The following is a 58,695-nucleotide window of genomic DNA, read 5'->3' as shown; positions in this document are numbered from 1 at the left end:
CCCCTCCAGTGGCTGTGTGGTGCTTTTTATCTTACAACCTCTGACCCCAGTTCCTCCAACCCTGCCTCAGGGCCTTTGCATCTGCCTTTTCATTCTTAAAGGCCATCCTCTCTAAGCCTTCCCTGAATTTGCCTCCTAAAGCCATCTCTCTACTTCTGTTTCCTCCATTGCATTGAACACAGTCCAAAGTATCTGGTTTAGGGGCTTCCCTCGTGGACTAGTGGTTAAGACTCTGCGGAGGGCTATCCCTGGTGGGGAAACTAAGAGCCCACACGCCTTGCAGCATGGCTAATAATAATAAGGTATCTGGTTTATTTGTCTGTACTCATCCCAGGCATTGTGCTGTGGATTGAGTCAAGCACTGAGAACAGAGCCTGGTGTTGGAAAGAGAGCAAAGTGACTTATCAATCAATCAATCAATATATAATGATGCAAAGAACTGACTCATTTGAAAAGACCCTGATGCTGGGAAAGATTGAAGGCAGGAGGAGAAGGGGATGACAGAGGATGAGATAGTTGGATGGCATCCCCGACTCAATGGACATGAGTTTGAGCAAGTTCCAGGAGTTGGTGATGGACAAGGAAACCTGGTGTGCTACAGTCCATGGGGTTGCAAAGAGTCAGACATGAGTGAGTGATTGAACTGAACAGAGAATTAAATTAATTAAATTATCATGAGTATAAATGCTATGGAAGAAAAAGGAAGCCTGAGAAAAGAAGTAATGGTGGCTAAATGATTTTAGATCAGGTAGACACAGAAAGTGATGGGAGACTGAAGGAGCGGACTGGGCGAAGGGCATTCCAGGCACAGTTGTGCAAAGGCCCTGAGGCAGCACCACAGCTCATGTGTTGGGGCACCAGTGAAGTGGTGCATGTGTCTGGAGCAGACTGAGCAAGGGAGAGAGAAGGTGGAGGGGAGGGCAGGGAGGTGCTGCAGGAAACTCAGGCTTTAATTTGGAGACATCTTTGGATATTTTTTTATATTGAATTGTAGTTGATTTACAATGCTGTGTTAGTTTCAGGTGTACAGCAAAGTGGCTGTGTACATATGTATATGTATATATTCTTTTTCAAATTCTTTTCCATTATAAATTGTTACAAAATATTGAATATATATAGTTCCCTGTATTATAGAGTAGGTTCTTGTTGTTATCTATTTTCTATATTTACTAATTATATATATATTATATATATCTATATAGATATAACATAGATATATATCTACTAATATAAATAATATAATACTAATATATCTACTAATATAGATAATATAATTTATTGTATCTACTAATCCCAAATTCCTAACTTATACCCCCCTTTCCATTTAGTAACCATAAATTTGTTTCCTATATCTGTGAGTCTGTTTTGTAAATAAGTTCATTTGCCTCATTTTGTTTTGATTCCACATTTAAGTGATATCATATGATATTTGTTTTTCTCTGCCTGACTTACTTCACTTACTATGAGAATCTCTAGGTCCATCCACGTTGCTGCAAATGGCATTATTTCATTCTTTTTTATGGCTGAGTAGTATTCTGGTGTGTGTGTGTGTGTGTGTGTGTGTGTGTGTGTGTGTGTGTATACACACAGACGTACATACCACATCTTCTTTACCCATTCATCTGTTGATGGACATCTAGCTTGCTTCCATTTCTTGGCTATTGTAAATAGTGCTGCTATGTATCTTTGGAATGCATGTATCTTTTCAAATTCAAGTTTTCTCCAAATATATGCCCAAGAATGGGATTGCTGGATCATATGATAGATCTATTTTCAGCTTCTTGAGGAACCTCCATACTGTTCTCCATAGTGACTGCTCCAATTTACATTCCCACCAACAGTGTAGGAGGGGTCCCTTCTATCCACACCCTCTCTAGCATTTATTATTTGTAGGCTTTTTGATGATGGCCAGTGTGAGGTGACAACCTCCTTGGGTTTTGATGGAGAGTTTTAGCAGGGATGGCGTGATGCCCATAGAGCACTTGGCTCAAATGCATCCATTTCTTTCTATATATTTTGAACAGTATGTGCCCGTGGCAAGTGTGACCAAAAGTGTCGCTGAGGATATAACACAATGATCGCTGTTTCTATTCCGTAAGTTACAAACGTAAAAGTGCTGAGCATAGTATTATCAAAATACTCCTTCTTGTTGCTATTATTTTTATTATTATTAATGTTATTATTCTGTCTGCTTAACCATTCCATGGACAGTCCTGTAAAAGCCAAGTGAGCGCCCCGTAGAACTGTGTGCTACTTTTTGTGTTTTTCCTGGTGTTATCAGTGGGAAGACCTCGAGCCACCTCGAAGCCCGGTCGGTCCTGCCTAAAGATTTGCCGTCACCCACCCAGAAGGCAGGGGTTACGAGCCCGCTGGCCTCAGTTTTCCGGCTGGGACAGGGCGGCCAGGAAGGATGCCGGATGTGTGGGATGCAGGATGTTCAAGTGCGATTCGGGATAGACGCTGCGCGCGGGGGCGCCGCCGCGGCGAGGAGCTCTCTGGCCGCCAGGGGCCGCTGCGGAGCCGCCCTTTTGTGGTCCTGATGCTGGCGCGAGCGGGCGCGCGGAGGAGGGAGGAGGGCGCGGGGACCCGGCGGGAGGGAGGCGGGAGGCGGTGTCCGTCGCTCCAGCTGCGAGTCCGCCCGCCGCCCGCCGCCGCCGCCGCCGGCTCGGTCCCGCGCCCGCCGCCCGCCTTCGCCCGCCATGGCCCGCCTGACGGAGAGCGAGGCGCGCCGGCAGCAGCAGCAGCTCCTGCAGCCGCGGCCCTCGCCCGTGGGCAGCAGCGGGCCCGAGCCCCCCGGGGGGCAGCCCGACGGCACGAAGGACCTGGACGCCATCAAGCTCTTCGTGGGCCAGATCCCGCGAAACCTGGACGAGAAGGACCTCAAGCCACTCTTCGAGCAGTTCGGCCGCATCTATGAGCTCACGGTGCTCAAAGACCCCTACACGGGCATGCACAAAGGTGGGCGCCCGGCTCGCTCCCCTCCCCTCCCCTCTCCTCCCTCGGCCTCCCCACCCCACCTTCCGGCATCTTCTCCCCGCCACCAACCTTCCTCTCCTCACCTCCTCCCTCCGCTTGCCTCTGCCACGGCATCATTTCTTCCCCCCCAACCCCGGTCTACCCACCCCTCCTCCCCCCTCTGGGGGTGCAGCTGACAGATCCGAGCTGGCCCCCTCCCCTCCTCCGCCCCCACTCCCTCCCTCCCCACCTTCCGGCATTCTCTCTCTCTGTCTCTCTCTCCCTCTCCCTCTCTCTCCTCTTCCCTTTTCTCTCCTCTCTCATCTCCCCCTTCCTCCCATCCTCCCCGCCCCAGCATCCTTCCCTCTCTCCCTCTCCCTCTCATTCCCTCTAGACCCCCACCCCGTCCTTCCTCCCTCACCCACTCTTTCTTGCCCCTTTGCTGGGAAGCTGCCTAAACACTGCCACCCCTCCCTGTGCACCCCCCCTCCATTCATTCGGCCTCCCCAGGCCCGTCGGGGAAGTTTGCACCACTGGATTTCATTGCTTTGGTCATTTGCACAAAGCCAGGCCGGCGGGGCAGGTCCAGCCGGCCGCGGGGGACACGGATGCTCAGGATCTCGGGCTAATCGGTAACTACAAAGAAAGCGGGTGGGGGGGTGGGGGTGCAGGCAGCTAAGCCAGTCAGGGGGAGCACCGGCCTCTTGGGTGGTTCAAAGGCTACCGTGTACCCTCCCCCATGCCCACCCTCTCTGTTTGGATCAGCATTCCCCCTCCATTTCTCTGTGCCACCCACCGCCCCCTCCGCACCCAGACTGCCGCCTCCACCTTTGGCTCAAGTTAAAACTGGCCAAGCCTGTTAGCAGTGTGTTGAGGGCTGAGGCCAAAGATGATGAGCTTGGGCTGTCCATCTGGCAGAGCCCAGATCCTGGGGTGGACAGGGAGGTGTGGGCGACCTGTGAGCCCAGCAGAGGAGGCAGGTCGGGTGGGAAGGCCTGCCTGCCTCCCTGCCACCTGATTCTCTGTTGGCATGCTGACAGGGGGTGCTGGGGACTGTGGCCCCAGCCCTGGGCTCAGATCACGGCACAGTGTCTGGATTGGGGTGGCCCTGGCAGTTCTCCTGGCAGGGGATGGGGACTGAGGGGTGGGGACGGTGAAGACTTTGTGCTGACACCCTCGGTGAGACCCTGGAGGGGCCTTGGGGTTGGATCAGGGCCCGTGACCTATTTCAGACTGCATTCATCCCCATCTTCCTCTCTGTGTGGCAGGCATGGTAAGCATGAATACGTGTTTGTTGAATGAATGAATAATGAACAAATGAATGAATCAGTGAATGATGGGTTGGGACTGGCCATAGGGAGGATCTGGTGGGTTGAAGTCCAGGCCTGCCACTTCAGCTAGCCCCTCCAGCTGATACCCAGGGGGAGGAAAGCAGCTCCTCCCATCCCCCATCTCTTTCAAATCCAACCATCACCCAAAAAAAAAAAAAACCGGCCTGGAAAATCTAACCGCTCCCTGTGGCCTAGGAGGGCAAAGGGCTTGTGCTCACCCATGAGTCAAGCTGAGGGATCCACAGCTGTGTGAGGGGTCTTTCCACAACCCGAACCCCCAGTGTGTCCGAAGGGCTCATTTCTAGAAAGATTCTGATGGAGGTGGTGTCCACGTGCCCCCCCCAAACATTGAATGAAAGGCTGCTGGCGAGCTCTGGGTCTCGGAGACAGATGGGGCGTGGGGAGATGGAGCCACCCGGCGGTCCTCCCGTCTTTTCTCATTTTTAAATCTCTCCTGGAGAACCCTACCACCCCCACAGAAGGGTAAGGGAGAGACTGGCTGGATTTTCACTGACCTGAGAGCCTCAGTTTACCTGTTGTCGACAGAACAGGGTCTCATGAATGCAGGTTTTTTTTTTTCTGGCTGGAGAATGTTGGGACTAGGGGGTGCCTCAGTGTGTTTCCCATTTGCAGTCTTTCCTTGGAGGGTGAAAATTAAGGAGCTGGGTGTCCCTCACATCCACTTTGCAGGAGCCCTAGGCAGGTTGGAGCCCCAGATATAGGGCCTGGGGGTAATTGAGTGGAGGGCCTTCTCTCCATATCCACCTGTCCAACCCAGTGCCCTCAGGACACCAATGGAGGCTCCTCCTTATCCCACCTGTGCTGGGCCTGGTAGGACTTTATCTGTGGGAGGGAGTTGAGGGGGTGTTGAAGATGGGAGTTGTCTCAAGGGCCAGAAGCTGGGCTGGAGGCCTGCTGTGGGGGTGCTTAGCTGTGTGACTTCTGGCCAGTGGCTGTCACTCTCTGGGCCTCAGCCAAAGGGAAGTGGAATGATGCGTGGGGAGGTCCAGGCACCTCCTGCTAACACTCATCTGGTTTTGTTTCTGGGGAACCTGCAGGGTGCAGGGTGCCTACTGAGGGTGCTGGCTGAGAGCCCAGGGGTGGGAATGTGGACCTCAGGTTGTGGAGAGAAATCCCTAGAGAGCCTTGGGGGGCCCCTGGAGGCTGGGCACCAGGGGCGCTGAGAACACTGACTGTGGCCCTGTGGCCCCTGCAGCCAGCAGGAGAATGGACATCCAGTATTGCATTATTCCCATGATCACTGTCTCACCCTTAATTTTTACAATGGGGGGCCTGGTTGATTGCTGCTGATGGGATCGTGACTCCCACAGGCTTGTGAGCATCTGTGCATTTCATGTGGAAGGGAAACTGAGGCTGGAGGGGCAAATACTGGGTCCCAAGGACTGACCAGAGGTGCCCCTCACCCAGCTGTCACACACCTGTCTCCCACCCAGGCCAAAGAAGCAGAAGTGTATCTGTGGGGTGAAGGAGTGACAAGCTGAGCCGGGACCCCCACCTTCCCCAGGGGTGGTGCTGGGGAGGGGAAGGGAGGGGGTGGGGCTATGACATCTGACAGCCACCAGCCAGGGGTGAGGTGGGGGCACCCCCATTCCTAAGGGTCTGTGCGGGGGGCCTCCCTGCTGGGACCAAGAGAAAGGCAGGGAAGAAGTGGAGGTTTCTCTGGAAGAGCGCAGACCCATGGGTGCTGGCTGTTTTTGTTTTTAAGATCGAGAGATGGAGACAGAGACAGAGGTGGAGAGGCTTGGCAAGAGCAGAGGAGAGAGATACACAGAGACAGAGGGAGGGGGAGACTGACGAAGCCTCCCCCCATCCCCACCCACAGGGGAAGGCAGAGAGAGGGCGGGAGTTGGGGAGAGAGTTGGGGGGGCAGGGAGGCCAAGAGACTGCTTCCCCTCTGCTCAGATCTGCGCCTCATCTAGAGAAAGGCCTTGCCTGGTGCCCCCAGCCCAGCCAGGGGCTCAGGCCAGGAATTGGAGGGGCTCCCACTGATCAGGGTCCCGTCATAGTCCCCTCCAGCCACCTGCTGGGGGGACGGGCCCCCTCTGGGACCCTCCCTCGGAGAGGGCTGGGTACACATGCCCTCCCTTCCTCCCAGGTGCCTGATGTGGCTCGGGCCCTCTCTCGCGCGATCGGCTTGAATATTAATACCCGCCCTGCCCGGGGCAGGAGCCCGCTATCGCTTCGTCCGCCACCGCTGCGCGGCCCCCTTTATGGTAATCGTATATGCATTTGCATGTTAATGACAATATTTGTCTTAAAGCGGAGGTTGTGAAGGGGGCCGGTAAGGAGGGGGGGTGCCGGGTGGGGGCCTGCAGTTTCCATGGGAGCACCAGCTGCTCGGCTGGCGGTTGGGGGGTGACGGAGGGTGGGGGGAGAGGCTGGAGCACGCCGAGCTCCAGGCATGAAATTCCGTGTGTGACGTGCCAGCCCCAGGGAGCCGGCGGGCTGGGCGGCCGGCAGGCGCTGCCCGGTGAGGAGGGACGAAGGGAGGGGACAGCGGCGGGTGGGCAGGGAGGGGGCGGGGGGCAAGCCACCAGGGCTGGCTGTGTGGCTTCGAGCTGGGCACGCCTCCCTCCATGCCTTAGTTTCCCCAACCACTCCATCCTCAGGGGGCTAACAGGCTTTTATGAGGCCCTGGGGACCTTATGGGTGACCATGACATCCTTTCTGCCTTCCGTTAGGCAGAGTGCATTGGTTGAGCGCCTGTTGTGTGCGGGTCTGAGAGTGCAGGCAAACAGGAATTCCTGGGGGGCATGATGGAGTCAACAGGCTGTGAAGCCATCTATTAATGGAACCACTATTTCTTCCAGACCCAGGATACAGTGTTGGCAAAATAGAGAAATATCCTCTCCCAGACTCCTCCCACCCCCAGATCCCATTTGGTGGTGATGTGCTGCGGGGGAGTTGGGGGGGGGGCGGCGGGGAGGGGGGGCCCACACAGTTAGGAACCGGAAGTTCCAAGGCATTGATGTCAGGGCTGAGATGGTGGACGCACATCCGCAGGGACAATCCAGAGGAGGCCCCAGCTGCTGCAGGTGTGGAGCCCAGGAGGGCTTCCTGGAGGAGGCAGTTGATAAGGGAGAGCAGTTAGGATGTCTGGTTTCTCTGCATCTTCTTGGCTATGGAAACTTGGGCAGCTGCCTTCAACTTTTCAAGGCTCAGTGTTGTCATCTGTAAAAGAGTTGTGAGACCAGTGGGGCCTCCCATCTTGAGGAGAGTTAAGGGAGATGAGGGCCAGAATAGTGGTTAAAGCTCTTGACACAGGGCTGGGCGCAGAGCCTATGCTTGTTATGCTACTAAGCTGAGACCTGAAGGATCTGTTGATGGGGAAAGGTGATCCTGGCAGAGCATGTGCAAAGACCCTCCAGGTTAGGAGTGGATGGAGTTTTGCCTTGGTGGGGAAACAGCAGAGGGTCCTGGGAGCCCCATGGTTCCCTTTTGATGACATTTGCTGTCTCTTTAAACCCTGATATTGGCTGATGAGACCCTGGCCATTAGGAGCACTCAGTAGGACCACACTCATTCATTTAGCCAACACTTCCTGAAAGCCTTCTGGGGCCTTGTACTAGGCAAGAGAGATCTGAGACCCCCCTAATGAGCAGAGCTACACATTGGCACCTACAGCTGGAATGGTCAGGGTGTTTCAAAGGGAAGGGGTGCAGTGTTGAGAGAACTGGATAGGGAGTTGAAGGCTCTGCCTAGGGAATCCAGCTGGGTGGAGGAGGGGGATTAGAACTGGGGCTTTGAAGGGTGAATAGGAATTTGCTAGGTGGAGAAAGCATTTCATGTGTTTATTCACAGAAGCGCTTTCTATGTTCTGAGCCCTATGGTGGATGTGAAACACAGCAGTGAGCCAGCCAGGTGACTGTCTCTGTCCTCGTGGATGTGGGCAGAGGGAACTGGGTTTGCAAAGGCCTGGAGGTGTGAAGGAGCACAGCTGGAGTCGAGGAGGAATTAGGTGAGGCATGGTAGTTGAGGCCAGGGAGTCAACCTTGAAGTCAGGGACTCAACCCTGAAGGGCCTCTTATGCTGCACTGAGCTTGGATCTTTACTGAGGACACTGGGGAGCCATGGAAGAATTTAGAGCAGAGGAGGATCTCAGACCCGTGTGGAAAGAAAGCTTCATGTCCTGTTAACTGTCATTGCTACCATCAGCCTCTTGCCAGCCTCCTAGCCTTATCTGTAATATGCACACTTCTCACACACCTGGGCGGATACAACAGAAGCTTCCCCTTGGGGTTGAGGCTCACAGTGTGGGATGAAAAGGACACAAATAAACAGACACATGCTTAGGTCACAATGGTTCTTAGAGAACCAGCCCCTCCCCCATGGATAGACAAGGAATTGGGGCTCAGAGACAGGCAACACCCACACCCAAGTCACACAACAAAATAGTCTCCCAGCCTGAGACTTGACCCACCTTGGAAAATAAATAAGGGAAGTAGGGAAAGAGATGTGATCGTGGAGATGTAGACTCAAGGTGAAAGCCATCCAGGGTTCCTTGTTCTCCTTGGATTGAAGGTGACCAGGGCCAGAGGGAGGGGCTGCTAAGTTTGGAAGACATGGACCTAGCAATAGTCCTGTTGATCTGGGGTCATGGTGATCATCACTGACATGTAAGTTCTGTGAGGGTAGGGACCGTGTCCTGTTCACCATTTTGAAGTGGAGCATGTGGATGAACAAAGGCCTAGGGGAAGGAGAGGATGAGAGGGTGAGGGGGTGCTTGGGTGTGGCCTGGCCAACAGATGATGTGTAGACGGCTACAGGCATGAATGGATGGATGGTGATGACTTGGTGGGTGGATAAGTGGATTGCTGGATGCAAGTGTGGGTAGGTGGATGAAAGGCTGAATGGACTGATAGATATCTAGGTGGATGAATGGGTGGATGAATAGATGGATGGATGGATGGAGGAATGATAGATGGAAAGATGGTTGGGTAGACAGATGATGGAGAATGGAGGAATAGAAGCATAGAGGACTGGACTAAGGGAGTGGATGGATGGCTGGAAGGATGGAGGAATGGATGCATGGAAGACGGGTGGATGGATGGAGGGATGCATGGGTAGACGGGTGGATTGATGGAGGGATGCATGGGTAGGTGGGTGGATGGATGGAGGGATGCATGGGTAGGTGGGTGGATGGATGGAGGTATGCATTTGTAGATGGGTGGATGGATGGGTGAGTGGGTGGCTGGGTGGATACCTTCTCAACATTTACCACCTTCCTCCCCATCAGGGGAATGGGAATGACCATCAGCTTTGCAGCCCAAGAGGCTTTGTTTCTATTCCTGACTCTGCTTTTCATTTCTGTGTGATCTTGGACAAGCCGCCTTATCTTTCCTGAGCCTTAGCATCCTCACTTGTAAAAGAGAAGGAGTATTGAGAGTTCTCTTACAGAGTAGTTGTAAGAATTAGCATTAATTTGTAGAATGCAAATAATGACAGAGTTAACACAATCCCTGTCAATAGCGTCTTGCACATCATTGGTGTTAATAAATGGTCAGGTAGCCAGACAGTTAACAACCTCTGTCCAGTCTCTGGGGTGTGCCAGGCATTGTGCCTGGTTTGGGAGGACGCAAATCAGTCTGGGAGAGAAGAGGGATTGACACTAAATGAGCAAACAGCTAAGACTTGAGTAGGAGCAAGTTGCTATGGAGGAAGTAAAGAGGGATGTGTGTTGAAGGGTGAAAACTTACTGCGGGTGACCAAAGATGTCAGGAGGTGACATCTGGGATGAGCCCTGCATGGCAGATGAAAAAGGTTGTTCTAAAGCCAAGAGAAAGGCATGCCAGGAAGTGGGCACAGCATGTGCAAAGGTCCTGAGGTCAGAATAAGTTTGCAGCATTGGGAGAACGGGGTTAGAGCAGAGTGAGTCAGCAGGAGAGAGGGAGGAGGGAAGGGCAGGGAGGGGACTTTGAGCTTTTACAGGTAGATTGGTGGGAGCCCTGGAGGGCTGTGGGTAGGGGAAGGTCAGGGTCCTTTAGGGAGCTCTGAATCTGGGGAAAGTGAACTCTGGGTCCTCCGTTTTTGAGGTGGGGAGACTGAGGCACAAAGAGTCCCAGAACGTGGCTGGACATTTCTGCCACCACAGGTGAGCTCAGCTCCTCTGAGGGACTTCTGAAAGGTGGCAGGTTGCCTGGAGGTGCCACAAGGGTAGATTGTGTGAGCTCCCTCACCAGTCCTCTGGCTTCCCCCAGCAACCTTCGGGGGTGGAGTTCCCCACATCCGAGAGGTGAGAAGGGGGCACTCATCACATCCTTGTCCCTGACCCTCTGCTAGGAGGAGGAACCCGAGGCCTCATTCCCGCCCCAGCTAGGGGTCTCCAGAGCAAAATGATATATGTGGGAAGTGCAGGCTCAGAGAGGGGAGAGCACCTCCCCAAGGACACACAACAAGTTCATCACAGCAGTGTCTATGCTGGAAGGGATTTGTCGTCATCTAGAGCTACCCCTGGAAAAGGCAATGGCACCCCACTCCAGTACTCTTGCCTGGAAAATCCCATGGATGGAGGAGCCTGGTAAGGTGCAGTCCATGAGGTCACTAAGAGTCGGACACGACTGAGCAACTTCACCTTCACTTTTCACTTTCATGCACTGGAGAAGGAAATGGCAACCCACTCCAGTGTTCTTGCCTAGAGAATCCCAGGGACAGGGGAGCCTGGTGGGCTGCCGTCTATGGGATCAAACAGAGTCGGACACGACTGAAGAGACTTAGCAGCAGCAGCAACAGCAGAGCTACCCCATGTGGTTAGGCAGAGCTGCAAGGTTGTTTATTCACCTACTTACCCACCCCTTCTCTCAACTGGTTTTTGTTTTTTTTTTTGAGTCCCTGCTATGTGCCACCTTTGAGTGAACCAGACCTACTGTGTGACCAAGAGGAGTGCGATGCACTATGAGAAAGTGGACAGAACGCTGAGCAGTCCTAAGAGTGGTGATGTGTAGTGATTTAAAAAGTCAAATCATCATCTCTTGCTGGGATCCAATAGGGAGGGATCTGGTGAAGTGGGCCTCACCCAGGGCGATCCTTAACCAGGGAACACTGGGCAATGTCTGGGGATATCTGTGGTGGTCATGACTGAGGGGGCTCCTGGCTTTGGGTGGGGCCAGGGGTGCTGCTCCATCCCCACAGTGGCCAGGACAGCACCCCCACACACACACAGAGGATGACCCAGCCTGGATGCCAGCAGTGCCGAGGGGGATTCTGATCTAGGATCACACTAACATTCTGGCCTGAGCAGTTGGTGGTCAGCGTAGTGTCATGGAGATAAGCCCTCAGTGTGTCAGAACAGGACCGCAGAGTCACCCTGACTCTCCCTGTCTCACACCTCTGCTCCCCTATCCCTCCCTCCTGATGGCTCTGCCTTCTAAACCTCTCCAGTCCACTCATGTCTCCCCACTCCTCTGTCTACCCCATCACATCCCCTGGACTAGCTTAGTCTCCTCTCCCCTGATCTCCCAGCTCCCACCCTCACCAGCCACAGTCTGAACTTCTCCCAGCAAGCTGAAGGTCCCTGTGAGCACCTGAGTCAGGCCTCACCCCTCCTCTGCTCACAGTCCTCCAGGGCTCCCACCTGCCCAACGGTAAAACCCCAAGTCCTCCCCACAGCCCACAAGGCCCTTTATGACCTCTCCCCGCCTTTATGACCTCTCCCCTCCTCCATCTCTTTCCCTCTCTCACTCTGCTCCAGACACACAAGCTCCTTGCTGTTCCTTCAGTACACCAGGAATGGTCCTGCCCCAGGGCCTTTGCACAGGCTTTGCCCACTGTCTGGACCACACCTCCTCCCTATCCTCTGTAAACCCCACCTTCTCAGTGAAGTCATCCTGTGGACCTGATTTATAATCTCAGCCACTCTCCAACACTCCACATCCCTCTTTCCTGCTTCCTTTTTTTTTACCTCTGTGAAAATGAAAACTTCTGACATACCATAGAGTTTATTTATTTTATTTGTGTTTCTCTCCTCCCAGTAGACTAGAAGCCCTATTAAGATGAGGTATTTTTGCCTTTTGTGTTCACTGCTATGTCTCCAGTGCCCAGAACAGTGAGTGCCTGAAACTCAGCGGATGGATGGGTGGATGCATAGATGGATGGGTGGATGGATGGATGGGTGGATGGAGAGATAGCTTGATAGCTTGATGTGTGGGTGGATGGATGAATGGGTAAATGAGTGAATGATGGATGGATACATGAATGGATGATAATGAATGGATAGAAGGATGGGTGAATGGATGGATAGATATAAGGATGGACAGATGGATGGGTGGATGGATGGACAGGCGAATGGGTGGATGGATGGGTGGGTGCCCTGATGGAGTAACCACTGGTGCAGCGATGGTGACTAAATCCATGGGAGCAGTCGACATGGGTGCAGGCAGAAAGTCATAGGTCCAGATGAACCCTGAGAAGCCCTGTTTGTAACGTGGGGACAGAGGAGGAGGCAGCAACAGAGGCTAAGGAGCAGCAGCCAGGGAGATAGAGGTAAGGCTAGAACAGTGTGCCTGATGAAGCATGAGCCCTGGGTCCTAGGTCTTGCCCTCCTGGACAGGAGCCAATGAGTTCATAAGTGGAGGGAGGGACAGTGAATAGGGGAGTGGGGTCCATCAGCCCCTCTGTTCCCAGTTAAGTGGGGGACTGCTTCAGGATGAGAGGATGGAGGAGGAGATGGAGAGGGCAGCCAGGGGCAGGGGTGGTGGAGAGGTGGCCACACAGCAGAAGGGAGTGTCGCCTATAGTGCTGAGTGGATGATGTTGTCATTTTATGGATGAGAAAGTGGAGGCTCAGAGAAGTTAAGTGGCTGGCCCTAGAGCACACAGCAGGAAGGCATTGGGCAGGGTTAGATCCCATCTTTAGTCACCAGATTAGAGCTGAATTTAAAGAACTAGAATTAGGGGTGTCAGTGTGTGGTGAGGGGGTGGGCTCAAAAGGGTTTGAGATGAGAGGTTCACACAGTTGGTTATAGCTGGGGAGGGGAGATGTTGGGGATTAGAGAGAAATGAAACAGGTTGTCTTTCCTGCCTCTGTTTTCCCTGCACACCTGGCGCATGATCGGTACTTCGGAAATACTGACTGACCCCATGCTGGGCGTGGTGGGGGAGGGGAGGCAGGAAAACATATCAATGGGGTCGTTGCCCACAAGGTGGTCTTGATATTAGCAGGTCATCTTGGAAGCAAAATCATTCATTTTGCAGTAAGTATTTACTGAGCACCTACTGTGTGTCTGACACTATTTAGGTACTAGGGACCCAAAACTGAAAAACCTGCCCCCCCCCCCCCCCATCCTCTTGGAGTGACATTTCAGTAGGGGAGAAACAAGGGGAAAAAAAAGTGACATTTGAGATGGTTCTAAGGGTACTGGAAAATATAGAACGGGGAGGGGGGCATGTTTGAGGACTGTCATTTGAAACGGAGTACTCCAAGGAGGTTTCACTGGGGGAGGTGACATTTGAGCCAAGACCTTAAGTAAGTAAGAGAGTAAACTGCAGAGATCAGAGGGGAAATACATCCCAGAACAGCTCATGCAAAGACCCTGGGGCAGGACCATTCCTGGTGTGTGGAGAACAGTCAAGAGGTCTGTGTGTCTGGAGCAGAGTGAGCGAGGGAGAGAGAGGAAGGAGAGGAGGGCAGGGAGAGGAAGGAGCTAGTTGTGCAGGGCCTTGTGGAAGGACTTGGGCATTTCCCTCAGGGAGGTGGGAACCCTGGAGGGCTGTGGGCAAAGGAGGGGCGGGGCCTGACTCAGGCGCTCATAGGCGCCCTCTCGTGGCTTCTCTGGGGAGGACATAATGGGGGGACGAGGGCGGAGCCGGGGACCAGTGGGGAGGAGAAATGAGCAGTCCAGGTGGGGCTGAACTAGGATGGAGACCATGTACAGTGGTCAAATTCTTCCTGGGCACGGGCTGTGTAATGGGCCAACGCTGAGCACTGGGGACACATCAGTGACATGCACGCTACCTGTCGCCAGTCCTCCTGCCCCAGCATCAGTCGGGGATGAGGAGATTTCCTGGAGGAAGAGTGACTCAGCTGGGACCTGCAGGTTGAGGAGAAATGAGCCAGGTAAAGATGAGGGTGAGGACGTATGGACCAAGGAAATGGCAAATTCAAAGGCAGGTCAGCGAGAGGCCAGGTGTATCTGGGACCAGGGTGCAGACAGGGACACACCAGTGTCCATCAGGATCAGTTCCTAGACGTGTCAAGCTCCCTGGGAAGTGACAAATATCCCAGACTTATGCCTGAACATGACAGCTATGAATAGTAAAAAGAAAAATAGTTTTTCCTTTTATTTATTTTTTGAGTTTATTTTGTGTTTTCTTGGTGGGGTTTTGTTTGTTTTGTCTCTTTCTTGGTCACACTGCATGGCTTGTGGAATCTTAGTTCCCTGACTAGGGATTGAACCCAGGCCCTCCACAGTGAGAGTACAGAGTTTTAACCACTGGACTTCCAGGGAATTCCCTGTTTTCATCTTTAAAACATTTTTTTGTTGTTGTTAGTTCATTAAATCAGGGTATTAGGCTCCCAAGACCTAAGTCATCCCCAGTGCTGTGGAATTTTCTGGGACTCAGAAGCCCTTTAGCCACCCCCAGTTTGCCTTTAGTAGCAGGGGTTGTTTCCGACTTGCTGTGTGACATCAAGAAAGCGGCTCAGCATCTCTGAACACGGGTTTGCTCACCTGTAACATGAGGATAAAAGTAGTGTGAAGCTCCAGGGATGATGGGGGAGGGGCTTCAGCAGAGCTTGGCTCCATGTACACAGCTGGTACATCTTCCTGGGCCACTTGGGGGGTTTTTTAGTCAGTCCTGGAGGGTCCTTTCCATAAAGACCTGCAAACCCTCAGATTCAGCAGGGCCCAAATTGGGTTCCACGTCTTCCTTCTAAACCGCTTCTCCTCCTGGGTTCCCATCTGTACTGGTTTGCTGGGGTGGCCGTTACAAATGACCACAGATTCTCAGCCCTGAAGGGCAGAAGTCTGAGATCAAAGCTCTGCTCCCTCCGGAGGCTCAGGGAGGGTCCCTTTGGCCTCTTCCAGCTTCTGGAGGCTCCATACATCTCTTGGCTTGTGTCTGTATCCGTCCAGTCTCTGCTTTCATCTTCCCCTGTCCTTCCATCTGTCTCTCCTCTTTTGTCTCAAATAAGGATGCTTGGCATTGGATTGGGGTCCACCTGGTTGTCCAAAATGACCTCATGTCAAGATCCTTGATTACATCTGCAAAGACCCTTTTTCCAGATCAGGTCCCATTCACAGATTCCTGGAGTGGATGTATCTTTTCTAGGGGGATCACTATTGAGTGCCTGAAGATGCTCCTCATCTTCTGGGCTTCCCCCAGCCCTGTATCCCTCACTCTGTCTTCCAGGCTGATGACACACAGGGAGGTGTGTCCATCTCTGTCTCTACCCAGCCTGGGAACCTTAGCATCTCCCATCAGTCAAAGTGTTGTCCCCAGAGCCCCAGCTGAACAGAGACCTGTTGCCGTGAAGGGACCATGGCTACTTCTGCTCCCTTTCTCAGGAGCATCTCCAGGACTGGAGAGAGGAGCATCCTTGTGGGCTGGGGGAAGAGCCCTTTGTCATGGGTCATGCAGATATGGGCTTAAGTCCCAGCCCTGTCATTTCTGTGGGTGACCTGGGCCACTGGGAACTTCAGCCTCCTCATCTATAAGGTGGACACTCTTCTCCCCACCATTGAAGGCTCTGTGGGGTCACCGTGGGGCTCCACTTTTGGGAAGCCTGTATCGTTAATGATTCAGTTTATTCATGCATCAAACAATTGGTGTCTAGATTGTCCATGGCCCAGAAGGGTCTTTTCATGGAAACACTTAAGGCCACCTTTGTCTTGGAGTATGAAAGGTTTGAAGTGAGTTTTATGGAAGATGGTAGAATTGGGTGCCTCTGCCACTCTGTACTCCAGGGACCAAAATCCTAGAGGTGCAGTGGATGGGAGGGAAGCCCTCAGCATCAGATATTCCTGGCTTCAAATTCCATCCCCACCCCTTACCTGCTGTGCAGTTATAGGCAAGTCACTTTACCTCTCTGAACTTCAGTTCCTCCATACTGTGCATCACATCCACCCCCCCACAGGATTCTTGCAGAGAAAAGGAGGGTGTGAAGTAAAGTACCTAGGACAGCAACTGGCCTAGGGGCTCAGTGAGTTGGCTGTTTACTGGCACTATTATCATTATCTTATAATAATGGGGGATATTGTGGTGCAGAAGGATTAGGACTGGGGTTAAACTTCAAGGGTTCAAATCCCACCTCTGTGTGACTTTGGGCAGACAACTCAATGTCTGTCTGGTGTTTCAGTTTCCTCATCTTAAAATGACAAGAAAGATACAATGGTATCAATTCTTTCTTTTGGGCTGGGCTGAGGGTTCAAAGGGTTCATATGAGTGATGTCCCTGTAAGATGCTTGGCACTCACTGGACTTCAATTATTATCATACTAGCATTGTTACAACTTTGATTCATGAAATCCCAAAAGCCCTGATCTTGGAGCAGAGAACAGAGGATCTTGGCGAGAGGAGGGATCCTCAGGATTTCCCAGCAAAGAAATTTCCTCTCTAGGGGATCTTCTGCTTGCTTAAGCAGCAGTGACAGGGAGCTCCCTCCCTACAAAGAGCAAGCATGATGAGATAGATCAGTTGGTAGACTGCTTTCATACATTGAGGAAATCTCTTGTTTTCCAAAGACCCACCCCCCTCCATTAGTCCCTTGGGTGCTCCACCTTGGGTGTCAAGAGGTCAACCTTTGTCCAGACTTTGAAAATAAGGGTGGGTGTGAAGGAAATCATAGGGTTGAGCCTTTTGGGCAATTGGTTCTTGGAGGTAGGGCTGCCTTCTTGACTCACCTCACCTCTACAGAACTCCAGGGCTTGGCCAGCATGGGGCTTGAGGTGTGTTTTGCTGAATACCTGGCCCTACTCTTATCATGGGGCTTCCCTAGTGGTTCAGATGGTAAAGAATCTGTCTACAATGCAGAAGACCCTGGTTCTATCCCTGGGTGAGGAAGATCCCCTGGAGAAGGAAATGGCAACCCACTCCAGTATTCTTGTCTGGGAAATCTCATGGACAGGGGAGCCTGGTGGGCTACAGTCCATGGGGTCACAAAAGAGTCGGACATGACTGAGAGACTAACATACACACTTTTATGGTGGACAAGTCTGGTGTGTGGGGTGAGGGTAACCAGGGTTGGAATCTCTGAGAAGAGGCTCACCCATCGTGGGCACTGGCTGGGCTGAGAGTTCCCTGGGAGGGTCACTCTAGGACTAGGACACAGCAAACCAGACCCCCAATCCCCAACTGAAATGTGCTCCATGGCCTCTTCACCATTGGATCCAGTCCCAGATTATCTCAGAAAGGTGAGACTATTTTAAGGTTCCTTTCAGGGCGAGGTAAAGCAAGGGCCTGTGGTCCTCCCCATAGGCCCTAGGAGAAATTTTTAGAAAAGATACAAATTCCAGGTAGTTGTATCCAAGTGGTTGGCACACAGTTCACAGTGCCTCTGATGTTCCACTGTGTGACCCTGGGCAAGTCGCTTCCCCTCTTGGTACTGCAACCCCTCATCTGCAGAACAAGGACGATGCTAACAGCTCCTTTGTGGGGTTGTTGTGAGGATTAAATGAATCAATATTGAGTATAAGCTTATTAGCATTAAAAACTAGGGAGCTTTAGGGATTTTCCTGGTGGTCCAGTGGTTAAGACCCCACGCTTCCAATGCAAGGGGCCTGAGTTTGATCTCTGGTCAGGGAACTAAGATCCCACATGCTGTGCAGTGTGGCAAATAATAATAATAAAGAAAAATCTAGGGAGCTTTATTAACATCATTAGAGGTCTGTATTCATTGGGAACTGTATTTGTTAGGGCTGCCGAAATAATGTGCTTAAAAAACAGAAATGTATTTTCTCACAGTCCTAGAGGCCAGAAGTCTGAGATCAAGGTGTTGTTGGCAGAGCCGGCTCCTCCTGAGGCTGTGACTAGGAATCTGATGCAAATCTCCCAGCTTCCGGTGGTGCTGGAAATCCTTGTATCAACCAGATTTCTGCCTTCATTTTCACATGCCATTCTCCCTGTGTGCCTGTCTCTGGATCAAAGTTTCCCCCTTTATAAGGGTACCAGTCCTATTGGATTAGGGTCCACCCTACTTCCAGTATGACCTCACCTTTACTGTTATATCTGCAATGATATAAGATCACGTTCTAAGGTCCTGGAGATTAGGAGAATGAGTTGAGTTGATGGAGAAGGGAAACAATTCAGCCCTAATAGAAACTGAAATTCAAGGCTCTGTTTATCAAGAAATGGGTAAATATGACACATTTTCACCAGTTAGAAAAAGAAGCTAAGAGGCTGGGAAGATAGGGCCCAGAAAACAAGGAGACATTTCAGTACCAGGGACAGCAGCTTGCATGTTTTGCCTTTTTTTTTTTTTTTTTTTTGGTGGTTGTTTTTTTCCGTCTATCTGGCTGCAAGCCTTCCAGACAGACCCACAGGCTGGCAAAATGTTGTTCAAGGGTTATACCTACACTCCTAGAGCCGACACATTCTGTCTTCTGCATATAGGGCTCCACAGGCAAGAAAAGACCCAAGGAGAAAGGGCTTTGCCCCTCTTTTATACCTCCCAATTTCTTTCCAGCCATGCCTAATGTTTCTCAGGCCTTATGGCTATTTTCTTAGTGCCTCTGCATTCCTTGAAGACCCTGGAGATTCAATTCAGAAAATAGAATCTCAAAAAAAAAAAAAAAAAGGCAGGAAGACGTGTATTGGGAGAAGATATGGGCGTTAAATATAACCAAAAAAGGATAAGCACACACAATATATAAAGAGGGTGTATTTGTAATATCTCCTATTACAAATTTTTATTCTGGTAAAATATGCATAGCAAAATCTGCCATCTTGACCATTTCTAAGTCCACAGCTCAGTGGCACTGAGCACATTCATATTGTTGTGCAACCATCCCCACCATCCAGAACTTTCTCATCTTCCCAAACTCTGTCTCCCATGAAACACTGACTCCCCATCCCCTCCCCCAGCCCCTGGGCCCACCATCTACTTCCTTCTCTCTGTGGATCTGACTCCTCTAGGACATCATTTGAGTGGAATCATACTGTAAATGTCCTTCTGTGTCTGGCTTATTTCACTGAGCATCGTGTCTGCAGGGTTCATTCATGTTGTAGCAGGTGTCAGAATCTCCTTTCTTTGTGGTCCTTGTATAGACGGACAGCTTTTTGTTATCCATTCATCTGTTGATGGGTATTTGGGTTTTTTCCACCTTTTTGCTGTCCCGAACAATGCTGCTATGAGCACGAGTGTTTCTTTTCGAGTCCCTGCTTTCAATTCTTTGGGGATATATACCCAGAAGTGGAATTGCTGGATCATATGGTAATTCTATGTTTAACTTTTTTGAGGAACTGCCAAACTGTTCTCCACAGCCGCCGCACCATTTTACATTCCCAACACAATTTTTTAAAAAAATGAATGTTAGAAGCTGTCCTCAGCTCTGCCTGGTGCCCCTTCCCCAGGGCCCCAGGGCACCTCTCAGGCCTGGGTCAGAGACTCCTCCCCACCACCAGGCCCAGCTGGTGGGAGCAGCCGGAGAAGTGAGCGCAGCCCAGCAGGATGCAGCTTTAATTAACTCCAGCCTGGGGCGAAAGTGGTGCCCCCAGAGCTGTTCCCAGGGGCTCTGCACAGGGGGGTCCCCGTCGGGGGAAGCTGAGAGACCACGGGAAGGGAGCTGGGGGTGGAGGACCCAGGACTCGACAGCATCAGAGCAGCCAACGATGGTCTCATTTCAGTCGGTGAAACTGAGGTCCCCTGGGGTTAGAGAGGCAAACCCAGCTCTGAGGCCCGGATCCCTGTGTCCATCCCAAAGAACTTGCCTGCCATCTCCCACCCCACAAAATCTTTTAAAATATCTTTAATCTCATTGGCCTTTCTCTGGGCGCCTCCCTCTGCTCAGTTCCCTACGGTCTCTGTCTTGCAACCTTTCTTGTCTCTATGGCTCTCATGCCTCGCACCCCCTGCCCCCACTCAGGACGTCTTCCAATCACACCCCGGCTCTGGACCACTTTAGAGCCGGCCCCGCCCCTTGCCTCTCCTGATTGGTCCTTCCATTTGACGCCACGCCCCACCCCTCTAGCTCCGCCCCCGCATCTAGGTTGGTCCATTCCACTGCACCCTCCGAGCATCTGTTCTGATGGGGAAAACTGAGGCGCCCACACAGGTGCAACGGGCCATCCGAGGCCACAGAATTGGTTAGTGGCAGAGTTACTGTGCTCCTCAGTCCAGTGCTGAGGCTTCTTCTGGCTCCTTGGGGCTGCTGGTGCCCCTCACTATCCTCCTCCCTGGGGCGGCAGCTCTGCCGCTTCCCCCTTCCCCCACCCCCCATCTCACCCCGCTTTTTAGCATCAGCCACAGATTTAATTAACAGCTGATTCGCCTCTCTGCCTTTCCCGTCTCACCCTTTGGGAAGTGTGGGTATGGGAGGGGAGAGCTGAGCTACTCCTAACTGCCCCACCCCAAAGGGGGCTCCAGCCTCCTTTTCTCTATTTTTAAAATTATAGTGAAATACACATAATTTAAATTTACCACCTTAATCACTTTTCCTTCTTTTATTTCCTAAGCTTTTAAAATTGTGGTTAAATATACATAACAGAAAGTTTGCCATTTTAACCATTTTTAAGTGCAGAAATTAGTGGCTTTAAGTACACTCCTATTGTTGTGCGAACATCTCCACCATCCATCTCCAGAACTTTCTCATCTTCCCAAACTGAAACTGTGTCCCCATTAAACACTGACTCCCCATCCCCTTCCCCAGCCCATGGCCCCCACCATCTACCTTCCGTCTCTGTGGATCTGACTCCTCTACGGATCTCCTGTGAGTGGTTCACAGTGGATCTTCCTGTGAACATGGGTGCACAGCCTCCTTTTCTCCTAACACTTCTATTTCTCTCCCCTCCAGGCTGTGCCTTTCTCACCTACTGTGCCAGGGACTCCGCCATCAAAGCTCAGACTGCCCTGCACGAACAGAAGACCTTGCCCGGGGTGAGTGCTGGATGTTGCTGGGAAGTGAAGGGGCAGATGGAGGGGATGCTGTCAGTTTGGGGAAGGCTAAGGTCCTTCCTGGGGTCAGCTGTGAAGCTCATCTGCCTCTGAACTCAGAAAGAGACGAATGGAGCAGAGACACAGAAATCATCACCCAGATGGGCATTTCTTGTGTGTTAACTGCATCCCTGGCTGTGCACTTCATGTCAGGGTGGTTTTGTGTGGTTGTGGAGGTTGCACACTGCCTGAGGGCACCTGGCTTCACATGAGAGTGTCACTGGAGGATGAGGAAGCATTAGCAGGCAGAGGGTCAGTAGGAGCAAAGGTCCAGGGGCAGGATGGTGCCTGGTGTGTTGGAGGAACAACCAGGAGGGCCGTGTTCCTGAAGCAGAGAGAGTGAGGAGGAGAGAGGGAGGAGGGGAGGGCAAGGAGAGGATGAAGGCAGATGTTCAGGGCCTTGTGGGCCTCAGGGAGGCCTACCTACCTGGTAGGACCCTACCTACCTCTCACCATAAGAAGGGAGGGGATTTTCTTTCCCCTTGTCCTTATGGAGCAAGTAAAGCTATGACTCTTTATGTGGTATTTCCTCCCCAGGGGAGGCTGGCCCAAGCTCTGGGCCTGCTGGTTCTCTCCTGTCAGCCCTGTCCTTTTTGGGTGGGCAGGAGGTCCCTGCCCCCAGGAAAGGATGGAAGGTCCCCTTCAGCCTGCCAAGCCAGGTCTTCAGTGAGATCTGTAGCACCCCACCCCGTGAGTTTGGGGGCAGGGGGTGTCGCCTTTCCCTCTAGAAATCTCAGGGACCCTTCAGTATCAAGGGGCTTCAGAGGATGCTAGGGTGGCATCTTGCCATTCCTGCTGGGAGCATGGATGCTACACGGCTGACAGTGGACAATCTGGGGTTCACCTGCCAGGAACCGGAAGCTGTGGCATGAGTTTGACTCAACTCTGAGCAAGCATCCAAAGGTTTGGGGGGTGGCCTCAACCTTACCTTGCAGAGCAAAGAGCCCCTCTTTGAAAGATGAAGTGGCAGAAGCGAGAGCATACGCTCTGGCGGCCACATCAGCGGGCTCCTTGTTTAGTTTCCACCTGGTGTTGCCATGTGACGATGAACCAGCACCGGATCTTCAGCACCGGAAGAGTATAATGCGGTGGGGTAGAGGGAAGAAACTGTTGAGGAGGTCACTGAGGGCTTCACTGAGGAGGTGGCATTTGAGAAGAGACTTGAAAGATGAGGAGGAAGGACATGCTAGGAGAGGGGACCAGATACGCAAAGGTGAACAAACACCATCTGGATTCACTCTTTTCCCTCACTTGGACCTTCTGCCAACACCTCCCCAAACCAACAGGAAACTGGAGGGCAGGTCTGTCCGTAGCACCCAGGGGCACAGTGGGGTTCAGTGGATTCTATTAGTTATCTCCCGATGTGTCACAAATTACTCTTCAGGGACTCCCCTGGCAGTCCAGTGGTTAAGACTCTGCACTTCCACTTCAGGGGGCACAGGTTCGGTCCCTGGTTGTGGAACTAGGATCCTGCATGCCTCACTATGTGGCCAAGATTTTTATTTATAAAAATAAATAACAAATTACTCCTTAGCTTAGTGGCTTCAAACAATCAGCATGCATTGTCTCACAGCTGCCAGGGGTTAGGAACTGGGACATGAGTTGGCTGCATGGTTCTGGCTTCTGGTTTCTCCTGAGGTTGCAGTGGAGTCATCAGCCAGAGCTTACTGTGGCTGGCAAATCTGGCCCAGTGCATGGCTATTGGCTGGAGGCCTCCGCTCCTCTCTGTGGGCATCTCCCCAGTGCTTGCTACTTGAGGGACCTCATAGCATGGTGACTGGCTTCCCTCAGGGCATGTGATCTGAGAGTGAGCCAGGAAGAAGCCACAGCATCTTTTTTTTTTTTTTTTAATATGTATTTATCTATTTATTTGGCTGCACTGGGTCTTAGTTGCAACATGCAGGATCTTTAGTTGCAGCATATGGGATCTAGTTCTCTGACCAGGGATAGAACCTGGACCCCTGCATTGGAAGCATGGAGTCTTAGCAACTGGACCATCAGGGAAGTCCCAGTCTCAGGGCTCTTTGTCCTCCTCTCTCTGCTCACTCTCCTAGCACAATCCAATTCTTTCATCCGTATCTATCCTGCCAGCCAGCCAGCAACCTTTTATTAAGCACCTACTTAGTAGGCCTGATGCTGCACTTCTCTTACCAGTTCTGTGTACAGAAGATACCCCTTGGTGACTCCTTCAGGCACCCCATACCCAGCAGAGCTCAAACTGCCCACAGCATCCCCTTTGAACCAGTTTTTCCTCCCTTCCCCTTGCCCTGCCCCAGCTTCTTGTGGTCGCTGGCAATCCTTGGCCTGTAATCCTTCCAATTCCTGCCTCTGTTGTCAGGTGGCCTTCTCCTCCATATCTACATCTCTGCCATCTCCACTGCCTTTCTCTTATGAGGACACCAGTCCAGTCCTGGTCACCTAAATCCAGGATGACCTTGTGCACAGATCTGTCACTTAATTACATCTATAAAGATACCATTTCCAAATAAGGTCTCATTCATAGATTGCAGGGGTTAGGTATTGGACACGTTTTGGGGCAGGACAGCCATTCACTTCACTGCAGGGGGTGACCACAAAATGAACAGCTGGATGGAAGGGTGACTGGGGAACTGCATCTCAAGGGAGAACCAGGTGACCTGTGGTGATGACCTCATGGAGGGCAAACAGGGCAGCTTTCTGGAGGGGGAAGCATTGGAGCTAGTCTTGAGTGACTGGGAGGGTGTTGGCAGATGGGGGTGATGTGAGCACGGAGCATACTGAGACGTGGAGGCAGGAGTGTGCCTGGCAAGCTGAGTGTGGGAACGCACGAGAACCTAATGGAAGTTTACTGCCCCCAGGGACACTGGGCAATGTCTGAGGACATTTGTGATGATCATCTTGACCATGGCATCTCGCAGGTACAGGCCAGGGCTGCTGTTCCACACCCTACAGTGCACAGGACGGCCCCCCACAACAGAAAATGATTCAGGCCAAAATCAGCAGTGCTGAGGTTGAGGAACCCTGTTTAGGAGAATAAGGAGCTGGTGAATGTTCTAGAACAGTACTAAGAGAAATATGTAGAATGCATACCACATACAGCATTTAGATTTTTCTAGGAGCAGCGTTTAAAGAGTAGAAAGAAACAGGTGAAATGAATTTTAATGCTTTCTTTTATTCTAACCCACTGTCCCAAAATCCTATCAAGAGGCTGTCAGTAGGGCCCATGTAAAACTTACTAATGAGATAGTTCACATTCTTTTTATTTCATCCTAAGACTTCACTTTCACTTTTCACTTTCATGCGTTGGAGAAGGAAATGGCAACCCACTCCAGTGTTCTTGCCTGGAGAATCCCAGGGAGGGGGAGCCTGGTGGGCTGCTGTCTCTGGGGTTGCACAGAGTCAGACACAACTGAAGCGACTTAGCAGTAGCAGCAGCAAGTGTTTGAAAATCTGGTGTGTGTCTTGCACACCCTCAATCCCTCTCAACCAGAACACTTAGTGGTTACCAGAGATGCTCAATGTGGAGTTGAATTTTATAAAATTGACAATTGAAAAAGTAGATTCCTTTCCTCAAGTTGTTGTAAACCTACTCAGAGCTTTTCCAAGAATGGAGTCAGTTTTTAGACTTTTCTGGAGAGGATCAGAGAACAAATGTTTTCAGCTTTGCCAGCCATACAGCCTCTGTTGCATCTGTTGAAAGCACAAAACAATCACATTGAGTGTGGCTAAGTGCCAATAAAACTTTATTGACAAAAACTGGCTGGGGCGGGGTGCAGAAAAGGGCTGTAGTTTGCCCATCCCCATATTGGGCTATCATCATCCAATAGAATTTACTGGATGTTCTGTCTCCACTGTCCAGTAGGGTGGACACTTGCTCCGTTTGGCTATGGAGCCTTTGAAAAGGGGTGAGTGTGACTCAGGGACTGAATTTTTAATGTTATTTAATTTTAATAGATGTAAATTTAAACTTCCACTGGCTACATGTGGCTAGAGGCTACTGTCCTGAACACTGCAAAATCTAGAATGTTCTAGATCAGGGATCAGCCACCACGTTAGACAGTGCAGATCTAGAATGTTCTAGACTGTTCAACAGTGTAGACCTAGAATGTTCTAGACTCAGGAGCATGGTGCAGCATCATTATACGTCTAGGTTAGGGAGTTGTCTGTCTCGTTTTGACACCAGATCACAGCTGAGGAGGGATTAGGGACCTCAAGCCACCTCTTCTCCTCTCAGGGCTCAGTTTCCCTCGTGTTATCATTGTCCCCCAGCACTTTGGGGGCACTTCATCCAGCTGCCATGTCAGCAGGGCCCTGGGTCTGCTCTGGCCCCATGTGACAGACAAGGGAACTGTGGTGAGAGAGGAGGGGACTTGTCCTAGGTCACCCAGGAGGGTGAGCACTATGGCTCTACCCACCCTGCTACACAGACCTTGAACCTGTGGCTTCTCTGCTGGAGTTTCCTGTAAGCTGCTCCCTGCGCCCTGGAGGTGAGGGCAGATGTCTGATAAATAAAGAGGAGGCTCAGAGCTAGATCCTGGGGACAGAGGGGCTCAGCTTAAATTTTTTCTTAAAATTTGAAAAATACTGCACATTTAGTGAAAAGTGCATGCAACCCAACTGACTATAAAGCAAGCACCCATTACACTGTGCACCCGGAAACCACCCCGACCCACGTCCCCAAGCCCAAGCCCCTCTCTTCTCCTTGGAGGAACCCCTGTTCTGACTTTTATGGCAATCAGCCCTTCCTTTTCTTCCATTACCATGCGGATGAGATTCAATATGATGCTTTGTAGCTTTGTGCTTTGTCATTGCTGTGTGGTATTCCACAGCCTGGATGCACCGTTTATTCATCCATCCTCCTGCTGGTGGACATGTGAGTTGTCTCTAGTTTTGCTGTTAAGGCACAGAGATCCTTGCCAGTGTTTTGCTCTGGGTGGACACATGCCACGTTTGGGTCAGTCTCATACACAGGAGTTCGGGATCCCTGAATATGTGTGTCTTCCAATTCTGATGAGAGAAGGGGTTGTCTTTGGGGGTGAGCCTCCCTCCACAAGAACACCCACAGAAATGGAACCAGTCTTACAGTAGGAGAGCTGGAGGCTTGCTCACTAATCGCACAAGGAGACGTGGGGTCTATTGGACAGGAGGACCCTTTACCTGTCAGCATGTCTGAGCACAGGAGTCTAAGCCTCCCCATAGGTGTCAATGCCAGAGAATGGAGTCTTGGCTGTGGAAGAAAGCCTGCCCTGCAGGGTCACATGCTGCACATGCCTGCGCACTGCCCGGGAGACAGGGGCCCTGGGCTGGGCCATGTTAGAGACAAAGACTGCCAGCACCTTTCCTATCCCTGTGTGTGTGTGTGTGTGTGTGTGTGTGTGTGCACGCGCACGCATTGGGGGACACAGTACAGATCGACACCTCTGTCTCTTCATCTTTTGATGAACGAGGGAGTGGTCCCAGTGGTTTGCCAGCTCAGTGCATCTTCCCCCACCTTGGCACAGCCGACGTCCCCTCCCCCCCGCAATGCTGTTTTCTGTAGCAAGTGACACACACCCCTTCCAATTCCCACCTCGAATGTGACAGCAGAGTCCATGGGGGATGCAGTTTAATCAGATCTCAGCATTCTGGAATAAGATCCTACAATGAATAACAGAATCCAAGAATAGAACCCAGCATGGACCACAGGACCCTGGAATCCACACGGGGCCGACGCCTCCGATTGTTACAGGGATTCTCCGCTGGCCTGTCAAACCCACGGTGGGGATCCTGGGGATGGAAGAAAGTCCCACTCTGGCGACAAAAGGCAACAGGTCCAGTTCCCACCTCGAGGATGGCAAGGGGCTGGTGGCCATTTGAGGCAACACTATCTCTTTCTTTGTGAAGCTCTTGGGAGTGAGGGATGAGCCAGATCAGGGAGCAGCCATGCAGCGCATCGGAGCATTCTGGAAAGGGATGAGTTTGAGTTTGTCAAACTGTGAGCACCCCACCAGAGGCCCCTCCCTGAAACCCTGAACCCCCTTCTGTGTACATAGGGGTATCTGAAGTGGTCCCTTTGCAGAACCCACCCCCACATTTCATGACTTGGCTCAGAGTCAAGCCAGTCCTGGGAGTGAGCAGGAGGCCCCTGAGGAGCCAAGTGTCTCAGGATATGGTTTTTGAGGCCTCAGTGTCCTCATCTGTAAAATGGGTTTGTGGTGTGTTTGAGGGTCCTGTGAGCTGGGACACACCAGAGGCTGAGCATGCACTTGGCAAATACACAGCCGAATGAATGAACTCATCATCCCAGGAGTCGAGCTGTGGGACTCTGGCCAGTCACGTCTCTTCCCAAGCTCGTGTTCTCCCGTGAAATGGGGACAGCTCAGACACGCCTGGCACAAGCTCTTGGGTTACTTCCCGTGCCGGGCACTCTGCCCAGCACGCCTGCCCAACTCTTGCCTGTGGGACAGGAGTCTGGAAACCATAGGTCTTGTCTTGTCTCATCCTGTTTGCCGCTTGTGCACCCTATGCTGGTTCTTTCTCAGGAGGAGGTCTTAGAGCCCCTCACCTCAGCCCTGACCCTGGAAACCCCTCCTAGAGAGGAACAGAATGTGTGCTAAGGGTGGGGGGAGATGCTGTCATCAAGGCAATGACTGGGCAAAGCAACTGAAGCAGGGAGGATGGAGGGGAAGGCTTCGGGGGGAGGTTACATTCCAAGGGGCTTGTTGGGCAAGGATGGGGTGCACAGGGGTGTGCTCCAGTCCATTGTCCTCAGGGAGGGGGAGGAGAAAGGGGCAGGAATGGTTGGGACAGAGCAACAAAGTTGGCTCGGATGCCAGGATGAGGAGTTGGCACGCCACCCCAAGGGCAATAGGGAGCCACGGCAGAATCTAGAACAGGAGAAGGGCTTGCATGAGAGAGGAAGAGCATGGAATGCTAGCCCAGACAGCCCAGATAGGGGTCCACCTGCTTCATCCCCCTCCACACCATCCAGAAACAACCTAGTCAGGGCTTTCTCTGGGCCCCCACACCTTCAAAAGGCACAGCTTTGCAAACCCAGGAGAATATTTGGGGCCCCAGCCTGTCTACCAAAGGGTCTTCCTGCAGTCCTTCCCCCAAGTGGCATCAGTTTCCTCATCTCTCATATACATAATGGAGAAGGCAATGGCACCCCACTCCAGTACTCTTGCCTGGAAAATCCCATGGACGGAGGAGCCTGGTAGGCTGCAGTCCATGGGGTCACTAAAAGTCGGACACGATTGAGTGACTTCACTTTCACTTTTCACTTTCATGCGTTGGAGAAGGAAATGGCAACCCACTCCAGAATTCTTGCCTGGAGAATCCCAGGGACGGGGGAGCCTGGTGGCCTGCCATCTATGGGGTCGCACAGAGTCGGACATGACTGAAGCGACTTAGCAGCAGCAGCAGCAGCATATACATAAGTCAGACATAAAGGACCCTATTTTCCCAACGGTGTATGGCTTGGTTGTAGTCATTTAGCAAGAGCTGGGTGGCAGAGCAAGGACTGGATTCCAGTCACTTAACGTATGCCCGCCCAGAGCCCTAGTCCACCTGATCCTTGGCTGGAGGGATGGCTGGGTTCTCAGAGACCCCCACTCCCCCTGAGAAAACTGGCAGGAGATCTGGTCTCTGCTTCTGATTTTCTCCTCTCCCTTTTTGATTTGCCCATCTTTAAAAGGAGTATGTTTCCATTTCATAAAGTTGTTTGCAGATTAAATGAATCAATGGACATAGGTATTGCTCCAGTTTGTTCCTCACCACCCCTCACCCTGCCATGAACTCCTATTCATACTTTAAAACCCACTGCACATTTTCCATTTCAGTGCACCTCCAGGAAAGTCTTTGGCTCTTCACTGTTCTCTGCTCTAGGCTCTCCCAGCACTTGACCCCATGAGTCTGGAAATAACTGCATATCCTTCTGTTTCCCCCACTGCCTTACTAGTGGAATGCTCCCTGAGGTTGCAGAATTACTCAGCTGGAAGCACATGAGAATGTTGTTGAATAAGTGTAAAGAGGGAGGGAAAGGGAAGGGAAAGGATACAACAGTGGGGAGCCAGGGAAGGTAGAGGAGCGAGGAAGGGCATTCAGCAGAGACCTTGGTGGGACAGATGGAGAGAGGGAGCCGGAAGGAGGTGGGCAGAGCCAGATGGGTGGGCAGGGGCGACAGGAGGGGTGGGGTGAGGGGAGACCCAGCTCTCCCCGGCACGCCTCCTCCCGGCTCGGGCGGGCAGGGCCCGGCCTCTGGCGTGCGGATTGCCTGGGCGTTGGGCGCGGAGAGCGGAGAGCGGAGAGCGAGGCGCAGAGCCCGAGCGTGCGCGCGTGTGCGCGCCTGTGCTCTCAGGGCCAGCCGGGCGGGCGGCGGCACATGGATGCCAGCCTAGCGCACATCTCTAGGCCGGTGGGTAAGGCGAGGCGCGGGTCTGCGGGATGTGGATGGCCGGGCCTCAGAACCTCGACTTTCGAGTGGGGGACTGGAGAGGAAGGGGATGCCCACCAGGCTTCTTAGAGCCAGGCCAGGACCCCTTTCCTCTCGCTGAGCTGACCCAGGAGGGGGAAGGGGCCTCCTAGTAGGCGGAAGGTCCCAGGCTCTGCAGCAGGTGGGGGGAGATGGGAAGCAGGTATCCAGACCCAGAGAACGGTGTAAAGGTGGAGGGTACCCTGATGGGGGCAGGTTCCCTCCCTGTGGTCCTCCTCCCTCGCTCCCTCCCTCGGCTCATCCATCTCCAGAAGATTATATTTAAATATCTCTTTTGTGCAAGGCAGGAGCTGGGCTCGCCCCTAAGAGGCTGTTTCCATGGCAACAACAATTGCCAGCTTCCGTGTGGTGAATCAGCGTTGCCATGGCAACCCCATCCTCATCTGCCCAAGGTGCTGGGAGGGAGGGAGGAGGTGAGGGCCAGCGGAGGCGGGTGGGAGAGGTAGAAGAGAGGGAGACTGGAGCCCAGGTGCCCCCTCCCTCCCATCTCCCTTCACCACTTCAGTCTGCCCTCAGCCCAGAAACTGGTCCCATATGGTTGAAATAATCTCTCCTCAGGCCTCCAGCTAGAGGGGTGTGGTACCCAGGTGAAGAGGGTCCAAGATGAGTGTGCGCGCGCACGCGTGCATATGTGTGTTTGTGTGTATGTGTGTGTGGTGGGGGAAGGGAGATGTGGTTGGGCCTTTCCCAGGTGGTCAGGGTCCCTCTGAGGGTGTGGTTGGGTGGCAGGATGATTGCGCTGGGGGAAATGGGGGCCAAGATGGGGGAAATAGAAACCCTTTGAGTTCTGGGGCTCCCAAGGCTGAGTTCACATTGAGGAGGCCCATATATGCTTCAGACACACACTTGAAATGGGGGAGCATATCAGATGAGGGGGCCCACCAGGGGAGGGGGAGCAGAAAAATACCTCTTCAGGCCTTGATTTTGACATCCGTAAAAAACAGGGTAAAAATTGTGCCTCTCTCTCTGAAAACTTGCCTGGCAGCTGTGTTGTGATTAGAAGACACTTATCAAGTATCATCAAGTACCTCCGAATGGCTGTGGGGATCTACTCCAAGACTGACTTGGGAGGGGGGCTGGGACCAGCACTCGTTCCGACCCCAGGCCTGGTGGAGAGGGACCAGGAGCCTTTCTATGATGGCAGGTGTTGACCACTTCCTTCTGGTCACTTCAGTTCAGCAAACTCCTCTGATTCTCTCCTGTACCCTGCCCTGAAGGATGGGGAGTAATGTGATGGTCTCAGTCTGGAGGGAAGCAGAAACATGGAGACACCTCCTGCCCTGAGGCAGAGAGAGGAGGAGGCCCCAAAAGGTGGAAGGATTGCCTGCCTGGGGGCTTTTGAACTGGGATGAACAGTTTACCAGAGACACCGGGTTGGGAAGAAGATTCTGTCCTAGAGCCAAGAGAGAAGTAAATGCCACCCAACCCCACATCCCTCAAGTCTGTTCTGAAATACTTGCATTAGCTCATACCCAGGACTGGGTAAGTTGCAGGAGCTGGAGTTAGGGAAGAATTTCTTCCACTGAATAGTTCATTGGTTTCTTCCAGTTTCAGTGCTGGAGGGTGGTGGACAGACATGTCCAGAACAATGAGGCCAGATTGAAGGCTGGTCCATTCAAGTATGACAGTTCTCCTGACTTGTGGCTCAGGGGGCTGGCTAAAACTAGCTGCCTTGGTGTACCAGTCAGCTGCTGCTGAGTAATAAGCTGCCTCAACCGTTTTATTTATTCATGATTCCATGGGTTGGCAAGCCCAGGGTGGGCTTAACTGGACAATTTGGCTGATTCATCCTGAGTCATTCATGCAGCTGTAGTCAATTGGGGATTGACTGGGGTTAGCTGGGCTGGGACCCCCATGAGCTGTCAGCAGGGCATCTCTGTCCATGAGATATCATATCCTCCAGTGAGTCACCTGGAATTGTCCACCCTGAAATCTCCAGGGTTCCAAGATGGCCAAGTCTCTTGAGGCCAAGGCTTGGAACTCCCACTACTTCACTTCCACTATATTCTATTGGTCAAAACAAGTTGCATGGCCAAGTCCAGATAGAAGAGGTAAAGAAACAGACTCCAGTTCTCAATGAGAGGAGCCACAATATCCCATTATATACAGGGACCACAGGAGTTGTGCCATCTTGGCAAGCAATCTATCAAACTTTGGGGAGGAGGGGTGGGTGCAGCAGAGAGACTTCCTGGATTAAGGGGTATTGTTCCTGGGGCTTGAAGGCAAAGTAGGAGTTTTCCAGGTAGCAAGAGTAAAGCCCTGGAGGTAGGACCATGTGTCATTTGGTGTGACTGAGTTGGTCATACCCAGTGGTGACTGAGGTGCTGGTTGCTGCCAGAAGCTGGTGGGATGCTGAGGCTGGGGAAGTGGGCAGGAGTGCCTGGCAGGGCCCAGAAGAAGCTCCCACCATGCTGCCCACACTGTCCACCTTGACCTCCCTCCCCTTCTCTTCACAGATGGCGCGACCAATCCAGGTGAAGCCTGCGGACAGCGAAAGCCGTGGAGGTAGTTGTCATCTCTCCATGGCTGCCAGACTGTGGGTTGATGGAGGAACGGGAGGAGGGAAACCCTTGCACAAAAGGTGGTGGGAGAGGCAGAGGCCCCTGCGAGGGTGGGGCAAGGTGATAGAGAAGGAAGGCATGGGTCCCTCCTAACTGCAGGGCCACAGGCCCAGCTGTGGAGGGTATGGCCAGGCCCTGCTGCTTTCCCCTAGAACTTGAAATACCTGATTCATTTCAGGTTGCAATGATGGATATCTTCAGATGCAGAGGCACTGGGGGACCCCAAAGGACTATGGATGGCTTTCTGGGTTGTGTGTGTGCTCAATTGGATATATGAGCCAGTGCATATGTGTGTATGTGAGCATGCATTCCTGGGCATGCCTGTGTGCAGATGTGTATGGGTGTGTGCACATAGGCATGTGTTTTCTGGCTGGTTCAGTGCCTGTCTGTGTGCACATCTGTGTGCCTGGGCTGTGCATAGGTGCGTAGGTGTATATGTGCAAGCATGTGTGCTTGACTGTTCTAGGCTGGGAGTGTGGGTGTGCAGGCTCTGTCTTGTGTCTACATGAAGTTGGACCTCAGGATGGGTGTGTGCCATCAGGAGATGCTTGACTGTCCCCCATGGGATCCAAGACTAGCCATTCTTAGATACTTTGACCCCTCCTCCCCATCTCAGATGGATTACGGGCCTGAAGGAGAGCACTCAGCCTTGGAAATGGTGTGTGGGGCAGGGCTGTTAGGACCTCTGTGTATGCATAGGAGCGTGGTAAAGCCCATCTGGGCTGGGAGCCCATTTTCACACTCTCAGCCTGGCTTCCATTGAAGGTTAGGGATTGGAGAGGGGGCTCTGCATGTTTTCATCTCTGTCTGTCTCTCTTTGTCTCTCTCTCAATCTCTATCTCCCTCTCTATCTGTTTCTCTCTCATCTTTTTCTCTCCTCCTATCTCTCTGGTTCTCTCAGAGCCTCTCTGTGTGTCTCTCTTTGTCTCTTCTTGTTTCTCTCTTTGCCTATCTCTGTCTCTTGGTCTCTCCCTGTCCCTCTCTCTCCCTCCCACCCCCATGAATGACAGCTGCCAGAGAACGGGTTTCCATAGCAACCCAACTCACCATTCCTCACAGAGGAAGCTGCCTGGTCCCTGATTACAGGAGAGCAGTGCAACTCCCCCGGGAGGCGGGAGAGGGCTCTAGTCCCTCACATGGGAGAGGCTGGGCCAGACTGGCCCCTGGCCTTAGGCTTGGGCAGGTCCCAGCCAGGCTTCCAGCCAATCCCAGGCTCCCCAGACAACTGGTCTTCTGCACACACATGCCTTTATTCACTCATCAGACATTGATTTTTTGGCTTCTCCGGAGCCCTGGGAAAGTCCGATGGGGAGCTCTGCTGGGTACTGTGAGAATGCAGGCACCCTCAGTGCTCACCCCTGCCTAGAAAATTTAGATGGCAGACAGACATAGACCCAGGCCAGGCAAGGCATAGACCCTAGTACTGTGTGTGGGCTTTCTGAAGAACTCAGAGAGGTGGGAGGAATACAGAGGCGGGAGTAGCCGTTTTGCCTAGAATGGGGAGCAGTTGGGCAGAGAGGGCATTCTAGGCAGAGGGCACTGAATGAGGTGGTAGGCCTCAGGGACGTGGGCGGGTGAGAAGGCAGGGAAAGCGCGAGGCTGCGTCCTCCTTCACACGCGTAGAAGAGGGCCCCGGGGAGGTCCAGGGGCCCCACTCCACGCCCCGGTGCCTCCGCTTTCTGCTGGAGGGATGCGGAAGTTCCCGGAGGCTAGGACTTGGCTGAGGTGGTGTTTCCTCCCACAGGGGACCGGAAGCTGTTTGTGGGGATGCTGAACAAGCAGCAGTCAGAAGAGGACGTGCTGCGGCTGTTCCAGCCCTTCGGGGTCATCGACGAGTGCACCGTGCTCCGGGGACCTGACGGCAGCAGCAAAGGTGACCGGCTGGGGGCGGGGCTAGCTCTGGGGGCGGGACTATAGGAGGGCGCGGCTGGTGGGATGGGTCGGCGCGGGCCCCGGAGAGGGGGGCTGGATCCGGGGGGCGGGGCCGGGCTTGTGGGGAGGGACTGGCCCGCAGTGGGCGTGGCCTGGCACGTGGAAAGCAGGCCGGCCGGATGGGGTTCCTCTAGGCACACAAAAGGACGGGGCTGGCCCAGGGGCGGGGCGAGCAGAGGCCGTCTAGTCTCACCTGGTCCCACTCGCCGGCCCAGGACATCCGGGGCTGCCTCCTGTGTCTGTGTCCATCAGACTTTCTGTCTCGATTTGCCTGTGTCTCCTGGACTGTCGGTGTACCTGATCCTACTTGCTCCACCGTTCCTATAAGGTTGTACCATCCAGGAATGATTGTTTTATGATCTCCAGCAACTTGTTTTCTGGTCTGCTCTGTTTGGGTCTTCAGGTGTCTGGTGATCTCTGTCTACCTGATTCTACTTGTTCAGGTTTATCTGTCCAGAACTGGCCTGTCTCTGCCCTTGTGACTTGATCTTACTAGGACCGAATATATTTGATGGTCCCTGTCTATTTATTTGCCTGGCTCTTTTCTAAAAATTGAGATATGGTCACATACTGTAATCACATACTGCCAAGGCAGGAGGCGCAAGAGACGTGGGTTTGATCCATGAGTCAGGAAGATCCCCTGGAGGGGGAAATGACAACCCACTCCAGTATTCTTGCCTGGGAAATCCCATGGACAGAGGAGCCTGGCAGGCTACAGTACAGAGAGTCACAAAGAATTGGACAAGACTGACTATACATACACACACACACACACATATACTGTAAAATTCACCTTTTAAAAGTGGACAGTGGGAAAAAAAAGTGGACAGTGAAATGCTTCACAAAATTCACAGAACTGTGCAACTGTCATCATTATTGAATTCCAGGATGTCTTCACTCCTCTCCCCCAAATTTGTGTGACCCTTCCATAGCCCTCTGTCTGGAACTGTATCCTATGACCATCTGTCTGGATCTGCCTGTGTCTGGTGGTCTCTGGTTGTCTGTCTGCCTGATTCTGCCCTTGCCCGATGACTCTTCATCCCCATCTATCCAACTCTGGTCACATGGGCGTATCCATCTGGGTCTGAGTGTACCTCTGCCCGAGTGTGTCCATATCTCTCTCTGTGTCTGATGGTTTGTCACTTTAATTCTGCCTGATTACAACTCTGGATCTTGTGGTATTGGTGGCTGGTGGGTGTTCTCTAATCCTGTCCCCTTCACTTGTTCTAATGGGCAGTTCCTGCCTCCCTACCCTGGGCACCATCTCACACCCTCTGATGATGTGTTGGACAAACAGTTGTCTTACTGTCTGGTTCTTTGTTGTCCCACTGTCTGTCTGAACATATGGCTGCCTGTCTCTCTGTTGTCCAACCTGTGGGCTGCCCATGTCCATGCTGACCTGCTGTGCAGGGCTGCCAGCCCCTCTCCTGTGTCCCCTCACCCCTCCCCTTCTCTTGGAGCAGGCTGTGCCTTCGTGAAGTTCTCCTCCCACACCGAGGCTCAGGCGGCCATACACGCTCTGCACGGCAGCCAGACCATGCCGGTAAGTCAGAGCTGCCCTGGGCAATTTGGGTCAGGGTAGGCAAGGGGGAGGGGCCTGGCCTGACCATCCCAGCCATCTGGTAACCCCTGGCCCTTCTTCAGAGAGGGGACAGGGTAGGGAGAAAGAAGTGCATCTCTGATGGTGGTATGACTGGGTATATGTATGTATTTGTGTGTGTGTGTGAGCGTGCAAGTGTAGACTATGCAGAATGTCCTGCCAGTGTTTGGCTGCCCATGTGTGAGTATGTGTGGGCCACTGTGTGTGTTGGTGTGCACACATGTGCATGTGCCTGAGAGTGTGCTTCCATGCCTGTATGTGAGTGTGTGGTTGTGAGTAGGTGGGTGTCAGTGTGCACATGAATGTTCACATGTATGCTGATGCATATGCACATGTATATGCTGTGACTGCATGCATGCAAGTGTGTTGAGTGGGTGTGCTCATGTGAGTGCACATATGTAAGTTATATAGGTAAGTGCACATGTGTGTTTGTGTGTGAGTGTGCCCCAGTGATATGGGGGGAATGAGTGCATGTGTGTGCATCTGTAAGAGTGTGTGAGTATGTGTGGAGGGGTGAGCACATGTGTGTGAATGTAGACAAATATGTGTGTACATGTGTGTGTGAGTATATGTGCATGTATTATTGAGTGTATGTATGTGTATGAGTGTGGATGGTGGGTGTGAGTCACTGTGGGTGGAATGCATGTGTGTGTGCAGATGTGTGTGAGCCCCAGAGGAACAGGAGGGGATGGGGCTGGAGGGGCCTGCAGTTCAAAGCCAAGAAGCTTGGGATTCCTCCCAGGGCAATGGGGAGCCTCCCAGGGTATCCCCAGGAGAAGGAAGGGGCAGGCCATTTGGAAATGTCTCCGTGGGGCCAGTGTGGGAGATAGGCAGGCGGCAAGTCTAGAGCTGGGAGCTGGTGGGCCTGCAGCCGTGAGAGGCTGGAGGAGACCACTGGGGTCTTGGGGGTGGCCCTGCCACCCAGAAAAGTGGCCCTGGGAGCCTCCATCACTGTACAAAAATGTCCGAATCTGCCGCAGGGAAGACAGGCCTTGGGGAACCCACTCTCCTTTCTGTTGTTCTGCAACATGGTATGAAGAGCAGGGCAGTCTCAGATCCTCCCTTCTCTTGCTCTCTGGGTCATTGGGCATCAGTTCTAGTCCCTGGAGAGGGAGGAATCAACTCAATCCAAGGTCAAGCTTTCTCCTGCTCAGAGCTGTCCACTGATGGAGCTGGTGAGTGGAGAGGTAGTGAGCTCCCCATCAAAGGAGGTATTCAGTTTCTCAAATGATTGGAACCTCACCTGTTCTCAGGTGTGGGCAGCTATAGAATCCTCTGTATGGGCCTTCATTGTTCCTCTCCAGCACTTGGGTTCTCCATCTTTTTTGAAAGTATGGCTGACAGTCAGGTCCTCCTCTGCTTCCCAGAGGCAGCCCCCACTAGACAAGTGGGTGCCCCACTTGTGTGCATGGCAGCCTACAAGGTCAAGTGCGAGACCCAGGATGCTGATCTCCAGACTAGTCTCACTGCGGCCCCTGGGACCTTGAGGGAGGGGCTGATAGCTGCTGCCACCTACACCCCTACACTCCCCCCAAGGTACCTCAGAGTCCTGGCAATGTCCCCCTTCTTTCCTTCCCTGCTTGCGGCTGCCCTTGCAGGGTGCCTCCTCCAGCCTGGTGGTCAAGTTTGCCGACACAGACAAGGAGCGGACGCTGAGGCGCATGCAGCAGATGGTGGGCCAGCTGGGCATCCTGACTCCGTCCCTCACCCTGCCCTTCAGCCCCTACAGTGCCTACGCCCAGGCTGTGAGTGAACGGCGGACACACTCCTGTCTCCAGTGGGGCTCCTGACACCACTGTTTTGAGGGTCTAGCTCAGTGTCTCTCTCTCTCTTTCTCCATCTAGTCTCTGTCGAGTGCCTCTTTCTGTTTCTTTCTGAGTGCTATCTTTCTGTTTCTCTTGCCCAATCTCTGACTCATGGCCTTATTCTGGTTATGGCTAAGTCCCCAGATCCAGTCCACTTCCTGATCTCAACCCCAGCTTAGCCCCCCACCATGAACTATGCTCTGAGCCCAAGCTGAACCCCAACTGACAGGACCCCAGGCTCGGCCACCAAATCCAGCCTGAGCCACAACCCTGGGTGAATGTCAAATCAAGACCCAGTCTTGGGTTGACCCCCAGATCCTGGCTGTTCCCCAAATCTAGATAAGCCCCAATTCTAGCTAAACCTCCAGGCTAACTCCAAACTGAGACCCAGCCCTGAGTGAGTTCAACATTGGCTGAGCTTGGGACTTCCCTGGAAGTTGCCATGCTTCCATGCCTCCAGTGCACAGCACGCAGGTTCGATCCCTGGCTGGGGAAATAAGATCCCACATGCCGTATGCATGGCACAACCAAAACAAGCAGAACACATAAAAAAACATTGGCTGAGCCCTGGTCCCAGACTAAGTTCTGATCATAGACTGAGCTCCAGTCCCTGGCTGAGCTCTGATTCCTAAATGATCCTTGAACATAGTCTGAGCCCTGATCCTATGCTGAGCCTTGATCCCAGGCTAAGCCCCAATTCCTAACTGAGCCCTAACCCAACCTGAGCCAAGATACCTGGCCTGACCCCCTGCCCCTGTTTCTGGAGGACTGGCCCCTCAACCCCATGAGCCATGCTCTAAGGCCAGGTGCCACTTGGACTGTGTACCTGACTCCCTCTCCACCCCCAGCTCATGCAGCAGCAGACGACGGTCCTGTCCACATCAGGCAGCTACCTGAGCCCCGGCGTGGCCTTCTCACCCTGCCACATCCAGCAGATTGGCGCTGTCAGCCTTAACGGGCTGCCTGCCACGCCCATCGCCCCTGCCTCTGGTGAGAGTCTGCCAGGGGCCCACAGCTGGGGGGCAGAGCCGGGGCTATGACTCTTAGCCTTAGCTGGGGCTAAGGCTACCCATGATGCTCTTCCACTCCCCAGGACTGCATTCGCCCCCGCTGCTCGGCACCGCCACCGTGCCCGGCCTCGTGGCCCCCATCACCAACGGCTTCGCAGGTGTCGTGCCCTTCCCTGGCGGGCACCCTGCCCTAGAAACTGTATATGCCAATGGCCTTGTGCCCTACCCAGGTAACTTGGGTGGTCCCCTGGGGCCGAGGAGAGTGGCAGGGGACAGGGAGGGTGTCCCTGGGACAAGCATGAATCCCTTTGCCTTGGTGTCCAGGGAACAAAAGTACAGGAAGCAGGGACTCTTAGGTTAATAGATACTAGCTATGGGTGCAGAGGGGCTTCCCTGGTAGTTCAGCTGGTAAAGAATCCACCTGCAATGCAGGAGACCCCGGTTTGATTCCTGGGTCAGGAAGATCCCCTGGAGAAGGGATAGGCTACTCACTCCAGTATTCATGGGCTTCCCTGGTGGCTTAGACAGTAAAGAATCTGCCTGCAATGCAGGAGACCTGGGTTCAATCCCTGGGTTGGGAAGATCCCTTGGAGGAGGGCATGCCAACCCACTCCAGTATTCTTGTCTGGAGAATCCCCATGGACAAAGGAGCCTAAAGGGCTACAGTCTGTGGGGTCCCAAAGAGTCAGACACGACTGAGCAATTAAGCACACACACACACATGGGCACAGAGAAGGGGGTTAAACATAGGAAGTTTGCAGTCAGACCTTCCTGGATTCAAATTCCAATTCAGTGGCCCTTGTGGGGAGTTTCTTTACATCTCAGAGCCTCAATTTGCTCATCTGGAAAATGGGACAGATAGTATCATTCATCTCATGATGTTGCTCGGATGAGGCAATCAGTCTGTAAGATGCTAACCCATCTCCTGGTACCAAGAAGAGTGCCATCAATCTTCACTATTAATTGTTACCATTTGGGATCAGTGCCCATATTCATTCATTCATTCATCCAGGATTGACCATGCACAGATTTGTGGCACTGGACTCTGCCCTACTGAAGCAGAGGTCTCACCTTTCTCTACCCTATACCCTGATTTCAAGGCAAATGTCTTCCCACACCTTGCTTAGGTGAAGTTTGTCATCTGGGTTTCCACCACTGAGAATCTGTTTATTTTTATTTTGTAATAATTGGTGCTCACAGGGAGTTTCAAACATAGTACAGAGAGGTCCTGGTTACCCCTCACCCAGTGTCTCCGGATGCTAACACCTCACGTAACAACAGTATGTTGTCGAAACTAGGAAACTGGCATCAGTACAGTACAATGAACTGAACAGGTGTTGGAGACCCTGTTCAGACTTCACTGTTTACAGGCACTTGTGTCTGTGTGTGTGGTTCGTTCATTTTATGTCATTTCATCACAGGTATAGTTTTGTGTAACCACCACCACAATCAACATACAGCACTGTTCCATTACTACGAAGTAATTCATTCATGTGACCCCTTTACTGGCTTATCTCTCTGCCCTCACTACCCTATCTTCTAACAACCTCTCTCCATTCAAGGAGATTTTTAGTTGCCTCGACAAGCCCTCTCCTCCCCCTGTGTCCTCCACTAGGGACTATCGGAAGGTCACAGTCACATAGGGGATCCATAGGCTGTCTGATCAAGGTGTGGGGAGGGAAAAGGAGGAAGAGATGTGAATGGGTGGTGATCAGGAGCAGAGACCTGGAGCCCTAGAGAATCCAGAGAAAAAAGGGGGAGGAGCAAGGGGGTCTGGATGGGGACAAAGAGTTGGGAGTTAAACCTCTCTGGAGTCTGAGAAAACTGGATTCGAGTTGAGTGGCCCTGTGCCAGCTGCTGTTTTCCCACCTGTAAGAGGTTCCCTGAGCTTCAGTTTTCCTCACCTGTGGAATGAGGGTCATACCTATAAAATGTTTATGCAGAAATGAAGCCGGGGTGGATGCTGTGGGGTGGATGGAAGACTTCTGCTGCCCCCGCCCCACTAAGCCCCTCCGTCTGCCCCGCAGCTCAGAGTCCGACGGTAGCCGAGACCCTCCATCCTGCCTTCTCTGGAGTCCAGCAGTACACAGGTAGGGAGGCAGTGCGGCACCCCCACGCGTGGCACCCCCCCCAACCCCCCCGCCCTCAGTTTCCTCCCTGGACTAGCCACTCCACGCACCTAGCTGCACTTAGATCTGGTTCCACCCCTCAGGGCCGCCCTCTTCATTCTACCTTGCCTCTTCTGTCTAGCCATACCTCCTACTTTGTGGCTTGGCCCCCGCCTCACCCTCCTTCGACATTTGGCCCTGCCCCTCATAACCTGCCTTTGGTCCCGCTTGTCGTGTCCTGCTCGGACCCGCTCTCCAGTGTGACCATGCCCCCTCATTCTTCCCAAGACCGGGCATTGGCTCCGCCCTCAGCCGTGGTCCCCCACCCCTCAAATATGGCCCCGCCCATTAAACGCTTCCCTCCCTCATACGTCTCTCCCATGTGACCACGCCCCCTCTACCTTCCCAAGACCTGTCGTGGCCCCACCCTCAGCCACCACCGCGTCCACTCTACTCCTTCCTGTGGCCGTGGCCTCTTCCTCAGACTGTCTCTCCCATGTGACCACGCCCCCTCCTTCTTCCTAAAATCTGGCCTTGGCTCTGCCCTCAGCCATGGCCCCACCCTTCGAATATGACCTCTTTCCCTTCTACTCTTCCCTGTACTAAGGTCTTAGTACTTCCCTCAGACCAACTCTCCCCTGTGACCACCCCCCTCCACCGTCCCAAGACCCATTTTGGCCCCACCCTAGGCTGTGACCTCGCCCCCTCAGTCTTAGCCCCGCCCCATGCGCCCACCGGCCTCACGCCCGTTCCGCCCTATGTCTCGCTCCCGGTCTCTGCAGCCATGTACCCCACAGCGGCCATCACGCCCATCGCGCACAGCGTCCCCCAGCCGCCGCCCCTCCTGCAGCAGCAGCAGCGAGAAGGTGAGGGGGCCGCGACCTCCCCTGGGCGCCAGCCCCGCCCTTTGACCGCCCCCCTCCACCTCCAGGACCTCCTGCCGGGTTTGACCTAGCCTCAGGGAACTGCTCGGCCTGAGGTCCGGAGAGACTTGCCTTCAGTTCCCAGCATCACCTGGGTGTTTGGGAGGCAATTGACTCTTGGTCTCTGAGCCTCCGTCTTCTCCTCCGGAAAGTGGGACCCGGGCTAGTCCCGACCCCATAGGGATAGCAGTGACCCTGTCTCCACCACGAGCTCTCTCCAGAGTGGAATGACTTTTTTTGAGTTTGAGGTCAGGGGGTGGGGTGATGAGGTATCTCTGGTGAGATGGGAGTTCCTCAGTAAAGTCAAGTGGGAGAGGAGTTAGATTCTGGAGTCGGACCGCGGGGATTCAAATCCACCTAGTGCTGACTTGAGGCATCGTCAGAAAGGCACCTCCCTGCCCCATGCCTCTGTTTCCTCATTGGCCGCAAGGCCACCGGTGCCGAGGCCTTGTTGGGGAGTGAGCAGCACGGTTCCTGACACATTGTAGGCACTCAGCCTGGAAGGAGAAGGCAATGGCACCCCACTCCAGTACTCTTGCCTGGAAAATCCCATGGATGGAGGAGCCTGGTAGGCTGCAGTCCATGGGGTCGCTAAAAGTCGGACACGACTGAGCGACTTGACTTTCGCTTTTCACTTTCCTGCATTGGAGAAGGAAATGGCAACCCACTCCAGTGTTCTTGCCTGGAGAATCCCGGGGACGGGGGAGCCTGGTGGGCTGCCGTCTATGGGGTCGCACAGAGTCGGACACGACTGAAGCGACTTAGCAGCAGCAGCCTGGGAGATTTTCCTCGCCTTAATCCATCTAGTGGGGGTGGGGGTGGGGAGCTGGAGCCAGGCGACCAGCCAGAAAAGTCCCCCGACTCCCCCAGGACATGGGAAGTTTATGGATGGCCTGGCCTGTAGACTGAGTTCTGTGAGGTTCTGTTCAATTCCTTGCCCAGCAGGGCGCTGTGGGTAAAAGCTGGTTCCGATGCCGTCTGTGCTGCTGTAACAGAACAGGATATCTGCTTTCTGGAAAGCCACCCGAGTTCCAGAGCCTCACAATACCAACTGCAGGGCTCGTGGGGGAAGTTGGGTCAGGGTACACCACTCAAAATGTTGCCTGTGGGAGTTCTCTGGTGGCCCAGTGGTTAAGACTCTGTGCTTCCACTACAGGAGGCACAAGTTCCCTGGTTGAGAAACTAAGATATCTCATGCAGCCCTGGTGTGGCCAAATTTTTTTTTAGAAGTTGGCTGTGACATGGCAAAAAAAAAAAAAAAAGACCCTAATAAAAATGGTAGCACAGTTTTATTCATGTTAGATGATTAAGAAATCCATGAATAGTACAATAAATTGGGCATTAGAAGTTTGCACAGGAAAGTGGCGTCAGATGGGTTGTAGCATGTGAGTTACCGTGAAGTGATGGAAAGTTTTGTCTGAAATTAGACGGAGAGTCCGAACCTCAGATGGGAACAGGTCCTCCTCCTAATACACTTGGAGAGCTGAGAAAGGTGGTGAATGTGGAAGCTGCCTTTGCATATGTGTGTGCATTTTGCTTTCTTATGAGGTTCAGTTCAGCTAGGTGTGGCTTTCTGCCTTCACCTAGTGTTTCTTGGAGTTGAGCTAGCACACAAGCAAACACAAAATTCATGTTTGCTCACAACTGTTCTGTAACATATCAGTTGTGTGGAAACACACCTGTATTTTAAAAACAAGCACATTAGGGAATTCCCTAGAGGTCCACTGATTAGGACTCGGTGCTTTCACTGCCGTGACCCCGAGTTCAATCCCTGGGCAGGGAGCTAAATTCAGGCAAACCTTGCGACAGGGCCAGACAAACAAGTAAGCAAACAACAACAGCAGACAAGCACATTAGCAGAACTGCGGTCCTCATCAGGAAGGTAAGGGTGGATGTGAATGTAATGTAATCTTGAATTTTGGATTTTCTGGGGTGGGGAATGTTCATCATGAGTGTTGGGATTTCTTGGTGGTTTGAGGGTTACCTTTGTTTGGGGAGACCTAGGAGAAGATCGTCTGTAGGTTCGGGATTAGCAGCAGGTTTGAGGACTAAACTGGGTAATTAAGGTTTTAAAATGCTCTGATTATTTATAATTCTTATATGAGCCATGCACTGGGGATTCTTCGGGAAGGAATGATTCTGATGGTTAGCTGTGCTTTAAAAAATTATTTCTGGTTGGTACAGCAAATCATTTAAACGTGACCAGTGGTTTCAGGATATCTGAGATTTGGGACTGAAGAATAATCTTTTTATTTCTCTACATTTTATTTTTGCATCAGTTTTGAAATTATCCAAGCTTTTAAAAATTAGCCAAGGTTTGGAAGGTTATCCAAGGTTTTGAAAATTATCTGGATGTTTGGGGTTTGGGACCGGGGAGTTACTTGTCTTATTCTAATCTGTGATCATTAGACTTCCAAAAATGAACCTTTCCATTTAAACCAGTTTTAAAGATATGGAATGATGGCAAAGACAGTACAGAGTTTCTGTTATACCCTACAACCAGTTCATCTGATTTTTGTCAATGACCAAGAGTTTGAGGTTTAGGGGTTTTCTGGGGGGTGTTGAGGTTATCTGGGAGTTTTGGATTATCTGCGGTCTAGGATGAAAGGCTTTATTTCAGTTTGGGGGGCTAGGGATCATCTAAAGTTTGTCAGTTCTCTGGGGCCTGAGGATCAGCAGAGGTGTGGAGTGTCTGAATGTGGAATTTTATAGACAAGGGCTCAGGGCACCCTGCCTTCCCTCCCCGCTGTTTCCACGCCCCTCCTTTCTGGGTGTCAGGGTGCACCCCTCCCCCAATAGCTGGAGACACTAGCTGTGGGCTCCGGACCCGTGCCCCTCCCCCGGGGGTCGGCCTCCTCTCCTTGGGGGCTTTATGTCTTTCTCTCCCCCCACCTGCAGGTCCCGAAGGCTGTAACCTGTTTATCTACCACCTCCCCCAGGAGTTTGGAGACACGGAGCTGACGCAGATGTTCCTGCCTTTCGGCAATATCATCTCCTCCAAGGTGTTTATGGATCGGGCCACCAACCAGAGCAAATGTTTTGGTGAGTCCTTGCTGTGGGTGCCCCTTCCTGCTTGCCACTCCCTGAACCGCAGGCCCCTTGCCCTGGGTGGGGTTGGGGGGTCGGGTGTGGTCAGCCACAAGACAGATCTGGTCTGAGAGAACCACATTCTGGGGCTTCCCTGAAGCTCCAGTGGTTAGGACTCTGTGCTTTCACTGCTCAGGGCCCGGGTTTATCCCTGGTTGGGGAAGGAACATCCCACAAGCTGTGCAGCAGGGTCAAGGGCAAAAAAGAAAGAAAGAATCACATTTATGATCATAACAAGCACTTATTAAGCACCTACTGTGTACCCAGCACTTAGCATGAGTCATTTCTAAGATTCCCTTGTTCATTCATCCATTCATTCAACAAATAGACACATAGGGGCTTCCCTGGTGGTCCAGTGGTTAAGACTTCGAGCTTTCACTGTGTGTGTGTGGGGAGCACAGGTTTGATCCCTGGTGAGGGAACTAGGATTCCGCATGCCACAGGGTGCAGCCAATAAATAAATCAATAACACAAGCCCTGTATAAGATTAAACAAAAAAACCCAAATAGACATACAGTGCACCTACTGTGTGCCAGTGCCCAGCACAGTGCCTGGCACAGATTGGTAAAGGAAGCCAACAAAAATCACTGCCCTCTGGGAGCTCAGAGCCCTGCCACCCTGCCTGTAGAACTTTCTCTGAGGATAGAAATATTCTATATCCCCACTGTCTGAGCCATCCACCCCATGTAACTGCTGAGCGTTTGAAGTGTAGCTATTGTGGCCAAAGCACTGAATTTTTTATTTTACTTAATTTTAATGAATTTCAATTTCAGTAACAACTCATGGCCAGTGGCTGCCAACTGAATTGAAAAGCACAGGTCCAGGGGGAGGAGGTGGAAATAAACAGGCAAGAATACTGGAGTGGGGTGCCATTCTCTCCTCCAGGGGATCTTCTTGACCCAGGGATAGAACCCGAGTCTTCTGCATTGCAGGCAGATTGTTTACTGTCTGAGCCATCAGGAAAGCCCAGGATATAGGCCAGGGTGTTATAAATGATATAGAGAAAAATAAAACCAGTAAGAAAATACAGACTGATAGGAGGAGGCAGTGCTTCACTGAGGCCTGAATGATGAGGAGCCAATCATAGGAGTGTCTAGGGGAAGAGTGTTCTAGGCAGAGAGAACCACATGTGCAAAGGCCCTGGGGCAGGACAGGGAGGAGACAGGGAGGAGACAGGGAGGAGAGGAAGGCAGGGAGGGGAAGGGCAGGTCATGAAGGGCCTTGTGGGCCATGGGGAGGACTTCCTTGTCCCCAGACACAAAGGATGTTAAGGCTCAGAGATGTGTAACTTGCCCAAAGTCACAGGCAAGAACCTAAATTAGAAACAATCTGACTCCAAAATCTGGACTCTGAACCCTACCCTGTCCTCTGGGAAGGGCTGATTCTTGACTGCTTATTAAGCTCCTGCTGTTTAGTCACTAAGTTGTGTCCAATTCTTTGCAGCCTCATGGGCTATATACTGCCAGGCTCCTCTGTCCATAGGTTCCCCAGGCAAGAATACTGAAGTGGGTTACCATTCCCTTTTCCAGGGGATCTTCCAGACCCAGGGATCGAACCCAGGTTTCCTGCACTGGCAGGTAGATTCTTTACCACTGAGCCACCTGGGAAGTCCTGCTGTATATACTCATTGTCCAACCATAAAAGGGAAGAATTGTCCCCATTTACATGGGGAGGAAGGAGAGGTATAGATGGTCAAACAACATGCTTGAGGTCACACAGCAAGTTAGGAACAACACCCACCCCCCTGCCCCTGGCCCAGTACCCAGCCCCCCTGCTCCCACATCCTGCTTCTCAGTTCAGTTCAGTTGCTCAGTCATGTCCGACTCTTTGCCACCCCATGGACTGCAGCATACCAGGCTTCCTTGTCCATCACCAACTCCCAGAGCTTGCTTAAACTCATGTCCATCAAGTCAGTGATGCCATCCAACCATCTCATCCTCTGTTGTCCCCTTCTCCTCGTGCCTTCAATCTTTCCCAGCATCAGGGTCTTTTCCAGTGAGTCATTTCGCATCAGGTGGCCAAAGTATTGGAGTTTCAGCTTCAGCATCAGTCCTTCCAATGAATATTCAGGACTAATCTCCTTTTGGATAGACTGGTTGGATCTCCTTGCAGTCCAAGGGACTCTCAAGAGTCTTCTCCAACACCACAGTTCAAAAACATCAATTCTTCAGCACTCAGCTTTCTTTATAGTCCAACTCTCACATCCATACATGACTATTGGAAAAACCATAGCTTTTGACTAGACGGACCTTTGTTGCCAAAGTAATGTTTCTGCTTTTTAATATGCTGTCTGTGTTGGTCATAACTTTTCTTCCAAGGAGCAAATGTCTTTTAATTTCATGGCTGCAATCACCATCTGCAGTGATTTTGGAGCCCAAAAAAAGAAAGTCTCTCTTGGTTTCCATTCTTTCCCCATCTATTTGCCATGAAGTGATGGGACCAGATGCCATGATCTTAGTTTTCTGAATGTTGAGTTTTAAGCCAACTTTTTCACTCTCCTCTTTCACTTTCATCAAGAGACTCTTTAGTTCTTCGCTTTCTGCCATAAGGATGGTGTCATCTGCATATCTGAAGTTATTAATATTTCTCCCGGCAGTCTTGATTCCAGCTTGTGCTTTATCCATCCTGGCATTTCTCATGATGTACTCTGCATATAAGTTAAATAAGCAGGGTGACGATATACAACCTTGATGTACTCCTTTCCTGATTTGGAACCAGTATGTTGTTTCAGCTCCAGTTATAACTGTTGCTTCCTGACCTGTATACAGGTTTCTCAGGAGGCAGGTCAGGTGGTCTGGTATTCCCATTTCTTCAAGAATTTTCCAGTTTGTGTGATCCACACAGTCAAAGGCTTTGGCATAGTCAATAAAGCAGAAGTAGATGTTTTTCTGGAACTTTCTTGCTTTTTCTGTAATCCAACAGATGTTGGCAATTTGATCTCTGGTTCCTCTGCCTTTTCTAAATCCAGCTTAAAGATCTGGAAGTTCACGATTCATGTACTGCTGAAGCCTGGCTTGGAGAATTTTGAGTGTTACTTTGCCAGCGTGTGAGATGAGTGCAATTGTGTGGTAGTTTGAACATCCTTTGGCATTGCCTTTCTTTGGGATTGGAATGAAAACTGACTTTTCCAGTCCTGTGGCCACTGCTGAGTTTTCCAAAGTTGTTGGCATATTGAGTATAGCACTTTCACAGCATCATCATTTAGGATTTGAAAGCTCAACTGGAATTCCATTACCTCCACTAGCTTTGTTCATAGTGATGCTTCCTGAGGCCCACTTGACTTTGCATTCCAGGATGGCTGGCTGTAGGTGGGTGATCACACCATTGTGGTTATCTGGGTCATGAAGATCTTTTTTTTGTATAGTTCTTCTGTGTATTCTTGCCACCTCTTCTTAATATCTTCTGCTGCTATTAGGTCCATACCATTTCTGTCCTTTATTGTCCCCATCTTTGCATGAAATGTTCCCTTGGTATCTCTAATTTTCTTGAAAAGATCTCTAGTCTTTCCCATTCTATTGTTTTCCTCTATTTCTTTGCATTGACAAAGGAAGGCTTTCTTATCTCTCCTTGCTATTCTTTGGAACTCTGCATTCAAATAGGTGTATCTTTCCTTTTCTCCTTTGCCTTTAGCTTCTCTTCTTTTCTCAGCTATTTGTAAGGCCTCCTCAGACAACCATTTTGCCTTTTTGCCTTTCTTTTTCTTGAGGATGGTTTTGATCACTGCATCCTGTACCAGTGTCACGAACCTCCATCCTAGCTCTTCAGGCACTCTGTCTATCAGATCTAATCCCTTGAATCTATTTGTCACTTCCACTGTATAATCGTAAGGGATTTGATTTAGGTAATACCTGAATGGCCTAGTGGTTTTCCCTACTTTCTTCAATTTAAGTCTGAATTTGGCAATAAGGAGTTCATGATCTGAGCCATAGTCAGCTCCTGGTCTTGGTTTTGCTGACTTTGTAGAGCTTCTCCATCTTTGGCTGCAGAGAATGTAATCAGTCTGATTTCAGTTTTGAGCATCTGGTGATGTCCATGTGTAGAGTCTTCTCTGTGCTGTTGGAAGAGGGTGTTTGCTATGAGCAGTGCGTTCTCTTGGCAAAACTCTTAGCCTTTGCCCTGCTTCATTTTGTACTCCAAGGCCAAATTTGCCTTGCCACATATCTCTTGCCTTCCTACTTTTGCATTCCAGTCCCCTGTGATGAAAAGGACATCTTTTTTGGGTGTTAGTTCTAGAAAGTCTTGTAGGTCTTCATAGAACAATTCAACTTCAGCTTCTTCAGCTTTACTGGTTCGGGCATAGACTTGGATTACTGTGATATTGAATGGTTTGTCTTGGAAACAAACAGAGATCACTCTGTCATTTTTGAGATTGCATCCAAGTACTGCATTTCAGACACTTTTGTTGACTGTAGGTGTACCCCATTTCTTCTAAGGGATTCTTGCCCACAGTAGTAGATATAATGGTCATCTGAGTTAAATTCACCCATTCCAGTCCATTTTAGTTCACTGATTCCTAAAATGTCAATGTTCACTCTTGCCATCTCCTGTTTGACCACTTCCAGTTTACCTTGATTCATGGACCTAACATTCCAGGTTCCTATGCAGTATTGTTCTTTACAGCATCGAACTTTACTTCCATCACCAGTCACATCCTTAACTGGCTATTGTTTTTGCTTCTGGAAGCATCCTGCTTCTAGGAAGAATAAAGAAATTTCTGGAAGAAAACCTCCATAACATTCAGCAGTCAGGGGGTCACATGCCTTCTCTGAGTCTCAGTTTCCTCGTCTGTATAATGGGAGGTGTGAGTGATATGAAGACACCCCCCCTACCCCATTTCCAGATTCCCCTATGGCTCCCTGTGGGCCTCAGCCAGACCCCTCAGCCCTGATCCCACCATCTCTCTGCCCTGACCTCTCTGCTTCTCCCACAGATCTCAGGTACCCTGCCCCCAAATGCTCACACATGTGGTTCCCCTCCCCCTGGGGTGGCCCCCAGCCCCTGTAGCCTCTGCAGAGCCCCCCAGAAAGTCTATGAGAACCAACAGGTAAGGGGTAGGAGTAGGGCTGGGTGGAGGGAATTATGTGGTGGAAGTTTAAGGTATGTGTGTCAGGAGGTGGTGCGCTGGAGTGTTTCTGATGGTCCACGTTGGGGGATATCTGTGGCTGGAATGACTGATGGTGGCAAAGAGAGAGACAGACACAAAAAGAGAAAAGAGAGGGAGGGAGAGACATAGACAAGAAACACAAAGACACACACAAAAGGAGAGAAGAAGAGAGACAAGGACAGATAGACACAGAGACAGACAGGAAGAGTCAGATGGACAGACAAGACCCCAAATGGATGGAGGGCTTAGAGGAGGCAAAAGGTAGGGATCCAGAGCCTAGAAGGAGGTGGGCCTGGGGTGGGGGAGGGAGACCGTGGTGTTCCCTGGACCCCCAGAAGCCCCACTTGTCCCCCTCTCCCCCTATCAGTTGGGAAGCCTCATCAGAGCAGAGCCCAGGTAAGGAATGAGTGCCCTATCCCCAGAGGCATGCAAGCCACCAAGGTGTCAGAACCACATCAGGACTGCTGTGTGTGTTCTGGGAAGCCTCCCTACCTCCCCTGGGTCGTCTGCTCCTGCGAGCGCACACCCCTGCCCCCAGGACCCCACAAGCCGGGCAGCCAGGGCTGCAGCACTGGAGCGAGCCGAGGACCCCTGCGTTGCCCACCATCGTGGGTCCACCCCGGTCTCCGCAGGCTTCGTGAGCTTTGACAACCCGGCCAGTGCGCAGACTGCCATCCAGGCCATGAATGGCTTTCAGATCGGCATGAAGAGGCTCAAAGTGCAGCTGAAGCGGCCCAAAGACCCGGGACACCCCTACTGACCGGGCCCACAGCCACCCAGAGGCTGCGGGCTTGGCCCAGGTGAGCCGCTAGGCGGCCCTGCCCCTGCCCCACCCCCACCCTGTCTTGTCCGCACCCTCTCCTCATTCTCCAAACCCTCCCCAGGCTGGGGGATGATGCAAGAGGCTTCAAGGAGCCCCCAGGTTTGGTTGACGGGGACAGAGCTGGACAAAGACACCCCCCCAGTCCCCTCAACCCCCTACCCTCACCCCATGGTCAGGGCTGGAGCCGGAACAGTAAGATGGGGGTGGGAAGGGCAGTTAGGTAATCTTTCCTGGAGAAGGCTTTGAAGGATGAATAGAAGTTCACCTGAGAAGCGGGCATGGTCTGGGGTGAGGAGGGCCGTGAGGAGGGGCTTTTGTCCTGTACTAAGAATCAGTTCTCCCAGCTAGGCCCCTTTGGGAGCCCTTCCTTTGGCACAATTCACACCCAGTGGGTAGATGAGAGAGTGAAATGTTTGCCCCACCCAAGGCCATGCCAGGGGTGAGGGTGGGGGCGGAAATCCCCTGAACAAATGAACAAATCCCCTGATGTCTGCACCATCAGAGTGAACGACCCTGTCAACTCATCACTTCTTTGGAGGCATGAACCTTGAGCCTCCAGGGCCAGTGGGGAAACTTATAACTGTGCTCCAGCCTCGACAAGCCTCATCTGTGAAATGGGCTCATGCACGTCGCCTCCCCCAGGGGCTGTGGGGTGGATTCACACGGGGCACTCCGTGTTTTTCCAGCTGAGCCCAGGACCCACCACCTGGAAAGCTCTTGATAACTTATTTTGATTTTTCTCCACTAAACCCACCATTGCCGCGGTCATCACAGAGGCTCCCCACCTTGGGGTCTGGTGTGAAGTAGGTGTTCAGTGAGGGTCTGCTTCCAGACCCTCTGCCAGGGCAGCACCCACAGATTCAAGGGTGTTCAGCACCCACAGATTCAAGGGTTGTGGGTCTTTGGGGGCATGCTCGGAGACTCGCCACCTGAAACCAACATCTGTGATCCGCGCGCTTTGAACACTGACAGCAAGTCTTTACTAAGCACCTACTGTGCACCAGGCACTGTTTCCGGCACCACGAGTGAACAGAAATGGGGGCGGGATGCTGCTTCATGGAGCGACAGGGAGCAGGGGAGAGGAGACGGAAAGAAACAAATATTTGTGCCCGGTGGCCAGACGGGGACACGGGGCTTAGCAACCCCTCCAAGCCGTGTGTGTCAACCTCCAAACCCCAAAATGGACTCTTTCTGCAAAGATAGGGGTCCTTGGGGATCCCAGATCCAAGTCTGGCCAGGGCAGGGGAGCGGGTGGGAGGTGATTTGTTGGCCTACGTGCCCACACTCCCCCTCTCTTCACGCGGCGCCCTAACGCCCCTCCCTTCTCCGCCAGGTGAGGGGCCTTCCCACCCCAGGAGGGTTTCCCGCTTCCAACTGATCCAGGACTTTTCCGTAAATTACAACAGAGTTTGGACACCAGCCCCCTCCCCTCCCCTCCCTACTCCTCTGCTCCCCTTCCCAAAATGTGAAACGCTACCCAAGGCCCCATGGAGTGGGGAAGGGGCTTCGTGGTCTTTGGGGGACTCCTGAGGTGGGGGCCAAGGATTCACTACCCCCTCCACGGAGATTTCCTCGCTTCCACCCGCTTCCTACACACACAAACTTCATGGCTTCCCCAAACAAAATCGCAACTTTTCCTATATATATATATGCATATATATATAGAGCTATAGACAGTATATATATTTTTTGAGTATAGATCATGGGACCAAACTTTTCCGACTTCTTTCCATCCAAGAGAAGGTGACCCTGGGCCAGTCACCCAGCAGGGACGCTCAGAAGGGCTGAGGTTGGCGGGGCAGCCCAGTGTCCCCCCACCTCCCGCTGTCATGTCAGACCAGGGCGCCGGTCAAGCACTGGGAATCAGCCAACGAACGCGATATACCTCCAGGACTTTTGACCCCCCCCCCCCCCAACCACCGATAATTCTCATGGGCCTGAGGGCTCAGCCGGCTTCAGTGTCCCTGGTCCTAGCTGCAGCTTCCTGAGCCCCCGCCCCCGCGTCCCAGGGCCCTGCCTTCTCCGGATGCAGGCACAAAAGAGACCCCTTGGCCTCCCCCGACCCTTCCCCCAACCCCCAGTCATAGCCTTACTCATGTGGCCAATAGCCCTTAGCTTTCCGTCGGGGGCAGACAGGGCCGGGGGAAGCCCCCCCCCACCCCTCGAGCCCCCTCCCAAGGGCAGGCAGCCACCCTCCCTGCCTTTGGATCACCAGCCTGGAATTCACAATGTCATGACCAAGATCGCCACGTGCACCGGAGGAGCCCAGTGTGCGCTGGCCCAGCACCCCTTCACCGGAGATACCTCTACAAAGAATTTTCTTTTTTTTGGTCTTTCTGAGCAGGTACAAAGAAGAAATGGGGGGAAAATCAAACAACAATGGATTTTTTTGTTTCCTAGTTGGGGCGGGGAGGGATATCCCGTGGGGCGCCTCTGTATAGCTACTCAAACCGTGAAAACCCCCCTTGAAGCACAGAGTCAAGTTTTTTTTTTTTTTTTTATTGGACATCCGGTGGGGCCTCATGCCAGACGAGGCACCAGAGAACTTCATAAGCTCAAGAGAAAAAAAAATTTTTGAAAAGGAAAAAAAAAAAAAAGCATTCCCTTTTGTTTCTACCAAAATGTGTTGACGGACCCAGAAAAAAAAAAGCAAAAAAAAAAAAAAAAAAAAGGAAGAAAAAAAAAACATAGCAAAAAAAAAAAAAGAAGAAAAAAAAATCTTCTGACAAACCTGTTTCGATATTCCAGTTTGATAATTGTTCCAAGACCCTCTCTAGTGTGCCTGTGTTCTGTGAGTCTGCGTGTGTGTGTGCTCAGGGGTCGCGGGGCTTCGGCTATGTCCTGCCCCACCCGGCCCCCGCCAGGCCTGCTTGGGACTGCGTGCCGGCGTGCAGTGGTGTGTGTCCTTTGGTCCATGTTTACTGGCTGTAAATACCATTTTTATACTCCACATCAAAGACCGACGTGATTTGTACGATGTACTTTATTTCTGCTACGAGTAATTTCATGAAGTTTCAACTTGCAAAACTGACTTTTGGAGACAAACCGCCACACACACACACACACACAAAGAGGAGAAAAAGACTTGGAGGGAACTTTGAGTTGACTTGCTTTGAATCTCGAGGTCCTTGTCACTGTGGCGTGTTTCAGGTGAGAAGCTGCAGTCATCACCTTCATGTCCAAAACACCTCTCTTTGGTCTGGAGAAACTGAAAGTTTATTTAATAAAAGTTTTACTTGCTAAAGGACTGGGCCCTCCCTCATTTGCCCTCCTCTCCTCGATAAAGACCATGTGCTTCCGGTCAAGTTGGGTGCCTGGGCTAGAGATGAATCCGGATTTAGAGTGAGGGGTGTGTGGGGAGAAGGGTTTGATGTCCCCACAGCTGAATTCTGACAGAATCATCCAGACGCTAAAGAAATGGAGCGTTCTTTTCTCATGAAAAGCAGGTGCCTAAGTTTGTTGATTCACACGTTCATTCATTAATTCAACAAATGTCTACTATTTATTGAATGCCAACTGAGTGACTGTGGCTTCCCTGGTGGCTTAGTGGTAAAGAATCCACCTGTGAATACAGGGGATGAGGGTTCAATCCCTGGATAGGGAAGATCCCCTGTAGAAGGGAGTGGCAACCTACTCCAGTTTTCTTGCCTGGGAAATGCCATGGTCAGAGGAGCCTTTCGAGCTACAGTCCATGGGGTTCCAAAGGACTTGACACCACTCAATGACTAAAACAGCAACAACTGAATGACTGACCCCATGCTGGCCATCAGGGACATAGCAGTGACCAGATGGTTCTGGGCTCTGGCTTCAAGGAGGCAGCCAGGGGTGGGGGCAGGGGAGACACTGTACAATACATATTTTTGTAATTGGGGTAAAATTCACCATTTTCAAGTGTACAATTCAGTGTCATTAAGTACATTCACAATGTGCAACCATCACATCTATCTAGTCCCAGACGATAGAGTTCATCACCCCAAAAAGAAGCCCTGTCCCCATGAACACTCACGCACCAGCCCCTGACAACCAGGAAACCAGTATCTGTGGATTTGCCTGTTCTGGATGTTTCCTATCATCAAGGGAATCACACACTGTGTATCCTCTTTTTCTTTTAAAAAATTTTTATTGTGGGTATAGCTGATTTACAGTGTTGTTTTAGTTTCAGGTGTATAGCAAAATGACCTCGTGTCCTTTTTAAAAAATATATTTATTTGGCTGTGCTGGGTCTTAGTTGCAGCACATGGGATCTTTAGTTGCGCCATTTGAACTCTTAATTTCGGCCTATGGGATCTAGTTCCCTAACCAAGGGCAGAACCCAGGTCCCCTCCCTGCATTGAAAGCACGGAGCCTGAGCCACTGGACCACCAGATAAATCCCATGGCTGTGTGTCCTCTTGTGTCTGGCTTCTCTCACTGAGCATTGTCATCGTGTTCTCAAGGTCTAGCCACATTGTAACGAGTGTCAGTGCTCTCCTTTAAAAATCTGGTCCATCTATGGATGGACCATTCATCCATTGATGGACATTTGGGTCTGCTTTTTGGTCACTATGAATTATGCTACTATAATTATTCATGTGTAAGTTTCTGTCTGAACACCCATCTCAGTTCTCTAAGGCACATACCTAGGGGCAGAATTCCTGGGTCCTGGTCACTCTGTGTTCCCACCAGCAACTCATGAGAGTTCCCATGTCTCCACATCCTCACCAATACTTGTTACACAACAGATTCAAATTGGAATGTGGAGGGAGAAATCCCCCCATTGGAGCTGAGGGAGTAAAGGACCCAGAAGTGTCCTGAAGAGGTGAGACCTGAAGGAGGTAAGATCCAAAAGAGGAATTGACTTCGGCTGAAAAAGCACATATAAGACAGCCTGCAGACCCTGCCCCATTCCAATGAAGTCCTCAAAGGTCCTAAAAAAGAAAATCCTGAGACCTGGGATGCAGAAGAGTGGGCTCTAGGGTAAGAGCTTGTAGTGGGGATGTGAGTAGAGGGGGGTGGCCACACTCAAGCTGAGCCTTACCAAATTCATGGGAGGAATACTAAGCACTTGATTTAATGAGCTACTCATGTCCTGCCAGGGGCTTTGCAGAAACTATGTCTTTTAATCTTTATCAATGACTCCATTTTACAGTTGAGGAAACTGAGGCTCAGAGACAGGAAATGCTTGGTCCAGCTCCAGCAGAGAGGCCCAGCTCGGGTGGGAGTTGGAAAGGTGAGTCCGAGTCCACCTGGAAAAGTTTTCTGGGTGGAAGGAACAGCCTGGGCAAAGGCTCAAAGTCTTGGGATGTGGTTTTTAGTTGGGCCACTGGCTAAGACCACAGCACTGGATGAAGAGATGGATGCAGAGGTGATGGGTTACAGAGGTTCTTTTGTGACTGAGCACTACCATGTGCTGGACCTTGTCTCTGCCCTCCAAAGTTGCAGCTGAGGAGAAAGTACTTATAGGACCAAAAAAAAAAAAAAAAATCAAAGTACTCCATCCCCACAAGAAAAACTAATTTGCAATGTGCTAAAAGTTGTAATCACAATGAAACCAACAAATCTGGGACATTACCTTTTTTTTTTCTTTTGGCAATGGCACACGGCATGTTTGATCTTAGTTCTCCAACCAGAGCTCGAACACATGCCTCCTGCAGTGGAGATGGGGAGTCCTAACTACTGGACCACCAGGGAATTTCCTGGGACATTATCTTGATGTCAATAGGGAGTCACAGAGGATTTTGAGCAGGGGAGGGGCATGATAGGACACCTCAGGTGACCTCTGTGCTGCTGTTGAGGTGTAAATTGGCATTCTGGAGAACAACTGGGCAGGGTAATATTTCTGTCAAGCATTTATTAAGCACTTACCTTTTGCCAAGTGTTGTTTCAAGCCTGTCATCCAATACTGTAGCCACTGGCCACCTGTGGCTATTTACATCTAGATCAGTTTATCAATCTACAATTTCCTCAGTCCCACTAAGCCACATTTCAAGGGCTCAAGAGCCACGTGTTCATCACTTCTGGAGTTTTCTCGGACGACACCAGTCTTAACACTGTACATAACATAACCTGCCACAACCTTGTGGAGTGCGTCCTATCAATAGCCTCACTTTATGAGTCAGTAGCCTGAAGCTCAGAGAGGTTAACTAACCTGCCTGAGGCTGCACAGCTGGAGGTGAACCCAGGACCTCGGGTTGGTCTCAACCACTGTGCTATCCCATTTCCCTGTACTGTGTAGTGGCTGAAATGAGATGTATTAGATCTTAGTTCAAGTTGTTATTTGAGATAGTCCAATATAAGCTTTTAAATTTAACTCAAAGACATTAAACAATTAAAATGTGCACCTGTACAATACAGCAATTGTACCTGAGTATCTCCATAGAGTGACTTAGGGGTGTGCTTGGGATGGCTGAGTCCTGGTTGTGAGGTAGGGTGTTCATCCTGGGAAAGTAGACTAAGTGACACCCAGGGTGTATCAGTTAGCTGTTGCTGCATAACAAATATTCTATCTTCAAATTAGCTGCTTAAAACACCCCACACATTTATTATCTCACCCAGTTTCTATGGATCAGAAATCCAGGAGTAACTTAACTGAGCTGTGGTTCAGGGTCTCTCACAAAGTCAAAGTTAAGACACCATCTGAGGCTCGACTGAGGCTGGAGGAGCTGCGTCCAAGCTGGCACCCTCGCATGGCTGTTGGCTGGAGGCCTCAGTTCCTTACTGCATGGACCTGCCCACAGGGCTGCTCATGACATGACAGCTGGCTTCTCCCAGAGATCGCATGATCCAACATGGGGGAGAGAGAGAGTTAGAAAGAGAAAAAAGAATATATGCATTTAAAACATTCTGGGGACATGTATATGATTGTAAGAATGAGAAGAAAAAGCTAGAAGTATATTTACCAAAATAATGATGGGGGTGGTTTTGGGGAAGTGAAGAATTGGAGGCCAAGATTAAGCAGAGTTGAACCTCAGCTGCAATATTTACAAGGTGAATATATTATTATTTAGGAAATTAAGAATTAGTTTTAAATGTTCTTTAAAAAAGATTTTTTGATATGGACCATCTTTAAAGTCTTTTATTGAATTCGTTACAACATTGCTTCTGTTTTATGTTTTGGTCCTTTGGCCACAAGGTATGTGGGATCCTAGCTCCCTGACCAGGGATTGAACCCACAACCCTTGCTTTAGAAGGTGAAGTCTTAACCACTGGACTACCAGGCAAGTCCCCAAATATTCTTTTTTTTTTTTTTTGAAGATAAAAGAATGGAAATGACAGGTATGAGAGTTATTTGGGGGAAAATACCTACATTTAACTCAAGTGCTCCACTGTCCTTCAGAGAGGCCCTCAGGGCAAGGAATGGGGTGGGGAGTGGGGGCCGCTTCCAGCCAACAGCCTGCAAGGAACTGAAGCCCTACCAGCAACCACTTGGGCTTGGAAGAGGATCCTGACCCAGTCAAGCTTTCAGATGAGACACCACCCCAGCACACCTTGATTGCAGCCTGTGGGAGACCCTAAAGCAGAGAACCCAGCTAAGCACCCTTAGATTTCTGAAACTAGGAAATGGTTTAAGCCATGAAGTTTTAAGGTAATTCATCGTGCGGCAGTGGTAAATAACACATCAGCAAAAGCTCGTCAACTATGACAGAGACTACTAAGTACCTGGAATAAACTTCAGAAAAACCTGTAGAGAGAAAACGGTAAGATCTTACTGAAAAACATAAATGGAAAAGCAGACAAGTGGTGAGCTGGGTAACAGAGGTACCTGGGGCAACTCACGATCTTAAGGGATCAGTTCTCTCCTGGATGAACATTGAACTTCATCACAATTCAGATCCCTACAAAGTTTGCTTGGAACTGGGTAGGCCAATTCTCAAATTCATGTGGATCTTTGAATTGTAAGGGAAGCAAGGCTGGAATGTCCTGA

At 51.5% G+C, this 58,695-nt stretch overlaps 1 protein-coding gene across 6 annotated transcripts; it reads left to right on the top strand.

Annotated features, from left to right (window-relative positions):
* The first annotated feature begins 2,685 nt into the window (after positions 1–2,685).
* CELF5 (CUGBP Elav-like family member 5) lies at positions 2,686–54,037 on the top strand. Of its 6 annotated transcripts, XM_070793140.1 has the most exons (13): positions 2,686–2,958; positions 21,249–21,331; positions 32,297–32,348; positions 34,146–34,274; positions 35,797–35,876; positions 37,532–37,678; positions 38,587–38,728; positions 38,832–38,978; positions 40,776–40,838; positions 41,639–41,722; positions 44,678–44,821; positions 50,603–50,770; positions 52,127–54,037. In XM_070793140.1, exons 1-12 carry the CDS (start codon positions 2,700–2,702, stop codon positions 50,728–50,730), a joined length of 1,458 nt encoding a protein of 485 aa, XP_070649241.1. In that variant the 5' UTR covers positions 2,686–2,699; the 3' UTR covers positions 50,731–50,770; positions 52,127–54,037. The 6 variants fall into 6 exon arrangements, with proteins under 6 accessions (XP_070649241.1, XP_070649242.1, XP_070649244.1 ...); XM_070793141.1 differs by having other exon boundaries at positions 32,297–32,345; positions 50,603–54,037; XM_070793143.1 differs by having other exon boundaries at positions 44,719–44,821; positions 50,603–54,037.
* Positions 54,038–58,695: the final 4,658 nt, after the last annotated feature.

This window comes from Bos indicus, chromosome 7 (genome assembly GCF_029378745.1).
Source record: "Bos indicus isolate NIAB-ARS_2022 breed Sahiwal x Tharparkar chromosome 7, NIAB-ARS_B.indTharparkar_mat_pri_1.0, whole genome shotgun sequence".
Classification (NCBI taxonomy): domain Eukaryota; kingdom Metazoa; phylum Chordata; class Mammalia; order Artiodactyla; family Bovidae; genus Bos; species Bos indicus.
The sequence above is the reverse complement of the archived record's forward strand: the minus strand, read 5'-3'. Positions and strand labels throughout refer to the sequence as shown.

What these genes read in the sequence shown, in the direction of transcription:
- CELF5 (XM_070793140.1), top strand. Translation starts at nt 2,700, where the DNA reads ATGGCCCGCCTGACGGAGAGCGAGGCGCGCCGGCAGCAGCAGCAGCTC. An exon ending in CAGCGAAAGCCGTGGAGGTA is followed by an intron (nt 32,349 to 34,145) that starts GTTGTCATCTCT and finishes TTCCTCCCACAG; the next exon opens with GGGACCGGAAGCTGTTTGTG. An exon ending in ACCTGACGGCAGCAGCAAAG is followed by an intron (nt 34,275 to 35,796) that starts GTGACCGGCTGG and finishes CTCTTGGAGCAG; the next exon opens with GCTGTGCCTTCGTGAAGTTC.